Genomic DNA, 71,409 nt, shown 5'->3' on the forward strand with positions numbered 1-71,409 from the left:
CCACGAAAAAGTTCACCTTTATGTGAAATGTAGACGCACGTTCTCGGCTCTCTCGGCTCTCCCCGCTTTGATTTAGCAATGAAAACCGGCTTGCATATTAACCTGTTTTTGTCAAATATATCCATTGGAGAAATTATTTTTTCATCCAGGCATAACTGAACATGTTTTGTTTGCTAGTAGATGGTATTCATTCCGTTCGCGATAACGTTATTGCAGCCAGGCTAAATTCCTCCAGGGAGCTAGTGACCGGCGAGTTGAAGAGTTTCACTCCCCGCCAGCAGGAGCTTTGGCCGCGGCTACCGCATCTCGGATAACCCGCTGAGTTCGTGGCTGCTATTTCACATTCGCCCTTGATCAATCCCAATACCGATCCATGGTAATAATGAGCGGCAGTGCTGCATGAATGTTACAACATCATTGTTAGCTTTATTAACATAACCATAGCCTACATTTATCTCTCTAACGTTAGGCTATCCATCTTACACCAGTCGGCCATTCGATAGCTAGAAGCGGTCAACGCAAACGTTGACTGAAAACACCCAAACTCAGTGTATCGTTTCATCTTCATGCTACACATCAACTCCTTTCCATTGTATGTGAATAAATTCCTGTTATTCTAAAAATATCCCATTTCTGTCCATTCCTGGAAAATTTGCTGTCAAATGATCACTCCAGTTTATCACCGTATCCCACTACCATTTCAACTATGCACAGGAGGTTGTCTTGTGGTCATTTTCATTAAAAAATGATTAGCCTGATCAGTTTGTTGTATGTATTAAGCCCTTTTTGAGCAGTGTGCTTTGACTACTCTCCTTTTTTGTGGTCATTTTCATTAACACATTTGATTAAACATCCGCACTGGCCTATGAACGGCTAAAGATTCCCCAGGCAGAACTGGTTGATGCTGCTAGGGAAAGGGATGTCTGGGGCCCCCTGCTGGAACTGCTGCCTCCGCGACCCGACCCCGGATAAGCGGATGACGGTGGATGGTATTAAAAGACTTTAGCCGGGACCCCGTTGATGTTAGAATTAATAGGCTACCTTTATTTGTGGTACTTGAACTTGTGTCTGCGTTTCTGGCTTGCCATCATGGATGTATTGTTCATAGGCTATGTTTATCGGATGAGATGCAGTTGTCCGGGCAGGTCAGCTAATGTGATTTACGAATGGAAATACATGCTTGGGAATATTTAGACATTTCAAACTTCCTCTGTTAAGGTGGTGCTGGGGACAGCGCAGACGGCCTGCATGGCAGTAAATTATCAAAAATTAGGCAAAATCTATCTATGAAAATAACCTCAGATTGAAACATATTTTGTGGTGAATAAGGCGATATAGGCTTAATGTGTATTTATACGGAGATAAGATTCGATTGATCAAGGGCGAGTGTGAAATAGCAGCCACGAACTCAGCGGGTTATCCGAGATGCGGTAGCCGCGGCCAAAGCTCCTGCTGGCGGGGAGTGAAGCTCTTCAACTCGCCGGTCACTGGCTCCCTGGAGGAATTTAGCCTGGCTGCAATAACGTTATCGCGAACGGAATGAATACCATCTACTAGCAAACAAAACATGTTCAGTTATATTTAACCAGTTAAAACTAAAATGCCTGGATGAAAAAATAATTTCTCCAATGGATATATTTGACAAAAACAGGTTAATATGCAAGCCGGTTTTCATTGCTAAATCAAAGCGGGGAGAGCCGAGAGAGCCGAGAACGTGCGTCTACATTTCACATAAAGGTGAACTTTTTCGTGGACGCGCGTCGGACAGAAAAGCTCAACTGCGCAAGTACAAAAGTCACCGGAAAGCCAGAAAAGCACAACTGCGCAAGTACAAAAGTCACCGGAAATAGTCAAATGACTACAAATTTGCCAAGATGGCGCGGTTCAATAGGGCTTCATTGTTGATAGCGGTCAGTGAATGGAGTGGCTGTATCCAGTTCTATTAATACATCCATGGTAGAAAACCGTGTAAATCGGTACGGCTACTTGAGAGGTGTCCTACAAAAGCGCGTAGAAAGGCGACTAAATTTTCGCCCTTTCGGCTTGATAGATCGCGATGCGGGGGGGGGGGGGGAATGGCGTACGCCTGAAATCGCGGAAAAGACCGTGTAAAAGAAGGTGTACCTCAATGATAAATGAGGCCCCTGAGCTCTAAACATCTATGCCCCAACAGCAATAAGAGCTTACAGTATATGACACCTGCTGGTCATCTTGGTACATTACAACCCAGAGACTCCGACAAGTGGCAGCAATTTCATTGTCACTCTTTCAACACAAGGTGGCAGCAAACTACATAAAGTATTCTGTCAGCGCTCAGTCAGGCCTCTGTGGTCTGAGGCTTCATTGGCATATCATTTGTGTTTACACTTATGTGAAATTATATTGACACTCAGCACAATGGTTCATATCAATATATTTTACACGCTATACTTTCTCTTCAGAGTACACACAGATAACCCATACTGTACAGATTACAGATTGTACAGATAACCCAGACCATACAGATAATACTGTACAGATAACACTGTACAGATAACCTAGACTGTACAGATAAGACTGGCTGTGATGGACATGGCTGAATCAGTATGAACATTCAGATTATCCGAAACAACCCTTCATAAAAATGTGTTATTATGGGAAACTATTAGGCTGATTAATTGTTCATTTTATGGTGGAGGATGTAAACCTTACAGATTCAAACGTTACATGTAATTGTTACCTTTATTGTTTTATACAGGATTATGTAGTTAGTTAACTCGAGGGTGGGGGAGGGGGGTGGGGTTACAATGCTAATTTACCATGTTGTATCACTTTAGGCCCGGACGGTATCCTGGCACCAATCCAGCCTCCTGGTTTTTCTCAGTGGTGGTGGGACTGGAATGGATTTTTTTGTCGAGCGACCCTTTTCGGTAACCCTTTATAATACAGCCTGTCTTACCCGTGTTTTACGGGGTATTTACAGGTAAATACCCGACGGTAAGTACCCCATACTTACCTGTAAGTACCCCATCCCCTGCTCTACCTCCCGAGCTATGTGCCGCTGAGAAGTAGGTGTACTGTGTGTCCACGGATAAAGAACATTCTATACCCTCCACTGCAGGTGCATGATAAGTGTGTATACACTCAAAATACGTGTCTTTATGCCCAAATTGCATTTTTAGCCCAAATTGCACCTTTTTAATGCGTATACGGAAAACTCCCGATGAGAGAAGTAAAACACTGCACATCCCTTGACTATACCTGGTGTACTACACCACAACCTAAACTAGCCTCTAGCACAGGCTCTACACCCCAGCCTAGCCTACAAGCATGTGAGCACTCTTAAACTACAGACTACAGCTGCAGAAAAGCACACTAACCCCTCACACTTAAATCAATTTAAAACAATTTACACACGTCACAAGGACTTGTAAGACATATTTAGTAATTTAATTTTACCATGCAGAAATCATATAGAAAATATTTTACAGCGAGCCACCCCAACTCACCCCCATCCCAAAAGGGAGTTTGTTAAAAAATAATAATAATAAAATAAAAAAAATACATAACACAAACATAAAAACAATCAAGTTACGAAAAGAAAAATAAAATAGTATAGAAAAAACATAACAGCAACAACACAATGTTATTCAATGTGAGGTGCTGGTGGCCCAGAGGAATGAATGGTAGGAGAGTGGAGGAGATGCTCCTTCATGTGTCTCCAATACTGCTTGATGTGTCTCTCATACTGCTGGGATGCCCTGCAGCCCCTCAGACATGGCCAGCTACGCCCCCCTCCCCTCCCAGCCCGGGGCCCCAGAACACAGGTCCGGTCACATCAGTCCTCTCCTCTCCTCACGCAGACAGATCCACAGCAGAAGACTCTGTTTAGTCATGCCTGCCTACCCCCCTCTCTCTCTCTCAGAGAGAGGAGTGTATAAAGAGGGAAGCTTCGTAGACGTCAGGCGTGTGGCTCGTGAGGAGAGAGCCCGTCTCCACCAGAGTCTGGTTCCTGGGGCAGCCGTCAGTAGTAGTAGTGTGCGGAAGGAGAAACCCTGACGATATCTCCGACGCTTCCTTCTCTATAGGCTGTCTGTCTATAGGCAGTCTGTCTGTCTATAGGCAGTCTGTCTGTCTACAGGCAGTCTGTCTGTCTACAGGCTGTCTGTCTACAGGCTGTCTGTCTACAGGCTGTCTGTGTTCAGAACAGGACGTCCTCGTTTCTGATGAGCGTCTCCACCACCTGTCTCTGGTAGCGGATGTCGTTGAGGGCCGTCATGGCGTCCAGGCCTGGCGCCCGCATAAGGGTGGGTCCAAACACGATGCCCAGGTTCTCAGCACTCATCAGGTTCTGCTTCTCATGCTGGGTCACCCTGGAGAACATGGAGCTTTCATGTTTACTGTGTATAGCCCTGTGTGTGGTGTGTGTCAGCATGATCTGGTGTGCGTTTGTGTGGGGTGTGTGTATGCATGGTCGGTCTGGTGTGTGTGTGGGGATGGGGTAGTGTGTGCATGTGTGTGTATGCATGGTCGGTCTGGTGTGTGGGTGTGTGTGTAGGGGGTGGGGTGTGTGTGTGTTTGGGGGGGGGGGTGCGTGTGTGTGTGTGGGGGGGGGGTGCGTGTGTGTGGGGGGGAGGGGGGGGGGGTGGCGGCTGACCTCCTCAGGTGGGCCATCAGGTGTCTGAGGGTCTCACAGTGGGCTGGAGGCAGCAGCTTCAGAGCCTCATGGAGGGACTCAAGACGCTTGTCTGGATCCGTGATCTCTAAAAAAAAACACACACACACACACACACACACACACACACACACACACACACACACACACACACACACACACACACACACACACACACACACACACACACACACACACACACACACACACACACACACACACACACACACACACACACACACACACACACACACACACACACACACACACACACACACACGCGCGCTTAGAATCTATCCTACAAGCCCTGCGGGCAAACACATACACACACACTCATTTCCAGCCAGCACACATCCAGTGGTGGACTCACGTGCGGCCAGTATGAAGCGTGGGTAGGCGTCGTAGCTGATGAGAGGGATGGGCAGGTCTCGGAAGTACAGCTTCAACGCTCCAGTGATGATGTTGATGTCCTCATACACACTGGCGGAGATGTCCGCCTTCTCTCCATCTGACAAACACACACACAGTAGACATGTGTCTAGAAGGGGTCTTCTCTGGTGGAGAGAATAAAGAAAGGAAAGAAGAGGAGATGAAAGGGAATAGAGGACAGACAGAGAGAAGAGAGAGAGAGAGGGGGGCTGAGACAGAAAGAAGAGGATAAAGAGAGAGAGAGAGAGAGACTCACCACGGTCGAAGGCCAGCTTCACATCCTCTATCAGCTCACTGAACCCTGATATCCTGTACAGCCCCTCCGACTCCACGCCTGAGACAGAGACAGAGTCGATGCAGTAGAGACAGTAGAAACAGGGTAGGGACAAGGTAGAGGTAGAGTAGGGGCAGCACAGATAGGGTTGTGACAATAGAGACAGTAGAGACAGCAGAGGCAGAAGAGACAGTAGAGGCAGTAGAGACAGGGTCGAGGCAGTAGACACAGGGCAGAGAGAAAGAGGGGAGACTGTGGAAAAACACAACACTGCTACAAAAAAGAAACCTCTTGTTCTCCAGGGTAAAGACCGGCCCAGAACTATCCTCTCCTGATAAGACACTACCAACGGAGAGCAGCCAGTGACGGGTTGTGTTGCAGGTGATAGACGCTAGGGATGCCACGATGACGATTTCTCCCCACCGGTTAATAAACTCATGACATCACCGTTGCTCCCGGTGACAGCGTACATTTTACACGCCTCTGCTCTGTCCTTGCGCATCATGTTTATTTGAATGGTTACATTTGAACAGCTTTTTAAGAACATTCAAAAATTCAACAGACGACATTCAACAGACATGACGACGAGAGCATTTGGTGGGCAAGTAATGCAACGATGATTGACTGGTGTACGCCCAAACACTGAGTAACAGCGCTAATACGATAACGTGGGCAAGCCTCCTCACCACGGGCCTCAATCTCCTGGATGCACATGTCCACCACCATGGGCCTCTTGGTGTTGTGGGCCTTGACCAGTGTGGTGAGGTCACAGCTGTACACCTTCTTCACATGCTTCAGGTCCGGCTGGCAGTCATTGGGGACCACCCTTGAACACTGCTTATGGACGTTCAGACCACAGTCTTCAGGGAGGAGGGAGAGAGAGAGAAGGTTAGGGAGAGAAAGAGAGAGGGTTAGGGAGAGAGAGAGGGTTAGGAGAGAGAGAGAGTTCCTCAGCTACTCACCTGCACACTTCACCCCCTGGGCGATGAGCCCCCACATGAAGTTGGCACAGTACTCACACCAGTGGGGCCCACGGAAGGTATGCACCTGGGGGGGCAGGGATTTCATAGTAGGTCAGATAGGAGACACGGATGACCGGTGAGGAGAAAGAGAGAGAGAGAGAGAGGTCCTACCTTGAAGTTGTGGACTTTCTCATATTTGGCCATGAGCTCACTCTCCTTCAGTGTGGCACGCCTCACCAGGGAGGTCAGCTGTCAACAAGAAAACAGTCTAATTAATGTGTGTGATGAGTGACCGTCCATGTGTGTGTATGTGTGTGTGTGTGTGTGTGTGTGTGCATGTGTATGTGTACATTGGGTTGTACATTGCAAGGCATCATAGGATTGATGACCTGTTAGTTAAGGGCATAATCCCATATGTTCACTCTTCAGTCAAAAACTTTAAACACTCCTGTGTTTCATCTTCCATGTTCAACATGTGTAATAGTGAACACAATGCATTTTCAAATGTAACAGCTAATAAATACACTAGATGCTGTTGTTGTTGATGAGGACAGTACAGAAGTCACCATTTTGGAAGTAGGCTGTACGTTTGATCATAGCCTGGAAGAGGCTTTCCTTAAGGTGTTAAAATATCAACCGCTCAAAGATGCAATCACGCAGCTTGGGTATAAATGTAAACTGCTGGTGTTTATATTTAGTAGCCTAGGAAATGTCCACAGACTAGTCGTGAGGGGCCTACAGATGGCAGGAATGCCCAAGCCAAAAGGCACTGGCACAATTCTGTTCATATGAGGTCGTCATATATGGAGGATGCTTCCTGTATCCATGGGCGCTAAGTGTGTAATGTATGGCAGTCAGTGAGTGTCCAATGCTTCCACATCTATTATTGTATTATACATTTATACAAATTATTTATACATTTATTATACATTTACCATTTACCATTTTTATTTGTGTTCAAGATTTTGTTGAATTATGTGAACAGAAACAAAGTCATTCAAATGTGTGTGTGTGTGTGTGTTTGTGCTCCTCACCCTCTCATCTGAGGCGTCACCCCCTTCCCAGGGCTGTGGGGTGGGTCTGTGAGTTAATGAGTGAGTGAGTAATGAGTGAGTGAGTGAGTGAGTGAGTGAGTGAGTGAGTGAGTGAGTGAGTGAGTGAGTGAGTGTGAGTGAGTGTGTGTGTGTACGTGTGCGTGTTGTGACAATCTGTCCAGCCACACTGTCACAAAAATCCATTAATTCACTCCCTTTCCGTCATCACCCAACACACTTTTTTTTTTTTCCTCTTCCCCGTTTTCACCAATCAACTCGTTATATATACTCACGGGAGGAGAGAGACGGGAGTGCGAGTTTTGACGGGAACACGGAAGCGGCTGAGTGTGTGAATTGTTTGGGTCGTGAGTGAACTGTTTAAAAGAGGATTTGCATTTTTTGTTTGCTAATTGCTGATTCTGTGTTAGTTAACCATTGGTGACTGTGTTGAATTGCAAGCTATTCAATATAGGTATGAAACTGATTTAAAGCGTCAATCTGTATTTCTTTCTGTCTGCTGGTTCATGTTATAGTTATAGGGTTCATGAGAAGTACATGGTACATGATACATGCATCCTTTGTAGGGTTTGGCATTGACACACGTCCCTGACTGACAAAACCAAACTGCTATTTAAAATCGCCATGCAGTTCCGAAAGAAAAGTAAGCCTTGAAGAAGAAAAAAACATTGGAAAACTTCTCGGAAGAGAAAGCAAGGATCTTCTGCAAACAAAATGGACGCAGACCTATTGGGTCTTCTGGACCCTCTGAGGCAGCCAGGAGCCTGTACCACACCCCCATAGGAACAGCCCAGGAAATGCCCCTGTGGTTCACCCAGGCAGTGTGGCCGGGGATGCCTTGGAAAACACAACTGTCGCTCGTCCAACATAACCCAACTTCGTACACTCTCCTGGACATGGAGTTGACAGAGTATCTGGACTTCCAATCTGCATCACCTGGGGGTAGTAGGGCTACACAGCCACAAGCACCCCAGAGCCTGAAAGGAGCAGTGGATATCCTCACTCAAAGGTTCTTAAATATCCAGGAGGAGAATCAAAAGATACTGTTGGAGGCATTGGAGAGAAAACTGGAATTTACCAGGAATGAATTCAACGCCTCCCTGCAGTGGCGGCTGCAACAGCATCAGGTTACTGTTCTGGAGGGACTCACTTCTGCCGTAGGCCCTCTAAAGGACACGATGCAACAACTAGAGACAGAAGCCATCAATTGCTCAAATAAGTTGGGAACCATGACCCTGGAGCTGACCTCCATTAAACAGAGCTCAGTGCATCAGAGAGCTCAGGAACTCATATGGCACCCCTCGAGCCAGCACTAGTGGTGACGACTGGAGCACAACTGCAGTCCACAGAGATCCGGGATCGGGGCCTGGCCTTTCCCACTGACTTCACTATCCATGGAGATTTGAGGAACCGCTTTAAAGGGAAAAGCCCTATCAAGCTGCACTTTCCAACTTATGGCCAGGTTGAGGACAGCCGAGATCCCCTACAGGCCTTGAAGGCATGTCTTGTGACCTTGCCCGTCCTTGGTCATCCTGATTTTCAGCTACCCTTTGTGATCCACACCGATGCTAGTGATGTGGGCTTGGGTGCTGTACTGGTTCAACAGACTGGGCTCGGATCAGAGGCATTCTGGCATCCTCCAACCGGAGCCTGAATAAGGCGGAGATGAATTACTCCACCATGGAGCAGGAGTGTCTTGCGGTGGTCTGGGCCCTGTAAAAATGGAGGTATTACCTTGAAGGGTGGCTCTTCACGGTGGTAACGGATCACTCTTCCCTGGTATGGGTTTTTAACACCCAGAAGCCCAGTACGAGACTCATCAGATGGGCTCTGCGCCTGCAGGAGTTTACCTTCACTGTGGAGTACTGAAAGGGAAAGTACAATACCGTCCCCGATGCTCTGTCACGAGCCCCAATTGATTCTCCAAGCCTGGCCTCTCCTGTGTGTGCCACCGTCCTCTTCCACTACCCAGCCGAAGATGGAAAGAGATCTACAGGTCTCTGATGAGGAGGTCTGGAAGGCCCAACAGCAGGATCCAGCAATCATTGGCCTCTACCAATCCATCCTGGATGCCAGGGAAGTGGTAGCGAAGGATACCAACAAGTTCACTATCCTGGAGGATAAGGTGTATAGAGTCATCCAGCTACCGCATAAGACCCTGTATCAGGTTTATGTGCCACCCTCTCTCCGGCCCCAACTGCTACATCTCTTCCATGATGATCCTTTGGCAGGCCATCTTGGTCACTTCAAGACCTATAAGCGCCTTCAAGCTCTAGCTTACTTGCCTAACATGAGCCTGGATGTCAAGGAGTACGTGCAGGGATGCCAGACTTGCCAAAAACACAAACCAGAGTGTCGGAAACCCGCCGGGATACTCCAACAGACGATCATCCCCAGACCCTGGGAGATGTTGGGTATTTGATCTCATGGGCCCTTTCCCCAGGAGCTCCAACGGCAACTGTTATCTCCTCGTCTTTGTGGACTACTACTCCTGGTGGGTGGAGCTTTTTGCACTGGCTCTTCGAAGCCACCTGCAGGCAGTGGAATGTCGGCCAGAAGAGGACGTCTGCCTATCACCCTCAGACTAACCTCACTGAGAGAATTAACCGGAACCTCAAGCCCATGATTGCCTCTTTCGTTGGTGACCATCACAAGTCCTGGGACAAACATCTCCCTGAGTTCCGTTTCGCTTTGAACTCCGCTGTCCATGAGTCTACCGGTGTGACCCCTGCAAAGGTGAATTTGAACTGGCCGCTCAGAGGACCCCTGGAGGCAATGCTGACGCCACGAGACTGCACTCCTGATATCCCAGCCTTCGCTAAGGTTGAACAGCAGAGTGAGTTGAAGGACTGTTACCGGTAGTCTCCAGAAGGCCAAGCAGAAGCAGAAACAGAACTATGATCGACATAGGAGGGAAATGGATTATGACGACCAGGCTCGGGTTTGGCTGAGAACTCATCCTTACTCTAAGGCCGAGCGCTCCTTCACCGCTAAGCTTGCTCCTCGGTGGAAGGGACCCTATCGGGTTGTCTGGAGAGTGGGGCCCCTGAATTATGTGATCGTTCTGGAGGACAGTGGCGAAGATCTCAAGGTGGCTTATGTCACGAGGCTCAAACCGTGCTACCCCTCTGCTGCGGGAATGGAGATGCTGGAGCGTCGGCGAGTCATGGACATATTTGCGGAGGAGAGTGATGAGGAACACTTCAAGGGGTTTGACTGAGTTGGTGGAGGGATGTAAGAGATCAAGTGGCGCCTCCCCGTTTGGGCGGCTTTTTCCAAGGGGGGAGAAGTGTGACAATCTGTCCAGCAACACTGTCACAAACAGCCCAAGTATCCATTAATTCACTCCCCTTTCCGTCATCACCCAACACACTTTTTTTTTTTCCTCTTCCCCATTTTCACCAATCAACTCGTTATATATACTCACGGGAGGAGAGACACAGGAGCGCGAGTTCTAACGGGAACACAGAAGCGGCTGAGACTGTCCGGTGTTGTTTGTTTCGCGTTCAATTCAGTCATTCCTGCACGGTCGGTTCGCAAGTCTACATTGTGGAATATGTTCCTCGGGGAATACAATTGTCATCCGTATTGTTGTCGTTGCGCCTTACTTTCCTTGTTGCGGATCCACCAGCATTTAGCGATTGCAACGCTGGTAGGCTACGAGACTCCCAGAACTGCGACTGTGACTAAACGACTGACTCCACTCACGAGTACGATCCTTACGGGTTACGACCCCAAACCTCAGTATGAAACAGAACATAAATTATGATCTGACTGACTTTACTGGGTATATTGGGGTTCACAGTGACCCCGTTTACACCTTGCATTAAAATGCATTTTTGGTGATCAGATTGCAATCTGATCGTGCTAAACCACATGAAAGTACAGGTATAAATGCGGCAAAAACGTTTTGAGGACGGCTTGCGATCCGATCGGCCAAACCACCTCCGGAGGTGGTCAGGGACGCATGTCGACCACATTTAATAAAAGTGTAAATGGGAATGTGTTTTTAATCCACATATCAACAACGTGGGCGGAAATACGTAGCCGTTGGCATGCGCCGGTTCCAGACCAGCAAGAAGCAGCAACTAACCATTGTTTATGAATGAATACTATCTTAACTGAAGCTAAGCTTTTGGAGTGGGAAAGTGATGTGTCCTGTTCTCAGGCTATTATTAGCCCAAAACGGCGGGGTCATCTGAGAATTTCCCTAAGTAATTGTGCATCACCTGTTTAAGCAGCTGAGTTTGACACAGCTGTAGCCGATCGGCTATTGATAGTTTTGCGTCCGATGTCCCATTAATATCTCAACCAAACACAACTATGCTTGAATTTTTCCACTTGCCAGCTTGTGCTTCTCATTATTATATTTGGGGGAGTTGCTTGTGCACTGGATGGATTCTTTATTGGGAATTAGCCGTTGGATTATATTCAGATATAACGTAGGCTGGTAGCCTACTGTTAAAGATCACAGCCGACTGATGCACTTTCCCTTCCCGCGACGGAGGGTTATATGCCGTCTCATCGCTGACCATCATGATGCAGTTAGATGCTTTTTAGCCAAGTTAATATTATGTAAGCTGATGTTGTGATAGCAAGAAAGCATTAAAATGGATCCTGGTCAAGGTTGGAGTCCAGATGAGTCTACACTCAATTTGGTCGGACAAAAATATTCAAGCACAAGGATGTGACGTTCGATTGTCAGCTGGAGTCGATCAGATCTCGAACGGATCGGGTTGAAGATACTCGAAACGCATATTAATGCCAGGTGTAAATGTAATCAGGCTAAATCATTATCTAGATACAATCTCGATACAAGACGCATTTTAATGCAAGGTGTAAACAGGTTCAGTGTGTGAATTGTTTGGGCCGTGGTTTAAACGTGAGTGAACTTTTTAATGGAGGACTTTGCATTTTTTGTTTGCTAATTTCTGATTCTGTGGAAGTTAAACATTGGTGACTGTGTTGAATTGCAAGCTATTCAATATAGGTATGAAACTGATTTAAAGCGTCAATCTGTATTTCTTTCTGCCTGCTGGTTCATGTTATAGTCATAAGGGTTCATGAGAAGTACATGGTACATGATACATGCATCCTTTGTAGGGTTTGACATTGACACACATCCCTTACTGACAAAACCAAACTGCTATTTAAAATCGCCAGGCCTGATAGCACCTGGCTGGCGCCCCGAATCGTGAAACCGCTACAGTGTGAGTGTGCATCCTCACCCTGTCATCCGCAGAGTCTCCTTCGTCCCCAGGGCTGTGGGGGGTGTGTGTGGGCAGGAGTGTGGGATCAGCCGGCCGCCTCAGGCTGCCCTCCTTGTTCTGGGTCTGGTTCAGGGTGGTGTAGCCCACATGCTCATAGATGGGGTTGATGGTCATCTTGGCGATGTACTCCGCAGCCTAGAATTGATTGGTTTGATAATAGACTAACTCATTGATTTATTGGTTGACTTGACTAATACTCGTACCTTTGTCCGTATGATTGGCTGACTGACTGGTACCTTGGTCTCTGATTGGCTGATACCATGGTCTCTACTGTATGATTGGCTGACTGACAGTGGTACCATGGTCTCTGATTGGCTGGTACATTGGTCTCTATGATTGGCTGACTGACTAGTACCTTGGTCTCTGATTGGCTGGTACCTTGGTCTCTATGTAGAGGGTGATCAGGCCGTCCGTCACCAGGTCATGGATGGACTCAAACCTCTTCTCACCTTTAAGAAAACAGACTCTGATTAGGGTCTTTTCTTTTTTACTTTTTTACTCTTTTTTTAGGCTGTAATGCCATAACTGTTGAATGACAAACTGCACTTGTACATTTGTTTGTCAATAACCACAGCTTGTATATCACCTCTTGACGATGCCCCATGTTACTGTTTTTTCTTTTTGTTTGTTACCTTTTTGTAACCTATTGTTAAAAATACCAATAAAAATGAAAGTAAAAATAAATAAATAAAATAAAAACTCTTCTCACCAACAAAGTGTTTCCCATCGTGGTACAGACGGAAGTTCCTAGTCTGGGTCCCAAACCTGCCGGCCCACAGGAGAGAGGGGGATGAGAAGGAGGAGAGAGAGATGAGGGACAGAGAGAGGGGGATGAGAAGATGGAGAGAGATGAGGGACAGAGAGAGAGGGGGATGAGAAGATGGAGAGAGATGAGGGACAGAGAGAGAGGGGGACGAGAAGATGGAGATGGAGGGATTAGGCCAATGAGAAAAAAGAGGGAGAGGAGATGAGAGAGGGATGAGGAAAAGGTAAAGAGAGGAAGAAGAGATGTAGAGTGAGAGAAGCGGAAACAGACGTTTGTGTGTGTGTGTGTGTGTGTGTGTGTGTGTGTACCGCAGGGCCAGTGTGTAGGTCCCAGGTTGTCTTTGGCTCTCCCTGATGAGGTAGCTCCCCTCTGCCACACTGAGTAGCTGGTCTGTCTCCTCTCTGGAAATCATACCATGGTACCTAGGGGAGCGCACCCACACGCATGCATGCACGCACACACACACACACACACACACACACACACACACACACACACACACACACACACACACACACACACACACACACACACAGACACAGACACAGACAGACAGACAGACACACACACACACACAGAAGGCACGCGAACACACGCACCCACACAAACACAAAGGTTGGGTCCAACCAACGCGGGTTACAGAGCTCAACAGTCGAGTGCACTTTTACCTGGGCACTTCCGTTAAGACTAACTGGCAGCAAGACACTGGAGCACTCTGTTGACCCTAAGAAAGACGCTTGTCGAAACGTCAGTCATTTTCCTGTAATAAACGTGCAGCCTTTATGAGTGCACCAGTGTCTTGCTTGGTTTAGTCTATTTGAAGTGCCCGGGTTAACAGCTTCTCCAGTGTAGTCAAACAGCAGACTCACTCTCTGCCATAGTACTTGGGCCGGTTGTCCACCTGTGAGCACAGAGAGATGGACGCATCAGTGGACTGAAGATCAAACATCTAGAGACTGACATCTGTACAAGGTATGTAGTCTACACATACACATTTAGAGAGAGAGAAAGATATACCGTATAGGGACAGAAAGCGAGTGAGAGAGATAAGGACAGAGAGAGAGAGAGAGAGATGGAGAAGGATGGAGGGGGCATGAAATCACTCACCACACAGGTGCATGTGACTCTACGAGGATGGGGCGCCTCCTGCTGGAGCTGGTACACTAGTGCAGAGAAAGTGCACGCACACATACACACACGCATACACACACGCATGCACGCACACACACACCTCGCTCAGATCAGATAACAGAACCAACTTTCCACTTCATGGTCGAGTATCTATAAGAACAATGGGCCTCAGTCATCAATATCTTCCTGAGCTTCCTTCGTAAATTTGTTCCTAAGAAAGGTTCTAAGAAAAACCTCCACCTAATTCATCACGTTTGTACACCGCAGAATTCGTTTGCACCTGTGCTCTCATGATTTTCATTTTATTTCACACCTTTATTTATACTCGTGAAGCACTGAGGTTTCCATCATTTACAGTGATGACGAGTTTACACAGACCAAGTTTCCAAGTATAAGGAGCATCATGGAAAAAAGCAGCCCTTCCAAGTTCAGAATGCACTCGAGGAACCCTGAGAACAAACCGATCATTAGATCAGGTCTCGTAGGTGCCAAGGCTCCAGTCCAACAGAGACGAGGAATGGTGGAAGTTTACCAATGATGGCTTTGAAAATAAACAAATACCTGTGATAGTTACGCCTTAAAGAAAGAGATGGCCAGCCCACCTTATGATGATGAATCCCATCATGTCATAAATTGAAAGCGAGTGTCAGTTCTTCTGAATTAGCATAGGTAAACGCCCCGCCAGCCCCATGAAAGGACATGACACTGCACACACACAAGTCACAGAAAGAATTGAAAGAATAGTTGACAGAACTTGAATGGCCAAACAAACTGCCTAGAGACCCACAAGACAGCATTTGTGCATATTTTGTGTATTTGCAGGTGTGTTTTCATTGTAAGAATGTATTTAGTGTTTGGTCTACACATAGCCAGACTGTATGAGAACTAAAACATAGACACGAGATTGAAATACGAGATTGAAATACGTATTTTGCTCAGTGGGGTAGTGCTTATTCAGTGTTCAGATTCTGCTCTTCGCTACGAACAAATGCCAAGTGAGAAAACATTGATGAATGCCAGAATCTTCGTGGAAACTGCGTAAGTGAGGTTTAAGAAAAAAATGCCTCGTAAGAACGATTGGTGAATGAGGCCCAATGTCTGTGGTTGAGCAGGTATGTTAGGGTGTGTTCACACCTACACATTTGATCCATTTGGAATCAGACTATCGGACCAGAAAAGTTTGCTCCGCTTTGTTTGGAGAGGTGTGAACGCGATCAAACAACCGAACCATGGTCCGCCTAAAAAGCAAGGACTCGGTCCGCTTCAAAAGGGACCATGCTTCGGTTCGCTTTTGGTGTGAACGGGCATCGGATTATCCGTAGGACCAAAACAAAGAGCACATCTCCTGTGTGATAGGTACACGAAGAAAGTCTCGTCGGCATCCATCAGGGCCCGTATTCTGCATCGGTACAAACTCCTACGACTCCTTTGCATTGAAAAAAAGCAGAGTCTTCATTGTTTACACGTGTCCAGATTCGGTCATGCTCATATTGGGTTGCCGTTGTTATTTGGCCAGAGCATCAAATAATCACAAGTAGCGCCAGTATAGCAAATGCAATGCGCTGTTGCGGCTCCATTGTAACAGTGATTGCTCTAATTACATGCGGTTAATGATAGATTTTCCCTCGTAATGTTTCTAGCCAATAGATGAGCAACCTGTATGACTGCTTGACATTTGTTTACATGTGTTGGTTCGATTACACAAATGACCGTGTGAACGCGAACCAGACCCCAAAAAACTGCAACAATGTTGCAACTTCATTCACTTGGTCTGGTCCTTGGTTCGGACTTTCTGGTGTGATCGCAACCTTAGTGTCTGTAGTTGAGCAGGTCTGTGTCTGTTAGTGTATGTGTTAGCAGGCCTGTTAGTGTGTCTGTTAGCAGGCCTGTTAGTGTGTCTGTTAGCAGGTCTGTTAGTGTGTCTGTTAGCAGGCCTGTTAGTGTGTCTGTTAGCAGGCCTGTTAGTGTGTCTGTTAGCAGGCCTGTTAGTAGGCCTGTTAGTGTGTCTGTTAGCAGGTCTGTTGGTGTGTCTGTAGCTGAGCAGATCTGTTAGTGTGTCTGTCGTTGAGCAGTGAGGTACTCACGGTAAGACTTCCAGACAGGTGGGCTGTACTCATCGTGGTCTGGGGAGTAACACACAGGATATGACATCATCAGGAACACACAGAATATGACATCATCAGGTTATCATCTATCTATATCACAACACTCTGGTCAGGCAAAGGAGCTCCTCCAGCGGCAGACTAATTCTGCCACAGTGCTCTACGGAGCGCTTCCATAGGTCCTTCCTACCAGCCGCCATCACTGGCTGGCTGAACACTCTGGACCTGAGCCAGCTTGGAGGGAGACAGTTATTGTATTGTAAGGCTCTATTGTGATTGAATAGCTGGAAGCTATTATTAGGTATTATTGTGAATAGTCAGCAGCTTACTGTACATATTCATGCATTACTAATTATACTGATTATATAATTTTTTAATCTTTTTGTACATCTTGCACACTGTATGCTGTATATTGTGCCTTTTTGTGCCTTATTGAACTACCGTTTGGTACATTTCTGTGCCTACTGTGCCTCTTCGTTATGTGTTTTGTATTGTTGTGTGTATTTGCTGCAACAGAAAATCTATCTATCTACTGTTTATACCATCCTGGATCTGGACAAGGGTCATTCAGCCTCACAGCATTCTGGTTGGACACCCGCTTCCTGACTGATCTGAATGGTCTTAGACACGAGAGCTGACATCCCTGGTGAATCAACTGACATCATATCTGGCTGGCTGGCTGACTAGCTGGCTGGCTGAATGACTGGCTGGGTAGCTAACTGACTGACTGAATGGCTGGATGGTAGTCCGTTCCTGCTAGCTGTGGTTGCTGCTAGGGCAGTTCTAGCTGTGGATGACAGAGGGCGAGGAGTTCTGCCGACCTGCTAACGATACGCGGCATGTCCGTCAGAAAGAGAGAGCGTTTCCTGCTGCCTCATCCATCAGTCTGGACAGGCTTTATCTAGTCCAACACACCACTGGCCATACTCTGCTTCCTGCAGCTAACAAACCTAGCTGCCGTACCATTGCTAGCAAATCTATAGGGGACTACTACAAGTTATTTTAACTTACCGAATACATTAAGAGCCATCTTTTCGCTGCAGTATCAATTATTACAATCTCCACCGCTGCTGGGAAGCAGAAACTCTGGATGAAGAGGCACTGAAATGAATGCATCAGGTTAACAGGAAAACATCCTGCTCATAGTCTACGAAGATAAATTACGTTAATTTTACATCTAATCCCGGGTGCCATGTAAGAAATGCAATTGTACGTTCCGTTGCTGACGTTAACAGTGAGCTAGGTCGTTAGCTTCATCAAATCCAAGCTATCGTCGTTAACAGCTAGCTAGTTAGCATAGCTAACAGTAACGTTATATTAGCTACATAGCTAACGCGGGTATAGCTAATGCTAACACACACAAAAGCTAGAGTCGGCGCAAGCAAAACCATGCGTCGAGACACTGTAAAAAAAAAAAAGAGCAAATAAGTGCTCTGTTATTCTATCGTGAATGTAAACACATTCATACTCACCTCACCACAGTGATTGCATTAGCTAGACTGTCTCCTCTCCACTAGGATGTCCAACTCCAGATAGCCATCTTGCACCGTCACGTGACAGGGCTCTTCTCACTCTGCACAAGCACTGCAGGATGGTGTCACCATGGTTACTGGCTGGATTCTGATTGGTAGACGCCTCTCCCACAGCTGCGTCTCATGTGACACAGTGCTTGAGTGCATCCGAGTCATGATCCGAGTGCATCACACATAAATTATGACATTTGCCGATAACACAACATTTATCTTGAAATCCACATGCTGCAAACATATCCCACCCAACATCATTTTTTTATTATTATTAAATTAAAACAAGTCAATCGGTCAATTTGCGGAGCCGAGCGGAGAGCTGAGGGGAGCGTCAGAGCAGCCTCTGCGTCGGAGGGACGCGGCAGCCAATGAAAACGAAGTGGAAGAGGTATTGAGCTAAACTGGCTTGGGAATCGTTGGCACGGCCCTGCACCCTCTGGCCCTTCCATCTGACGTCAATTAAGTGCTCCTTGGGATTCAGCTAAACTCGTCGGAAGCTTCAAGTTGCGTTGTAGTTGCTATGCAACCGATCCACGGGAGGCATAGGCCTACACAGTCGATCTATGGACTCTGATACTGATTAACCAACGGGAGTAAGGGATCACCATGATGGACAGCCCCTGCATGCATTTATTCATTTATTTTTGTGCATATTTATTCATTCATTTATTTATTGGTCATTTGTCATTTATTTATTTTTTTAGTTTTGACAGGTTTGGTCCTCCATATCCATGAATGTTCATCAATGTGCTTGTCCCTCTTAAATATAATAAATGTAATGACAAAAATGAGAATTGATCTCATAGCACTCCGATTTTTAAATGAGGTGTTACAAATAAAATGTATTATTATTATTATTATCATGTATGTAGGTGAGATGTATCTAATTTAGATCAACAATAAACAGAGGCATCTCCCCAAGATAAACATGATTAGATTAACATTAACAGCCTGATATTTTCCATTGGTTGGTTGGTTGGTTACCACACCGCCAGCCCCTTGGGCGTTTCTGTCCGCTCTGTTAAGAGTGCTAGCAGTCTCTAGTGTTCAGCAAGGCACCACTAAACCATCTACAGTACTGCCGTCAGTAACTCACTCCAAACACACACACCTAGTCTCCCAACACACTCTCAAACAAATGCACACACGCAAACCTTTGTGAAATGCATGTATTTTAATTCTGTAACTGATTACATTTTTACAATACATGTCTTTTCTTTAGTCAGCCATCAACAAAAACTTGGGAAAATGTACAATGTTGTGACACCACTCAACACGGAACGAGTTTGTTTGTCGGAGTAAAATAAGCAGTCACTTCTGTAGTCTGAGTCATCATTTGCTGAGGACGAGAGGTTCACATAGCGAAGAGGATAAGGAAGGCCACCATGAGACAGAAGAGACCCATGGCCTCAGACAGAGCGAAGCCCAGGATGGCGTAGGAGAAGAGCTGCTGTTTCAGGGAGGGGTTCCTGGAGGGAGGAGGGAAAGATGGTGTTAGATGGCATTTAAGCTGCTTGCACACCGTCCCTACACTGCCCAACGAAAACACTCCGCATCCCAAAGCTGGTAGCTGTAATTAGAATGCTGGGAGGGAGAGGCAGTGAACTGCACACTTATATTCTATTCAGCCACTCAAATAGCAGGTGCCCACAAGGAGGCATGAACAGTGATGCAGGGGCAGGACTCAGGTGCAGGGAGGTAGAATCCCATGGCCCATGTAGGTCATTTCTTAGCCATCTCTGAATGAAGATAAGACATTGAGATGTACCGACTGTGGAATTCTAGCTTTCTCTGGAAGGAGAGGATTACGGAGTGTTGTGGCTAAAACAAACTTGATAATAAATGTCCATCACACAAAAGACTAAGTATTGACAGTTTGCTGAAGGATGCGAGTACAGCACAGAGGATGTAAGAGAGTGCAGTGATAGTGCTAGTGCTAAAGCAAGTGGCGCCAAGAAGTCAGCTAAACCCAATTTACACTGATTCTACCTGCCAACATTCACATCTCGTGATTGCACCATTCTTGAGCACTCAAAAGTCATTACATAATCATTCTCCAATAAATACTCCAACAGGAGCACAATCATGTGAGACTAGCGATGTGGACGAGAGGCAGCAGTGAAGTATTAAACCAGAGCTGCAGTCAGAGCGTCTGGTTAAAGTCATCTCTACTGAATGATATCCCCTATGGGAGTGGATCACATGTCCTAGGGTAGGGGTCACATGTCCTAAAGGGATTGGGGGCATAGTTACCTGGCATAGCCAATGATGAGAGATCCGAACACTGTTCCGATTCCGGCCCCAGACCCGGCCACTCCCACCGTCGCAGCACCAGCCCCAATGAACTTAGCGGCGGTGTCGATGTCTCGGCTCACCGCGCTGGTCTGGAACCCTCTCAGCGCCACCTGGGACACAGAGCTCTGTGGCAGGACAACTGCACTGGACTACAAAACAAACACATACAGACATCCTAGTGAGAACACACCTGGCCTTTAAAAAAAAGCCTAACGGACAGAATCTGCTGAGTAAATGATTTTAGGCTTGGGGTGGAGAGGTGGGAAGCATCCACACAGGAAATACAAAGTGTATCGGTACACTACATCAGAACCCTACAGATGGGACTTCAGCTCTGTGTAGATGTCATCTAGATGTGTTTCCCCATCATTGCCTTGGAAGGGCGGCCCACCCCCCCAGCGGCTAGCTGACATTTTCTGACTGGGAGTGAGAGATATTTTCTGTTACTATAGCTAGCTACATAAGTAATGTAACCACAGTTTAGTCAATGTCTTCTGATATTAGTAACTATGTAGGGCATACATTGTAGGCCAACATAAGCTATATGTTGTGGAATAAATGGGTTAGTTCCCATTTTTCCCCATTTAGGCTATGCATTTTCAGTAGTGCTTTTGCCATCTGCAATTTCTGCAATCTGAAATTTCTGAAGGAAATATTATAGTAATACGTTTTTATTTTTTGTAAATATTAAAAGGTATAATATGTTATGTGGATTAAAATAAACATTTTAAAAAAAAATCAATAGGGCTTTGAGAAGGCCGCAGAGTAAAAGTATTGCTTTTCCATAAATTATATTTTGTCTGAAATTATTACATTATGGAATTTTGACAGCCCGACAATGACACACTGTTGATATCATACCAGCCAATAGTATTACAGCGTTGGTACTGCGCGCTGGGTTGCCAGGTACTAGCTAGGTCTAGCTTTACCACTGTGAGATTAGCAGTAGCCAGCTAACGTTATACTTCCATGAATTAGCAGCATTATATGCGGTCCCTAGCGGCGGGGACCAGACCACAGTTTTGGATTCAACCCCTTCTCGGAGTTTATGGAGTTTCATGGGATAAAGTCGCATGGTGACATGGCTACTTTTCTACTAGACCGGTAAGCTAGCTAACTAGCTATCGTTATCTTTCTTGGAATCTGCATAGCCAGACCTAACGTTATCTCCACACTACAGCATCTAACGTAACGTATTACATGGCACTCTGAAATACTTGATTATGATTACTGATTAGTGTAACGTTATGTTCCTCTCGGAGTGAAGATCTTATCACAGTATGACAAACAGTGCATTCTCTGGCATTTTGGCAACCAATACATTGTGTTGTTGCAGTTCTTATCTTTAGACACTAGATGGAGGGAATAATCCACATATAACATATTATACCTTTAATATAAAAAATATTAACCCAAGTTATGTGCTCTCGTTTCATTTCAGCTCAGAGAAATGCACAGATAAACAGCTAGCTGTGCACGTCTATGACGACACTTGACACCATGTATCCGTGACACTCCCTACCCGCGACAACACTAGTAGTTTCGGGGGCCTACCACCCCCCCTGAAAACAATCCTAGGGGAAACACTGATGTGCTTGTGTAGATGTCATCTAGATGTGTTTGAGTAGGGAGGGACCATGGAGGGAGAGAGACCATGGAGGGAGAGAGATCATGGAGGGAGGCAAACATATTAAAGTATGCAGGCAGACAGACGGAGACAGAGAGGGACAGAGACCGTTCAGACAGACAGGGAGACAGACAAACCAGACGACAATAAGGAAGACAGGTGGAGGGATAGATAAACAAACAGTTCAGACAGGCAAGCGGAGGGAGAGACACACTCACCTCTCCTGTCCTGACATCTGGCCTGGACAGCAATGATGCAGACACAGGCCTATAGAGGGCCCTGGATCCAGCACGGACCTGTACACACACACACACACACACACACACACACACTTTACATCCATTCTCAATGGTCATGGTACATGATATTCAGTTATTGGTTAAGTACCTGTGATTAGACAGCGCCTCTACGTCATCAATAGAGAAGTGGTGAATTGGATAGTCAAGGTTACTATACCAGGAGTTCGCCAGAGAACTACAGATCAACACTTAACGCCAGTTGAAGCTTTTCTCATCCGCTCCAATATAACCTCCCTGCTTTCACTAGTCACTAGTCCGGATAGGCGGTACTTGTAATGTTGGCTACTGACTGATCTACTATGGCTAGCTAGCTAGGCTGCTACAACGGGGGCATTTAGAGGAGAACGGACCGCTAGCTAGCACTGTCAACATGGTTGAAATGCATATAAATTATTTACCGTTCTCTACTACATATTTTCTGCTGGTGTCCAGTAGCAAACGGATGCCCTTAACAATGCCTTAATAGCCGTCTAAACATAAGGGCAACGACAGCTGGCTAGCCATTCAAACAAAATGGTGCACCACCAGCCCAAAGTACTCAAACTTCCTCAAAACAGGCAAAGACTACAGTATTAACGACTGAACTGCAGCTAGTAAACGATAGGTACTGGTCTAATCAGGCACAGCACAGCGCTGTCTCGAGTGATTTATGTCTCTGACCTTGAATTGCAGAGAAAGCTCATTAGCCATTTGCTAGCCATCACCAGTAGCAACCTAGCTAGCTGGCACATAGCTAATATAGTTAGCTAGGTAGCAAAAGGTGAGTATCTCGTCTAGAGCAAGAGACCCAGACGGGTTGTCCAACTGCAGCATGCATTCTGCGCGCAGTGATTCATTCCAGTTGGGAAACATTGCAAACTGTTAGCCAGCTTGTTAGCCAGCACTTGCCATGTAAGCAGGGCCCTGGGCAGTGAACGGCTAGTTTGTTAGCTAGCCAGAGAAGCTAAATGACAACTGTGATGACTCTTCACTCACCAGTGCAGGTGTAGAGACGAACTTCGCACAGGCGTACATAGCTGTTTAGGTGTGTTGACTGATACAATCAACTATGAACTGTCACCTGGGTTGGTCTCTGTAAAAGACAGGGAAACAACGGTAAACTAAGGTCAATGGGAGATTTCAGCGCTAAATTACTTTAGCAGCGTCTCAATAACATTCACCGTGTGTGCAGAAAAGCCATGGTTATGTGTGCTAAATGTCAGTATCGTAGCAAATACTCGTTTGACAGAGGATGAAAGGCGATTATTAAATAGCGAGAAGGCAAATCTCCATTTGTCTCCCCTTCACTTACCGGCTGCAGAGGTCGAACCGCTGGGAAGCAACTGCGCATGCTCGCTCCAAGCCGTATTTAATCCCGGATGCTGCATTTACGACATCAGAGGTCATTTATTCACTGCACTGGGAAGTTTTATATACGTAGTCAATATAATTATAAGCATTTGAATATATCCTATTCAGTCACATACCTGAATAGGGTATATTCATTAGTGTAGTGATGACTACAGAAGTCGGTGTACTCTGACTAAAGAAGTGGGTACTAAATGTTAGTTTTTACATTAGTGGTGCTTAAAGTCGGTATAGGCGACTGTGGGTCCATGGATAAAGAAGTAGCTATAACCCGTAAACCCTCCACTACAACACTATAGGCCTACTGTTCTATTAATACATCCATGGTATCCTGTAATATTCTCTAGAGTGTACTGCGGCCTGTATTATGTGGAATTCTGTATGAGTGAACCATTCAGTACGTACCCCTGACATACACACAGGAGCAGCCGTGAACTACACCCGTAAACAAACCCTCTTCACTCCTTAGCCTGTTGCCATGGGTACAGGTGTTGTGCCGAATTCTCGCTCCCCCGCAGAATCCCACTCCCCTTCGCGTGAACGCGTGCTCGCTTTTTCCGCTTGTTGACAGTGCAGCTTGTCATTAGTTTGATCTGCGCTCTTCTTCCAACAAGACGAGTGTTTCTACCACTTAGCAAAGACCAGAACATCACAAGAGCTGCAATTATCACAAAAAAACAATCGTAGCCTATATTTTAGGTTTGAAGGTGGCAATACGAAGCTCACCGTAGGTGACCCGTAGCCTACTGTAACATATTCACGCCACATAATAGTTTTAATGAGGCAGATCAGTTCTGTTAGGCTAGGCTAGACTGGTTTCGCCAGTGAAAAGGCACACAACGACAGGATATGTCTGTGTTATAGATGTCGAAAATCATTCTGTTTGATGACTTGCAAAGCAATACCCGAGCTATTATGGGCGGATATGACTCTACAGCCTACATTTTCTGAGTGTTCCTGTGTGTTGGGAGGTGTGTGTGTGTGTGTATGTATGAGTAGCCAACTATTTAAAGATGTATGTTTACTAGTGTATTTTTGTATCATGTTTCTTACTCATTTACGATCTAACTGTAGCCTATTGCTTGTTTACCTCAGCGCAGATTGAACTAATGACTGTCAACAAGCGGAAAAAGCGAGCGCGCGTTCACGCGAAGGGGAGTGGGATTCTGTGGGGGAGAGAGAATTCGGCACAACACCCGACTAAAAAATACGCGGGGAGCGGAGTGGGCTGAGTGACGACGAGTTTGATCCAGTGTCTCCGGTCGTGTCCATCTCTCCACTCGAATGGTCCTTTCGCCGCTAATAAGGCTCTAATTGGCACGGGAGGCGGGCGGCGTCACTCCGGGCAGACAGAACGGAGCGTGTGTCTGAAGAACCACAGACAAGCAGCTTGTCTAACATTAAGCCTCGTCAGTTACAGAGACTGAGAGAAAGCGAGAGACTGTGCGTGTGTGACAGTGTGTGTGTGAGAGAGTGTGTGTGTGTGATAGAGAGAGAGCATGTCTCATATCAAACCCTTGTCAACTACAGGAGGGCAGCTGAGAAGGGTAAAGGACTTGACCTAATCCTAGTGCTAACAGTCCGACAGCAGCAACACCTCTCCTTCCTGCCAGCCTGTCTGGTCTCAGAGCTCAGGAATATTCATTCATCCTCACTCCCTGCCTGGAGGGAGGACATGATATTACTGGAGGGACTTAAACAAAGGAGCAGGCAGCATCTACAACCTCCACAATAAAACCAACATGATACCCAGTACCCCCTTCCCCTCACCCTAATACCCGGGTCCGTATCCTCTTCCTACCCCCACCCTACCCCTGACCCCTGCCTCTACCTGGACCCAGGCACACTCACACACACACTGACATACACCAGTCCTGGGCTCAGATCCCCTCACCCTAACCCGGGTCCGTATCCTTTTCCTACCCCGATCCTACCCCTGACCCTGCCTCTATCTGGGCCCAGGCACATTTATGCACACACAGACATACACCAATGTTTGCCATGTCTCTCCTATGATGTTATTAGCCTCTCTTACTCTGAAAATGTAATTTAATGTTATTTATTGCTCTATAAATGTTTTTAGCCGGTAGACAAACATACTCCAGGAGCTTGCTCGATCGCCTCGTTGAGAGGGGTCAGGGAAGAATTTTTACAGCTCACTTATCTGGCCCCCAGGTGATTACTGTTTTTTTGCTTCCCTCTGGAATATGTAGGGGTGGGATGTCTGCCCACCTCCCTTGTTCTCTGTAAAGCGCATTGTGTTGCCTCTGGGTATGAAATGCGCTATATAAATAAAGATTTGATTGATTGATTGATGATACATTGTGTGTTTGCTTGAAAGGAGAGCCATGTGTGTTACAGGAAAGATCAACTCTGGGGCTAGGGTGTAGTGGTGACTAAAGAAGTGGGTATACTCTGACTAAAGAAGTGGGTATACTCTGACTAAAGAAGTGGGTACACTCTGACTAAAGAAGTGGGTATACTCCGACTAAAGAAGTTGGTATACTTTAGCAGAAATGTTTGTTTTTACATTAGTGGTGTTTTCCATATACCTCCATATACCCTCCACTAGACCACTGGGCTCCACTCACATTATAGACAAATTAACTGTAATTTTAAGTCTCTTTGGATAAAAGCTTAATGACAAGAAAGTACAAAAGATGGGGCAGAGGCTCAGAGGTAAGCAGGAAATGCATGCAGCTCTAGCAGGATATATCACAGACGATGGCCCAATCCCAAACCACCCCCTACCCACTCCCACTCCACCACCGAGTGTCCCTCCAAATGAAGTGTCACTCGCAGCTGTGGAGAGCACTCTCAATCGAGGGGGAGGGTATATAAATGGAAAGCCAAATGTGGGATGGACTCCCCACTCCACCGGAACCGACCGGGACAGGGCCGTCACCATGGCATGTTTAGGTGATTTATGGGAAAAATGTTTAGGATTTATAATACAAATATAAATCGCTATAATTAAATCCATGTATGATGAGAAATGGTCAAAAGTCCAAACGGAAATGTTTTTTCAAATGAACTCTAACTAAATTAATACTATAACACTGTCCCGAGACAAATACATAAATCAATTAATAACTTACTCCTATGCCTCTTTGGCAGCATTCCTTCTTTTGTGAAGATCCATTTGCATATCGCAGCCTAATGGAAAGGAATATATGATGTAGGCTACATTTGACGTAGACCTAGGCCTATTTAGATTTATTTTATGTCGGCTATGAATACAGGCTTTTAAGAGTTTGCTACAAGTCAAGTGATATAGGGATAAAGTGATGTTCTCCTATTTTGAGGCAATTAAATCAGTGTGAGAAAAACAAATGTTTGAGTGCTGTAAAATAATCTGCAATAATTGACAGTGTAGGAAGACGGAACGTTATTTAAATGCGGTTTCCTGCGGCATCTCTTTGGCAGGTGCACTTCCTGCTTCGGCTATCGGGAGCTTGCACCGATGCAGGCTTGCTATTTAAGGGGTTGACAGCCCACTCGCACTCCAAGCGCACTCCGCGCTAATTGGTTTGGGACGGCCCTTAACATGGCGAAGCTCGGCGTGAACGCGCAAACTGAGGGGGAGTGGACAGGGCGAGGGCTTAGGGGGTGGTTTGAGATTGGGCCGATCAGTCCCACACACACCAACCAGACTGCTCCTCTCCACCCTGGTTAACACCATGGAGGTATAATATAACTGGAGACGGCATTGAAAATGGCTGCCTATTCATTTCAATGAAAGTTGCTCACCGGCGCATGAAGCCATTTGACGTAGTGGCCAAAGCCCGGTATTGCAAGTCAAATCAAGGCATGCGGCCCAAGAACCCTTATTTCCCATGTTAGTGGATGATGATAGATAGGGCTAGAAAAGGAAAACAAAATTTTTCTGGGTATCATTCAGCATCAGAGACCAATCTTATCAATATAAACTTTTAGTTTTAGGGGTTTTGGGGTTTTTGAAGCCACCAATACCTGTATTGAGCCATTTAAACATGTGCTGTGCACGAGCCTCGGGGACGCGCTGGTCGCGCGTTCGTGAGTCCTGCGAGCTCGGGAAAGCACGTGACCATAGGAAGACCCGCCCTACTCTGCCTCTGATTGGATAGGAAGTCATGTAATGACGTCGGTTAACATTTGCAATGCGTTAGCAATGAAGCTTATGATCATGCTAATCATAGATATGAACGTATGTCTATGATGCAAATGATCATGACATGTGGTTACTTTAGGACATCGTTGGAAAAGATCTAGAGGGTAAGTGGGTCAATGTTGAATAACTTAGCTAACATTACCTAATGTTACATTTCTTTATATTAACATCAACTATATTGATAGGCTAGGGAGCTATGCTAACGGTAGCTAATGCTAACGGCTTAGGGTTAACGTTAGTTAGTTAATGCTAACGTTACGTTCGGAGGTCTCAGATGTATTTCAATTTTAACAATGTTGAGCATGATCAATGTGACATTGTTCATACATTGATTACAGTCTGTAATCTTGTCTGGCATTATTTAGCTATAGTGGGCTGATGCTTGCTGCTGCTACTATAGCATTTGCCACATTATACATCAAATTAATCAAGCATAGTGTTATTACCTGAAGGCATTATTACCATTGCAAGTAAGCATGCCATGTATATGCCATGCCTGGAAATCAAATTAATAGTGTAATTATTCCCCATCATAGCTCATTGTACACTGATATAATCATTCTCCTTGCCTTTGCTAATACTCATCTCTTTTATCAAACTTTGTGCTAGGAAAGAAATCTGGCTGTGATTCGTCGCTAGTGCTCATCTAGGCTGTTGTCATCTCCCGCCTGGACTCCTGCAACTCCCTACTTGCTGCCATCCTGCAGCGTTGGCCATCAGACTCCTGGAGAAAGCTGCTGCTGACCTGGTGTTCAACAGCCCCATGCTCTTCCACAAAACTTCCCTACTCTGTTCTCTGCACTGGCTCCCTGCGCTGTCCCATCCAGTTTAGGACTGTGGTTCGAGCCTACAGGGCAAATGAACAGCTCCCTCCGACCTCCAGGCTGTGGTCAAGCTCTGCTGCCTTGAGGTGATTGGTTCCCCAGTTGCTCCAAGCCCCCCTACGGCAGATTGTAACGGCCATGGCTTTTTTCTGTCCTGGCCTCAGTGGTGGAATGAACTGTGCACTGATGTCAGAACAGAGCCAATAATACACACTGTTCATAGTGAGCCTAGTTATTATTGATTAACTTGGACTGTTTCCTCTCTCCTTGTCAGTCATTAAAATATGTTCAGTGTTTCACAATACTGATGTATAACATTTCATTATTTTGTCTCAGACCATTTCTGAAACAATCATCAGTGTCAGTATACATTTCCCTCCAATGTTATTGCTTGCCCATTTTTAACCATTTAACTACTAGACTGTACAAACGAATTGCACAACTATAGTATTTTCTAGGTATAGCCTACTTCTCCACTTTCTCTTAATGTTGGTATGAAATGGCAGTCAAACTATGCAATGATGTTCCACACTGTTTCCACCCAAATTCCCAACAAATGTGGCCACCACACTGTTCAGGACATTCACAGGTCTTGCTCTCAGGGATCGGTAAAAGAAAGGGACATGGTTCCTCCATAATGTGCTAAGGCTCTGCTTAGATCAAAGGCTTGGTCATCAGAAAATATCACAAAGACAGTGATCACAAAACAATTAAAAACATGTCACCAGTGTATGCCTTAACCCTAGTCAAATTTCTAGTATGTGTGAACCATATACATGGCAGTAAACAGATCTTGAGTCATACAAACTGGAGGATGCTTGACCCATACAAACTACTTTAACTCAATTTCAATAAACAACTCCAAAATATGGCAGACAGAAGAGCTGAGCAGACTTGGTAGATGACTGGATGATCTTACAGAGAACCAAGGGAAATTGACTGGTATTAATGATAAGAGTAATGAGGGATGAGGTGCAGCTGGGCAGAGTGGAGACAGGTGGCAGGTGATGCAGGAGATGGGAAGGTGAGTAGGCAACAACCAAGCATGAACAGGAACTGGACCACTGGCTGGCTCCCTTGACTGTCCAACCCATCCATCAGCGCCAGCAGAGTGGACACGATAGAGCCAGAGAGAGAGAGACAAATGCAACGCAAGGTTAGTTTAGTTCCAATCGCCCATGTGCAACATCAATCAAGTACGCAGCCAAGCTGAAGAACCGAGTTACATCAGAGGCGGAGCGAGGCGGTGGCTCCGTGACAGACAGGCCTCACCTGTGTATCTGGTCCTGTCTGCTGGAGCATACTGGGGCCAGCCGGTCTATCTTGTGGAAGAAGATGAAGGAGGGTCTCATTAGGTTGACCTTGGGAGAGACCAACAAACAGCCATCACAAGCTCTCAGTCAACACTGAGGATGATGGTCAGGTGTCCTGTCCAATAATTATACCCCCCTCCCCCCACCGCCACAGTTGCCCCATTGGCTAACCTGGTCAAAGAGAAGGCAGAGCTGATTATGTGTTCTGATTCACCAACCCACTTGCTAAGGCAGTCAGCTCCTTTCCTTATAGACACCTTTGTGTTTCCCTGCCTACACTCGTTAGTCTGCACCCGCGCCACTGGGGTCTTGCCTGTACTTGGGGGACTGTAGATCAGAGCACTACACATCTGTAGGTGGGGGGGGGGGTTGGGGGGAGTATGTGAAAAACAGGGACTTCACAAGACAGCTCAAATTAGACAAGACAGCTTAAATACGGCTGGGTCTTCATATGTTTACTGGAGCAACGTACTGTAGTGTGGTCTCACCTAGGAGGTTCTTCTATCAGGTGATCGAACACAGAGGGGTTGCTCTGCTTCCTGTTCACTGACTGAAAAAGCAATCACAGTGGGATTTAGTGACATCATTATGCACATCAGGAATTCATTATCTCATCTAGTCAGTCAAAAAATGATTTTGTCCTCACCAATAGGTGGCGCCTCATATCACTGCATTTATCTTTTAAAACAGCAAACACTATGTGTAAATAAGGTTTTAAACTTCATCAACATCATTATAAATAATCAGCCCCTATGGCTGGATACAGGCGCAGCAGAAGTCGAGGGTGACAGTACTAGGTTTTTAGCTGGCAGGTGCCCGTCAGGCTCAGTGAATATCTGGTTGAACTGGTTTAAACTCTGTCCTCAGTATTAGTACTGCCCATGTGCACAATTGATTCGCTAGCTTTTCATTGGGATAGCTGGTGGCAGTGTTCTAGAAAGGTGGTCATGTGCGTTCCTAAGTCAGAGGACCCGGGTTTGAACCCAGTGTGGGCAAGTGTGGTGGAATCAATACACCTGTTACAATCGCAGGAATTTTATGGGAAGGAAGGGGCTTCTTTTTTCTTTCTTTTTTTAAAGGTTTTGTACCTTCAATATTAGACACTTAAGCAAACAGAAAAACACAAAACACAACTATAAAAGGCCTGGCTTGGTTTAAAGCCCACTCACCACGTCAAGGTGCAGGCCAAGAGTGGGGACACGACAATCACTAACAGACAAACCCTGACAAATACACATGTAAAGACATGTAAAGAAACACGTAAAAACATATTGACTATACATATAGGAGTAGGGAAGTTGTGTGGAAGAGCATGGGGCCGTTGAACACGGGATTAGCAGCAGCTTTCTCCAGGAGTCTGATGGCCAACGCTGCAGGATGGCAGCAAGTAGGGAGTTGCAGGAGTCCAGGCGGGAGATGACAACAGCCTGGATGAGCACTAGTGACGAATCACAGCCAGATTTCTTTCCTAGCACAAAGTTTGATAAAAGAGATGAGTATTAGCAAAGGCAAGGAGAATGATTATATCAGTGTACAATGAGCTATGATGGGGAATAATTACACTATTAATTTGATTTCCAGGCATGGCATATACATGGCATGCTTACTTGTAATGGTAATAATGCCTTCAGGTAATAACACTATGCTTGATTAATTTGATGTATAATGTGGCAAATGCTATAGTAGCAGCAGCAAGCATCAGCCCACTATAGCTAAATAATGCCAGACAAGATTACAGACTGTAATCAATGTATGAACAATGTCACATTGATCATGCTCAACATTGTTAAAATTGAAATACATCTGAGACCTCCGAACGTAACGTTAGCATTAACTAACTAACGTTAACCCTAAGCCGTTAGCATTAGCTACCGTTAGCATAGCTCCCTAGCCTATCAATATAGTTGATGTTAATATAAAGAAATGTAACATTAGGTAATGTTAGCTAAGTTATTCAGCATTGACCCACTTACCCTCTAGATCTTTTCCAACGATGTCCTAAAGTAACCACATGTCATGATCATTTGCATCATAGACATACGTTCATATCTATGATTAGCATGATCATAAGCTTCATTGCTAACGCATTGCAAATGTTAACCGACGTCATTACATGACTTCCTATCCAATCAGAGGCAGAGTAGGGCGGGTCTTCCTATGGTCACGTGCTTTCCCGAGCTCGCAGGACTCACGAACGCGCGACCAGCTCGTCCCCGAGGCTCGTGCACAGCACATGTTTAAATGGCTCAATACAGGTATTGGTGGCTTCAAAAACCCCAAAACCCCTAAAACTAAAAGTTTATATTGATAAGATTGGTCTCTGATGCTGAATGATACCCAGAAAAATTTTGTTTTCCTTTTCTAGCCCTATCTATCATCATCCACTAACATGGGAAATAAGGGTTCTTGGGCCGCATGCCCTGCAATACCGGGCTTGGCCTGAAAGCCCATGGTGGCTTCAATGCGCCAAGCTGATCCTGGGGGCTTGGGTTAACACACCCCCCCAGGGCATTGTGGGTAACTGTCTGTATTCAGGGCAGCTTCCTGTGCATAGCGAGATGGAGCCTAGGAGGGGCGTGGCCATGAACCCATGGAGCTGCCATCTGTGGCAGCAGCTGTGTATCTGTATGTGTGTGTGCTCTGCTCTCTACCGTCTATGGCTGAGGAGCCAGAATCAGCCTGTGTGTCAGAGCGTGTCGCCGCAGCCTCGTTCACAAGGTTACACACCAATGGAAACATACCGAGATCACAAACAAGAGCAAGAGGTAGAGAGAGAGAGCGGGTAGAAAGGAGAGAATGGGTAGAGAAAGATGGGGTGTAGATAGATGATGGATTCCTGCAGGCTGAGAGGGAGGGGGGTGTAGATAGATACTGTATTCCAACAGGAAAGAGAGAATGGGTAGAGAGAGTGAGTAGAGAGGGAGGGGGGGGTGTAGATAGATACTGTACCCTAGCAGGGGGCCTGGCAGGCCTCCCATGAGCAGATTGGAAGAGAGACAAGACATGATTATCAATTTGAATTAAAAACTTTATTTGGCGTGCCATGCATGCACTGATGACAATGGTGTGTGGTAAAACCAGACAAAACAAACCAAGCTGCTTGAAGACAACCTCCGGCCTCTTTCCATGATATAAACTCAGACAGATGAACAAGGGTCTGAATTCTGTCTTTGACAGCATGAATAAATAAACTAACAAATAAACAATTGCAACAGACATTCCTTTCTCTCTGGTCTTCCCAGGTAAACACACGTCAGTGGCGTAACGTAGTTACGATTGGCCCCAGTGCACGCTATTATGACCGGCCCTATAGTGCACGCTAGTACTAGTTATGAATACACACACACCATTAGGCATATGTAAATATATATATTTTACTGACGATGTGTTGGATTTTACAGTTGAATTAGTTACGTAGGCTATTATATTGGCAAAGTAGAGATTCATAGAGAAAGCCATCAGAACCACGGATAGCGCTCTGACGCGTGGTAACAAACAGACAAAACCAAATCAACGACAAAATCAAAATCAACAAGTCGACTAATCAACCAACTGTAGCTGGAATGTTTCTGGGCCCTCTCCCTCCACAGGCCCCAGGGCTGCATTGTCTATATTCACGCCCCTGACACAAGTTACAGGTAGTTGGCCTACCTATGTAGGCTAATGAATACTACCACATAAAGGCACAACAGAACAGCTGCACGCACATGCACACAACTGTAAACTAAAGGGATGGCAATGAGCCAGAGATGAGGACGTGAGGAGGGACCAGAAAGAGAGGCAGGCATGAGGATGGGAGGAGGGATAGGAACAGAGCATTGGCGGACATCTCAGTAGTTTGGCAAATCTCTGTCTGTGTCACAGAACAGTGCAAGGAAAAGGCCCAGTGGTTATCAAGCCATATGTATATGGAGGTATATGTTTACATAGCAGGAACAATGTTAGTCATCTCAGTGCAACTAGAAAGGAAATACAGAGTAAAAGCACTACCAAAGATCAAAGTAAAATCACTATCCAACAAGAGAAATAAAACTACTCAATAAATACCGATGTAGTGCATCAGCAGCAGCTAGGGAACTCTCAGGAGAGCAACGGGTCTCATCATTCTAAACCAGCAGAGCCCAGACTGAAGAGGAAGCCCTCCTCCGGCTGAGCTCCTATGGGTCGTCTACTGCATCTCCTGCTGAGGGGGATGTAGTTCATCCTCCAGCCCTGGAGTGGCGCTGTGGTCCGTCTCTGAGGGCTCGAGCTCCTCCTGCTCCTCCAGCTGGGCGGGCTGGTCCTCTGCCAGCGGAGATAACCTGTCAGGCTGGGACTCTGCTGCCTCTTGCTGACCCTCCAACTCCCTCTCATCTAAACACACACACACACAAGGTCACACAATCGACAGCAAGCTCAATCCTTACAGTCTGGTAAACTGGAATGAGACGGCCAGTTATTCATACAAGTAGGAAATCAGTTCATTCACAACATTTCCCAGGGATCAAAAGTCATCTTGATTCATCGTCCACCGCAGGGTTAGTGAGATCAAAACAGCACAATTAAACATGCACTTAGTTAGAAAGAGGCTTGATCTGATTGGTCGAGGAGCCACCACCAGACAGATGATTGGATAACCCTATGCTGGGCCGGATTGGTTTATAGATCACCAGCTCGTCTCAGACTCATCGGCTCAGACCAGACACCTGGTGGGAAAGCACTTCCAGAATGATTTGGTTCAGTGAGCCGACACACCTGCAGTTAGCTGGCTACATTAGCTGTAGCTAGGTGTTGTGGCTATCTAGCTGGTTAGCTCTAGCTAGGTGTGGCTAGGTCATGGGCTAGGTACCTGGTTAGTGGTAATTTTTTCTAGATGTTGTGGCTAGCTGGTTAGCGGTATAGTTCAAATTAGGTGTTGTGGCTAGCTAGCCAGTTAGCTTGGCGGGCCATCATGGTGTCTTGTCTGGCCGTAAGCTGAGCAGCCAAGGGAACCATTGTTATTGAGGTTCTGCAGTGCACCAGGCTGGGCTGGGTCGGGGTAGGACCTTGGTTTTGCGGGTTCTCCTGGTTCTGCAGGAGGGAGAGACTGGAAAAACTGTGGACTGAGCTCCAGAGGGTGGGGGCTAGGGGAGCACTGCTGCTTCTTCTCTCACTCTCACCAGCTAAACAAAACGACGACAATGTCAATGAAACAACAACAAAACAACAGATGCCATCGTTATTGATAGTATGAACAGAAATGACAAATACAAGCTCACACAAGAATTCACTTCACACACAGATGCAAACACGTGACACACAGCAACCATGGTCACATGAACCACTCAGCTATGTTAAAGCAACACACACGGCTGGTTGTCTGTTAGGACCTGACTAGGCTGGTTACAGATGAGCTACTCTAACACACACACACACACACACACACACACACACACACACACACACACACACACACACACACACACACACACACACACACACCACACACTCTCTAAACCCCCACCTCAGTATGAATCAGTATCCTTTTATTGCAATGCAAGGAATTTTTTACGACATTGTGGAGCCAACAACAACACAACAATGTACCAGTGCAAAAACAGGACAGGACAGTGCAAAATACAAATATAGTGCAAAACTAGCAGTGTGTTTGGCCTACAAGAGAGAGAGTATAATGCAACAATTGCAGGAGAGTCAGAGGGGAGCCTTGTTGATGAGGCTGATGGCTGAGGGGAAAAAGCTGTTCCTGTGTTCAACAGTCTTTAACGACCGCAGCCTCCTGCCAGAGGGGAGCGGTGTGAAGAGGCCGTAGCCCAGGTGGGAGGGGTCAGAACCGTGCAGGGTCTGGAGGGAGGGCAGGGCGCAGCCGATCACCCTCTCCACCCAGCGTATCACCTGCTGCAAATTAGTCTTGTCCTTGACTGAAGCGGGTGGAACCAGGTGGTGATGGAGAAGGTGAGGATGGACTCGATAATGGAGGTGTAGAATTGTACCATCATGGTCGGTGGCAGGTTGAATTTCTTAAGCTGCTGCAGGAAGTACATCCTCTGCAGTGCCTTCTTAATCAGGGTGCTGGTGTTAAGTTCCCACTTGATGTCCTGGGAAATGACAGCACCCAGGAAGTGGGAGGAGTCCACGGTGGCAACCGGGGAGTCATGCAGGGTGATGGGGGGGGGGGGTGAGTTCTTCCTCAAGTCCACCACCATTTCCACTGTCTTTAGAGTGTTAAGCTCCAGGTTGTTCCGGCCGCACCAGGTCAGCAGCTGTTCAATCTCCCACCTGTAGGTGGTCTCGTCTCCCTTGGAGATGAGACCCATGAGGGTGTGTCGTCCGCAAACTTCAAGCAGTCGTAGCAGGGAGAGCCCATGCTCCAGTGTGGCCGGGAGGATGGTGTTGAAGGCCGAGCTGAAGTCCACAAACAGAATCCTGGCATAGGTGTCTGGGGTGTCCAGGTGCTGTAGGACAATGTGGTCCGTATGACCCAGCGCTGCGCGAGACAGCATGATGGGTGTTGTTGATTGCCGTGTAGCAGTGGTTGAGGGCGCGCTCCTCTCGAGTGGGACATTTGATGTGCTCCCGGTATTTCCGGAGAACTTGGCTCAGATTAGCTCTGTAGAAGTTCCTCAGCATGAAAACAAAACAGTCCGGATGTTTACATTCCACATGAGTTCTCTGTTGGGCGAGTGCGTCTCCTGCACAGGGGCGTCAGGTGGAATGAATGTATGTATGTATGTATGTACGTACACACGCACACAGAGAGGTAAAAGAGCTGAGCTCCCGAGGAGAGTAGAATGGACGACAGTTTATAAAGAGAGATTCTAATATTGGTGACGGTGCCGTTGGATCACTGTCGCTTCCCGGCACCATGCTTCATTCACATGAAAACAACCCCCCCCCTCCCAGCGTTTCACTGGACAGGCAAGACTCACGGTCCGCGCGGTATAGCTGGAACCTCTCGAGACGTACTGCAGCGTCGGGGATAGCGTCTCTGTGAAAGATGGGACCGCGGATGAGCGGAAGTCTCTGTTTTTAGCTGCTAGCAACTGGAGTTCGTCCATCTTGTTGGACAGCGAGCGCGCGTTGGCTAGGAAGATACCTGGTAGAGGTGTTCGTGAGCCGCGTCTGCGAAGCCTAACGAGGCCCCGGCTCTCCTCCCCTGCTTGCTCCGGCACCATCTCACAGCTTGGGCGAAGACAGCCGTACCTCTGACCAGGATATCCAATACATCCACAGAGTTGGTGAGTATATCTGGTATTAAGTCCATAGGGGTTGCTCCCCTAATGTTAACAAGTTCCTCTCTGGTGTAGGAGGTCTTGCAGAGCACAAACTGGGACAAAACAACACATAACACAGCACACCACAACGCCATGGCTGCCACGGTTAGTGCTAGTATGAGAAAGTCTGAGTGGTTCTGGATGAATTTAAATAATTTTATGGAGCGTCAGCATGACAAGTCTATAATCCACAGACCAACAGATACACACAAGTACATGAGCTGCACTGGGCACACACACGTAAGAGACAGGACAGAGACAGGACAGGACTCATGATAGGGTCTGAGGGGACATCAGGTCAGCGTAGGCTGTGGTACCTCCAGAGGGGGGGGCGCTGTCATCCGTGTTGGCCCCCGAGGCAGTGGACGGTCCTGGGGAGGGCGACTCGGAGCGCAGCCTCCTCTCGAAGCTGAACTCTGGCAGGCGCGGCGCCTGGGGGCGGGTCTTCCTGGCTGGGTTCAGGAAGAAGCAGTAGGCGCACCTGAATGCTGTGGGGGGGGGGGGGGTCAGAAGGGTTCATATAATGTCTGTGATGCTACACTGTGATATCCTCCCGGGTCGCACCCGGAGTGAGGCTGCCACAGGTCCGTGCTGCACAGCCGCACAAGTACCCAAAAGGGACCCCGCCGTGCGTAAAACTCCCTTTCGGCACCATGGACAGCGCTCAACAGGTAGAGCGGGCCAGGGACCGGCTGCGGCACAGGAATGCAACAGTCAGCACCACGGACAGAGTGGCCAGGTGATCGAGGGGATCTATAGGCCGTTTGTTGTTGCCCAGGCAACACTGCTACCCAGCTGCGCTCGATCAGCTAACGACTCGCTGGCGGAGAGAACACCGGCTGAAAGGAATCAGCCACGGTGCCTCAAAAAGGCCAGCTAGAGAGACAGTAGTCAGTCCTTGGACTCAGTGAGTATGACGCATATGCCTCTGGTTGACTCACGCTGATTTTTGTTGCACTACTAATTCCGGTTCTCTTTTCTGCTGGTTCCAGGAGTAGCTGCCGGGCCCCGACCCTGATCCCGAGTCCCTCCACGAACGGAAGACCGGTTTTTGGTTGTCTCCCTGGGAGATCCTTGCTTTGAACATTTTTGCCTTTTTTTTTGATTTGTTAAATAAATGCGCTAAGGTGCTAAAGAGCTACCTGCCTTGTCTGAATTACTGTGCTCCACCTGAAGTACCCTCTCGGGGTTTTACAACTTGTCAAGGGTTATTGATTGATTGGTTTGATTGATTAATTGCGTAACAGCAGAAAGGACATCTTACCCAGGTACTCAAACTCCTCCCTCAGAGCCATGCCATTATGGGAGAAACACTGCAGGCAGATCAGGGCATACCTGGAGGGAGGGAGGGAGGGAGGGAGGGAGGGAGAAGAGGGGAGGGGAAAGAACAAAGTCTATGAGAAGAGGGGAAAGAACAAAGACAAGACTATCATTGAGGGGGAAGAAGGGAGGGAAGGAGAGGGGAGAGAGGAGGAGAAGAGAGATAAGGAGTGCTCCCTCCTACCTCCAGGCCATGGTCAAGCCCTAAACAACCCCTCCGGACCGCTACGCTCTGCTACCTCGGGGCGACTGGTTACCCCGTCACTTCGAGGCCCTTGTGGTCGATCTACACAGTCACGGCTCTTCTCTGTCCTGGCCCCGCAGTCGTGAATTGAACTGCCCACCGACGTCAGGACAGCAGAGTAGCTGCCCATCTTTCACCGCAGGCTCAAAACTCAAGTAATACCACGATCCTCCCGCTTAAGCACCTTGTATTTTTAGACTACTATTCTTGCACTTTGCCTTCAGGACTAGATTATACTCTTAGTCACTTGTTTTAGAAAGGAGATGCACTTGTGAGTTCTGGCAAGTAGCAGTACATTGGCTTTTCCTACGTTAAAGGGTTCTTCATATGCTAAACTCAATCGAAAATGTATTTTTCACCCTCATTTCGTTTTTTGAGTCTTACTGATATGCCCAGTCCCAATTCCTAACACTCGCTGCTCTCTCTGTATTGCCCGTGAGCGCTTTCACCCCCTCCCCCCTCCTATCAATTGCTTCATTTTCCGGAAGTGGGGGCCCTGACGTCACGTTTTTTGAGAATTTGCATACTTCGCCCCTGATTAGCATATTTAGATTGTTGCGTAGGCCATCTTATCATTTACCTAGCCTCGCGTCTCCAGTCTCTCCTACGAGGATGGACATTAAATTTGGTAAACTGTGCCATGTCCTTGGCTGTTCTCTAACAAACAAGCCTCTCCACTCCCTCCCACGCGATGAAAGAAAGGTTAAGTGGTTGAATTGTATTTATAATTGTAATATTCCCGAAACCCTTCCTAAATCAGTCTTAGTGTGCGCTGCGCACTTTACTCGCGAATCGTTCATAAATCTCGGCCAGTTTGAACAAGGACTTGCATAGTTCCTGCTTCTAAGGAACGATGCTATACCAACTGTTCGTGAAGACGCTTAAACTGCAAGTACAAAAATACCAAACTCCATGAGTTGTGCTTTGTGTGTGTGGATGGTGGCTGTTGTAGCCGGCACGCTAACGTTAGTATTATTCTAACACACACTTAGATTGTTTACAGTTGGCTCGCCTATTTGCTATTTTGGTAATAACGTTAGGCCTATGTGACTGCTATTTTAGCCTCCTGGTTTAACTAAAAAGGCTCGGGTACATTAGCCAACAAGTTGCTGGTAAGCTATAGACCTTTTTCTGTGCAACGTCATCATCCTGTTTCGAAATTGCACACGCATCGCTGTAATGACACCTGTCAATAGAATCGATGCATTTGATTGATGCTAACCCTAACGGCTGGTGGTTGTCGTTTTCTGGATCGCTAGGCGGGTCAAAATCGTAAGGAACCAAATTACCTGCCATCTTTTCAAAACAGCAAAGTGGGCGGTAACATTACCTGGCGGGAACTAATTTAAATAATTAATTAGCATACTCTGAATCAAGTCAATTCAGCCTGGGTGGGGGGGGGGGGGATAGTAAAATAGCCCTGATAAATAAATACATGTTTATTCAGACCAAAGGACATTATAGAACACATTTTCGGGACCAAAGGTAGAGATAGAAGGTAGGTTAAATTAGCATATGTGGATCCCTTTAAATGGAATTAAGTTGCTTTGGATAAAAGCGTTAGGTAACTGACTAATATAATGAGAGAGGAGAGAAGGAGAGGAGAGAGACTGTTGATGCTCTTTATTGAGACATCCTTACAAAACACTAAGCCGCACTCAAATTAAAACCACAATTATGGAGAGGAGAGAGAGAAGGAGAGGGGAGAGTAGAAGAGAGAAGTGGTGTCCTGCTCGTGACCCGTCGTGGAGGTGTGATGTGCTCGCTGGCGCTCCATGCTCACCTGTTCTGAGGGCCGTCCCCCACCAGGTACTCGATGACGCGGTCCACCGTCCCCCGTTCCCGTGGCAACACTGGTCTGGTCAGGGGCGGGCCGGGGGGGTGCAGGCCTGGGGGGGTAATATGTCTTATTCTGTGGTGCCCTATATCTGTGGATTAGTACCACATACACCAAAATGTATTCGGGAGAATTCGGGATGTGGAGTGGAGTACAGGCAGCTTTGCCTATCGAGAACACCAAGCCAAGTGAGAGACCAAACAACTCCATCCTTATTTTACTGTTTACTTACCTGATACATACCATGAGTGGGATCAGCAGGTCACCTAAACACCCATGTTTGCATGTTCTAATCTGAATGAAGGACTACCCCAGCCTACTGAAACAGGACTGGAGCTCTGGCTGCATCTAAAAACAAACATGCTCATTCACTCTCCTCTCAGACAAATGAGCCAGCAGATGAGGAGCTAGGAGTTAGGGAGCTAGGAGGTAGAGAGCTAGGGAGTAGGATCTAGAGAGTGAGGGAAATAGGAAGTAATGGACTAGGAGGTAAGGAGGTAGGGAGTAAGGGTTAGGAAGAAGTAGCTGTCAGGGTTTAGGGGTCAGGACTGCTCACCCAGGCCGGGGATGGGGTTGCAGGGGGTCATGTTGAGGGTCCTTCTTGCCAGGTCCCTCTCTGGGGGGCCGCCTGGGGCCGTGTGGAGGGGTGCGCCGCCAGGAGTGGAGGGGTGTGGCCCTGGAGGGGTTGTCATGGGTGTCCCCATTACCGGTGGTCTCATGCCACCCCCTCTCTGACGAAGCTCTGGGGGGAGGAAGAGGAGAGGTTGCTGCCACACAATCATCATCATCATCATCAATCAATCAATCAATTTTGGATTTATATAGCCCTTCATGATACCCAGAGCGCTTTACAGAGTCCAGTATTCATTCAGACACAGTCATACCGGTGGTGGTAAGCTACATCTGTAGCCACAGCTGCCCTGGGGCAGACTGACAGAAGCGCAGCTGGCAATTAGCGCCTAGGGCCCCTCCGACCACCACCAACATTCATTCACATTCATACGTTGCATGTCTTTATGATGGTGGGGGAAACCGGAGTACCCGGAGGGAACCCACGCAGGCACGGGGAGAACATGCAAACTCCACACAGAAAGGACCTGGAACGACCGGGATTCGAACTCAGGACCTTCTTGCTGTGAGGCGACAGTACTAACCACTGAGCCACCGTGCTGCCCATCAATGCCACATCCTCGCCTCGCTAACTACGAGCCCAGCTCAGTGACACTGTCTATGTAAACGCCTGCTGATGTGTAGAGAATGGCCAGCCTCTGTGTGAGGCAGCGTTTTCTGGACTGAAGATTTAATTGAGCAGCGTCAGGAGCTCTGGCCGGGCAGTTGTGTGATTGATCAGAGGTACTGATAAAAGGCTCAATAACAATGATTGTTACTGTTATTACACACACACACACACACACACACACACACACACACACACACACACACACACACACACACACACACACACACACACACACACACACACACACACACACACACACACACACACACACACACACACACACACACACACACACACACACACACACACACACACACACACACACCTCACCTTGTCCTGGTCTTGGGGTCATCTGGGGTCTCACAGGCGTAGACTCCCTCTCCTGAAGGAACAACAACATTAAGAAAAAAAACACACAAAAAATAACAATCACCACCACCACCACTATGGTCATCATCGCTGACCAGCTCCTTGTGACATTAAAAGGGACAGTTCACCGAAAAAGGTGTTCACAACTGCTGTACAGTGAAGTGAGGTCATGGTTGTAATCTCTAGGAGGGCAGTAGTGATTCCTCGTTTGGGATTTTGTCTCCCCCAGTTTCTGAATCTAGAGGCAAAGAAACAGCTGTACTGAGTGAGGAGGGGCTATCAGACCCTGGGGGAGAGAGGGAGGGGTATCAGACTCACAGCTCTCTTCTTGGACTCGGGGTCAAACCTCTCCAGGATCAGCTTGGCGTTCTTGTACGTCTCCGTCTCCATCACTTCCTCCAGCTGGAAACAAGGAGCAGAAGAAGATTAGTTCCACCTGAGACACACGGCTGGCACACAACACAGAAAACACACACCTACTACTACTTCACACACACACACACACACACACACACACACACACACACACACACACACACACACACACACACACACACACACACACACACACACACACACACACACACTTACAGTCTTTCTCTTCTGAACTTTTAAATCTTCCAGTTTGTCATCTGCAACAGAAGAAGGAAGAGAGATTCACTCAAACAGAGCTTTGGATTGGCTCTCTTCACCATGACACAGAAAGATCCAACACTTCACAGTGCGTCAGTAGTGCTGTCGTGGTGGGGTCAGAGGGAGGAGCCAGCCTTACTGTTTCTCTCTGTGCGCTTGGAGAAAAGGAAGAGCAGCAGCTTCCTCATGAACCAAACCCTGAGGAGAGATGGCAAACCAGTCACAAAGCTAGAAGTGGTTTGAATGGTATCAGATCATGTTGACAGTCAAACTTATACTGAAAATTAAATCAACTCAGTTCTACATGACCCTATAGTACATCCACTCTTCCTACAAGACGGGGAAGGCGAGGAGGGGCAAGGCCATGAGGAGGCGTGCCCCCCACTGTTCTGGCAGGTTCCAGCAGTAGACCCAGAGGCAGGCCAACAGGTAGAGCAGCGAGGAGTAGAGCAGCAGCCGGCCCACCCACAGCTTCTGCAGACGCTGGTTCTTGGCTCGGAACTCCTCCAGGTCCTGGATCTCCTGTGGGGAGAGGTGAAACACGACAGGCACATCATCATGGGTACACAGGCCGGATCAGGGGATGCCATGGCTGAACAGGGAGGGATAACAAGAGGCTGGGGGAGGAGGAGAGATATAGATGGAGAGACAAAGAGAGAGGGGGAGCGAGGGGCGGGGACATCTGTCTGCATCTCCCTTACAGTATTAACCTGAGATCAAGCTCTCCGGCTGTTAAAGGAGGCCCTGATTCAGATACAATGACTGACTGTTTCACCAGCCAGTCACATGAGCCCTATTCTGACTCACAGGATGTAGGTTTTTGAGATAAGCCTCTCATTGGAATCAGGTTCAGTCCCCTGACACTATTTAGCAAAACAATCTTAGCGTTGCTCAAGATGATTGGTTTAAAGAAATACAGTGTTTGTTCCACCTATCTCAGAATGATAATGGGTTGCAGACTGACCTTCCAGCTGAAACAAGATAAGTCTGGCTCTGCAAGACTACATGAGACCTGACGTTGTGGTAACATGGGAACGTTGTGGCAATGTTTTGTGTAGTAGCCTTCACTACTCACCTTGTCCAGGCTCTCTAGAAGCTCCACTGTGGTCTGCTTGGTCTGGGAAGATGAGACACAAGCAGTTAAAAACAACACCACAATCAAAATCAGGGTTGACCAATAATTGCTGAGACTGCAGCCTTGTCAAATATACAGTATATCTGTCATACCCCGTAATGGGCTGAGAGCAGACAGGAGAGTGGCTAGCTCAGTCCTAGTCTTTTTGAAGACCGCTAAGCTTCAAAGAGACCGCCACCACCACAGAAGAAGACTACATCGGAAAAATAAATTCACTCGGACAAAACGCGTCTAAGTAAGTTATTTAATGGTAGCGCCGAGGCTTCAAAACACAGCATTTGTTTAAATAGACCCTATTGCTTAGGTAAGTTTAGTTTCATGTTTATCTGACACTAGTAAATATGTATATTACATATTAATATAAAATATCTCCTAAATAGGCCGACACCTATTTATTTTGACGGCGAAGTGAACGGAGGGTGAAAAGACTGTAGTCTGGCATGAGCGAGCATGCGACTACAGGACTGAAAAGGGCTAGCTCAGTCCCAACCAATCAGGTTATATAATGGGTCCAATCCCAGTGACCCCTGGCCCAGTACCAAACCGAAAGACGAAAAGCTAGTTTTTCAGTTAGCCAAGTAATGATAGCTCACGTTACACCATGACAAATAAGCGAACTGAGTTGGACGAGACTGAAGGGGGGACTATCACAAAAGCGTCTCATAGAGAGAGAAACTGACAATCGTTAACTTAGATACGCAGCACTATGGCTTACCTTCCAGCGGGAAACAAGCGCCCCCATCTCTGCTCAGGTCTCCACGGCGCTCTCGCTGGATGTACGGTTCACACAGTCAGGGACTCTGTTACAAACTAGCAATTTTGTAAGCTTGTTAGCATGACATCGGGCCAATTTGGGGTTATCATTTAGTCCCTACGACGACTTGGCCTTTGGGTTGGTTACGGTTTACAATCTAACGTTAGCCAGCTGGAGAAGTACGAGTCCAAAATCCGTAGGACGTTAGTCACCGCTAGGTAGATGTATCATCAAAATAACTATAGATATGTACTGTTAGCTAGCTAGTATAACGAGCCGAGAGCTAATATATGCTAGCCTCCTTCGACGAGTCTGCTGTCTGGCTGGCTTGCTAGCTAACGTTAGTACAGTATCGTTATGTTAGCGCTTTGGCATGCTAACTAGCTAACGTTACGCTCAAACCAGGGTAAGGCCAACGTGATTTCATTCTTGCGATGCAGTCTTAAATATGTTGCCAGATATGTTGACGTACCTAGATGGCCATGTTTACCAGACGTCTACTCGCAGCCCAGCTTTCGCCAGTGCCTCAGCTGCGACGATCGATGATGTCAGTCCCTCCCCCTCCCTCCTTCTTGGGGTTATTTATTGGCGGTTGGCAAACAACTTTTAGGTGCATTACCGCCACCCACTGGTCTGGAGGGTGGACTAAAACGATAGGCTAACCCTTCAACCCAGTCATGACATCATTGAAGAACAATCTCGCACTCTCCTCCTCACATTATATACAGCAGCCTAGTTGATTTTAAATATAAAGGGGTTTTATTTAAATAAGCAGGCCAGGTCCAGCCTGGCTTATGTGTGTTGGCTGGATTGTTTCTGTGCGGGACTGGTAGGACGGTAATGTTTGATAAATAAAGATGGGTCTTGTCACCTGGACACATCAGTTCCAATGCTTCCAATGCTAATCCAGCACAATAAGAGCGGGATAGCCAGTTAGCTCATGGGCTCACAACAACTAGCAGCAGCTTCCATAACATTAATTGTAGCGGTCAGTGGCTAAAGCAGTTACACTGATGATAACATAAAGTCATCCCCACCAGGAACCCCGGTCTCCTGGGTGGGAGTCCAATGCTCTCACCACTACTCTACTTGTGCAGTGGAGATCGGCGGGTGGGTTTTGGTGTCCTTCTTCCAGTCCCTAGTGTGGGTTGGGGTTAGAATATGGGTTGGGGTTGGGACAGGATCTGATCTATAAGGCAAGGGGTAAAGGTTGGAGTGAAAGGATGAACATGTGGAGGTTTGGGGTATAGTCCCATAAAGTCATCCCCACCGGGTCTTCAACCCCAGTCTCCAGGGTGGGAGTCGAATGCTCTCACCACTACTCTACCCTACTAACACACGCAGGTTGCGCAAACGTTCGACATACGGCCGCTATAGGTGACGATTCGTCTGCGCCGCGTGCGGAAATTACGCGGCCATTTACGGAAACGCGAGATCTGCCGTTTAGTAGACGCTACGTAAGAACGACACGTCATTCCGAAGTTGCGGCCGCGTGCAAAGAACGCACGTGATCACGTGGGCAGGAACCTCCGTTATAAACTCACTTGGCTGACACTAGATTAACAGGTATTTATATGACTTGGTCTGCACCATACGCGCAGTTTGACTTTTTGATCAGGGGGGGCAGTCAGTCCCAGCCCCCCCCCCCCCCCCCCCCATGAAATAGGGATTATAGTGGTAAAAAATACATGCCCTGCACGGACATTGGAATGCGCATATTCTGTTACAGCTGCATAACACACGCAGGTTGCGCAAACGTTCTACATACGGCCGCTATAGGTGACGATTCGTCTGCGCCGCGTGCGGAAATTACGCGGCCATTTACGGAAACGCGAGATCTGCCGTTTAGTAGACGCTACGTAAGAACGACACGTCATTCAGAAGTTGCGGCCGCGTGCAAAGAACGCACGTGATCACGTGGGCAGGAACCTCCGTTATAAACTCACTTGGCTGACACTGGGGCCGTGTCCGAATTGCATACTACTTGCTATATAGTAGGCGAGATGCAGCATTCTGCATCAAAACTGTGCATACTGTATTTCGCCGAAAAAATGGCCGAAAATGTAGCATAGTCCAGAGCATACTGTTCCGGAAGTCGAGACGTGATACGTCACTGGGCTGTGAGAAAAATAAAAAAAGATGGCGAACGAAGAGGTCTCCGGGACCGCAGCGGGAGTTTTCAAATGTAAGTATTGACTTAATTTGTAGATGAAAAAATTATTTTTTTCCGACAGATATCTTAGTTATAACGACACAGAGCTACAAATGCAGTTTTGTGTATATAGGTGGGGTAGAAATGACATTTCGAAAAAGAACGTCATGATAGCTAGCTGCTCTCATTGATCTCTGTGGTGGACGTTACGTTAGCTAGCTAGCCCAGCCAACGTTAATAGGCTGCTAGTTACAGGTGTTCAGACGGCTCTTGCTCAAAACGTATTTATGTCATAGCTTAAATGTTATTATAGCTAGAATCAAGACAAACAGAGTAACATTTCCATGTAATATGACCATGATTGCTTAAGAAATGTATAAGAAATGTCGAAATTGTGATGAGTTGTTAAATGGCTGACCTAAGCCACCGAGCCTAACGTTACTTGAAGTTGTTTAAACAATTGTCTGTTCATTCCATGATTTAAACGAGTTCAACTGTTCATATATCATATATGAATATATTAGTATTCATTGTCCCATAATACTTCTGGATGTATTACAGGGACCAACGACCACACCAGGGACGATGATCCTCTGGAGGACGGCTGCATGGGTGGCCCCCATCGCCTCTTCCAAGACCCCGTACCACTTCCACGAAGCGGCTGTGGCCTCCCCTCCCTCTGTGCTGACCCCAGTTCTGGGGCTCTTTAGGTCCTATGAGGTTAGATAACAGTTTTCTAGTGTCATACAAACTGTGAGTCCCTATCAATATATTTGCTATCATGTAGCCTGTAGATCAAAATCACCTTGTACATGGCTACAAGGTTCTCTGTGTGCTTTATCCAGGCTGTCTCCGTCGTCCCCTGCAGCCCAGCTTCTAAGATGTAGGTCCTACATAAATCAATATTCAAAGTAAAAAGACCGCTGGATTGCTTCTGAACAACAATGCATACGTTAGTTAACTTACTCCAAGCCTTTCAGCGTGGTGTTTCTCTTCCCCGTAAACAGGGAAGAGTTGGCCGTCCTCCAGAGGGAGGACCGGCTGATGTTGAATGGGGGAGAGAGAAGGCAGAGATGAAGGCTGAGTGGAGGGAGGAAAGGGGGTTGTTTAAGGAGAGAGAGGACCGGCTGATGTTGCTTCTAGAAGCCTCAGTCAAAAAAAACTGTTTTATCTTGTTCCATTATTGTTTTTGTTATTTTTTATTAAATGTATTTTCTTGAATTAAATTGGTGTTTGTGTGTCATTCCTTGTAATGTATTCCCAGTCAAAGAACAAATGTCACTATACCTAAAACCAGTCATTAGAGTAAAAGAACATTCCTAATGGACATTGTAGTTTGCAATTAGGCATAAAAGACGGAACACACATGTTGGTTCACAATGCTTCATTGGAATTCTTCAGAGACGGTTATGAAAGCTTCACTGTTTAATGTGTCTGACTAACGACTACTTGATAAGGGAGTTACATGTCCAAAGCGCTCTGCGTGTTGTGTTAAGACCTTCCAAGTTACTGTACATGACCTGTAGACATATCAAGACAATGTGTCTGATGTGTAGATATTACACTTTGTTGAAATGTTAATACATCAAGAAGTAACCTTTACATGTATAATGGAAGAAACACAACCATAAACATTTCTTGGATATTTTTATTACACAATGGTCTTCAAATATACTTTTGACTTGTTTATATTTGGTCAGATCATTAGCTTTCCTTGCAAAAGGTACTGACAGGATAACGCTGATCTGTTGTCTCCCCCTAAAATACTTAAACTGATTACTATGTACAGTGTTACACATACATTTAAATACAAATACATTTAAACAAATGCCTCAAGGCTGCCTATAACCAACTGATCGGTGTTTAAAGCCTCAAGGCTGTCTATAAGGAACAAGGCAAAGCACACTCATGAACTGATAGACTGACTACTTATGGCAGGATGGGGGTAGTCGTGCTCACCAAGAGCTGGGATCCAGGCAGCTTGTGCTGGTGCTGATGCTGCCGCTGCGAGACACTTTCTGAGGCCATCTCCAGGGTTGGGATGATCTGCAGCAGCAGGACCATGGCCACCATCAAGGTCTTCAACCTTTAAATGGTTAAATGCAATTAGGCCTACTGTAAGTCGCTTAGCAGACACACAAAAGTGTGCTAAATAAATGACTAAGGTAATGCTGGACAAAAGTGTCTGCTAAATGACTGATGTAATGTTACCTCCAAAGACTAGCACCTGTGTGTGAATGACAAGACCATTGTAAAGGGTGAGTACTGAGAAAAGCTCTAAATGCAATGAATTATTATTATTATTGTTATTGCTATTATTAGCACCTCCATGGTCTTGTCCCATCCTCCTGACCATCACCAAGGTTCCTCTGTGTCGATTTTGACAATCTGAAGTCCCTCCTTGTGTCCGCGCTGTCAAAATAGGTCCTCAGCAGGGACGTGGAGGTTGACTTGGTGAGGACCTCTGTCTTCCATGTGAGCCTACAGGGGGAATATTATTAGGGCAAACTTAAACTCATTTGTGCGTATGGCATATACTTGTCTTTACAATATGATAATAGATAGATGTCATTATCTGTATAGCTAAAATGTAACATTACAAAGCAGGCGTGTAGTGATGAGTAAACCCAGGTAAACTCAGTTTACCCACCTCTTTAAAATGAGTTGAGTTTTATTGTTTTGCTTACCTGCCTCTCAGAATCTATTTAATATAACATCCCTGGAACAAATGTAACAGTATAGCTAGCCCCAAGCCAGCACATGCGGGGCTATCAACTAACCTAGCTAACTAGCGGAGCTAGCAAGCTAACGTTCAATATTTACCTCAACTTCAAGCATGTCGAGAAGATCTCATGACGGCTCTTCTGCTTGCAGCGCGAACACGTCTTCTCCTGGCGGCAGCAGCAGCCGCACATCCCATGCCAGGCTACATTTTTGTGGATAATACACAAAATGATCACAGAAAACACGGATAATTGTACCACAGCTTCGCGGGAGTAAACAGTATCGTATCCCGTCACTTCCGCTGGATGACTCGAGTAGCATGCTGTATTTTCTCGCATACTACACGCGTTTTGTGGAACAGTAGGTACTATATAGTATGCAGTATGCCTACTATATAGTGCCTACTATATAGCAAGTAGCAGGTAGTATGCATTTCGGACACGGCCTAGATTTACAGGTATTTATATGACTTGGTCTGCACGTCTTTTTCGCACGGTGCAAATACGGTGCGGCCGCGTGCAAAAAACGTGGGCAGGAACTTCCGTAATAAACTCACTTGGCTGACACTAGATTTACAGGTATTTATATGACTTGGTCTGCACGTCTTTTTCGCACGGTGCAAATATGGTCACTTACTTACTAAACCCTGACCACTGGCTATATTTAGCATTTGCAGTACCACTGGCTATATTTAGCATTTGCAGTACCACTGGCTATATTTAGCATTTGCAGTACCACTGGCTATATTTAGCATTTACCAGTACAAAAACGAATTAATGCTATATGGGGATATAGCAGCAAGCATTATGATACAAACCAATATAAGACTGAACAGTTTAGAACATTTTATTACACAAAGTACATTACAAATTAAAAGTATACATATTTACAAGGATGAGGTTTACGGTCTGTCACATTACGCATAGCCAGAAAAGCAAAAAAAAGCATGTACAAGCTCTGGCTAGCAACCCATTATCTGACAATTGCAAAAGTTCTAAAAACAAAAATGAAACAGTGCGCATTCTGTGGCAGGCAGACCGGGAACAGACCGTTGTATCCCACAAAAAAAAGGTTAAAATTTACAAAAACTATTTACAAAAAAGGCATCCATCCTGGCAGGCTGGAAAGGCAGGTTTAGGGAGACGGGCTGGGGGTCACCCACATCTGAATCGAGGGTCTGGGCAGAAGAGGTCATCCTCATCTGAATACTCCACTGTGGTCAGGGCTGGAGCTGCGGTCAGGGGCTGGGCTGGGGAGGTCAGCTGGGCTGGAGCAGATGCCTAAGGACATAATGAAATGGCTGTAAAAGCAAGTCACATACGTTCATTGGAAGCGTGCCATGTCACTGGATACGAGAAAATTAACTGCCTGACATCACATACCTTTTTGCATCGAGCAGGGGCATGTTTCAGCATCTCCTGCAGCTGGGCAGACACCTCCGTCACAGTGGTGCTTGGCTTACAGGCCATAACTGCACCTTTTAACCAAAAAGGGAATGGTTTCAATGCACATGGCATGAAGCAAAGACAATGTATTATTTTGCGAAAATATGAACAATCCCTTACGTAATATGACATTGTAGAGGGTCATATTCTTCAGAGGCTTCTTCCCCCTCTTCCCATGGACGCTGTAGACACACCACACTCTGTGTATGGCAATGGCTGACAGCACCCGCCGGACCACATCTGGCAGATCTTTGCCGCCAATGGAACTCAGATATCGTGTCTGCAAAACATAAAGACAATCATTTACTTTTACATTTCCTTAACACTTCTCTGCAAAAATAAGGAACAAAGTTCTGCCTTGAAGTTACTCACCATCTTCCTTTGATGATCCTTGTCCTTCAGCTGCTCCTCCAAGACCAGCAGCTCCTCCTCCGTTTTAGCAGGGTGCAGGTCATCCAGTACTGCTCCCCGATAGCTGTCTGCAGACTCGCCGGACAGTCTCTGCTCCAGTCTCTGCTCCAGCCTCATCGTCTGTGCCATCTCCCTCAGACTCTGCATGACGCTGGAGAACTGCTGACACATCATCCTCTGGAAGTCTGGATATTAAACACAGATGTGGCTATAAGTAATTGTACGGTCCCATAATGGATATTCAGCTCAAAGTATATCCCTACATGCAGCATGAAGTAGTTCACAAAATTCAGCATACCAGCATCTGCAGAGCTTGATGGCAACCCTGCTGGAGCTGTTGGTCTCACAGGCGATGGCATCAGAGAACTACCTGAAAACCAGAGGATAAAGGGATGAGCAGGAAACTATGGTGCTGGCGGCGTAGTGATTCTGGCATAAGGGGAAGAATCAACTCGACATGAGACATGTCAGACCCTGACCTGGTCTGGCCGGGGTGCTAATCGCTGATGCATGCTGCTCGTGCCTGGACGTCTGAAGGGCTGAAGGGCCTGGGCTCACAGCGCCTTGGCTCAAAGGACCCGGGCGATGAACATCTACTGCCGAGTAGTGAGATGTGAGATGAGCGAATTAGTGAACTGAGTACATGAGTCTTCAGACAGTCCTGAGTTAACTGTAAGTGTGCAAATATGCATAGACATTTCACCAACACAAACATGCATGGATACCTGCATTGATAACTGGCAGAGCAGGCCTTCCGGCTCTGGCACCTGGCATAGCTGGTCTGGTCTGAGTTCTGCCGACCGGCTGCCTGGGCACTGGAACATATAGTAGAGGTAAATTAGCTCAGATTAGACAACTCAAGTAGTACTCTTTTGGGACTGTTGAATGCACTTTATTATATTACCTTCATCACTGGAGTCATAGCGTGTGTTGCGCTGTCTCTTCCTTGTGTCTTGGGAGTTAATCCATTGATGACTGCTGCTCAAACACCTTCGCCAAGGCACTGGCTACTTCATAATGCTCTGTGTGTTCCTCAGCAGAGACAGAGGTTGTCATGGCTCCTCTTGATGTGCTTGTGGAGGTAGATCTGGGAGGTATAGGAGAATGGGCACTCAGAGCAGGAGAACACCCAAGTCTTGCACAGCAATGAGAGAGACCATTAAAAAGGATTCTCTCACCTGTAGTACAAGTTCAAATATAGAGTGATTATACGTCATTGTAAATGAGAGCTTACTCTCAATTGATTCACGAGGTTAAATAAAGATTGAATGAATATGTAGCTAGTGGGGGGTTACAACCACACAACTGTGGAGAGAGAATGAGACACTTGGTTCCCTCCTCTACTGGTGTTCATGGCCATGGCCACACACCTGGAATACTCCAACCCTGATTTAAAGGCATAAAAGTGGGGAACACATTCTTGAGACGGTTCCTAAAACTGGAGGGAAAAAAAACGGGAAAATGATCTTACCTCTCCTCATCACTCACTTCTGCATGGGGCTGAGCTCTACCCTGTCAGCAGTGGCAATACATGGGATAGCGGCTCAGCACACAGGAGAACTGCACAGAGAGGAAGGAGGAGAGAGAAAACCAACAACAAAAAAGGCAAGAAGGGTTAATAACTGAGCGAATCTTGCAAGTTTGCACTACAGGGAAGCAATTGCTCAATTTCCCTGATATTGTGGCGTCACTGGCGTCAGTGATGCGTCTTATGAATCTCACATGTCTACCGCTAACTCAATATCAATATTCCCATTTGTTTATCCCGTCTATGGAAACGTATGTGCATTTGTACTTACGTGTGCCTGCCTATATTGATGATCAGGTGTTTCTCCACCTAAGGGCTGGCCAGACAGAACCATCAGAGACCATTGGGCTGAGCTGAGGAGAGAGCGACATGTTAGAGTGTATGTGTGCATATGTATATGGTGCTCTTCTGTTAATACTCATGAGGGCATTCAACTGAACAAGACTCACAGAGCCTGTGGTGCTGTCCCAGGACTGCCCCTGGCCACGCCTGTCCCCGTCTTAGCGCCTCTTCCTGCCCCGCTCACCTGCTTCTTGCTCAGTTAAAACAAGAACTGGGAGGTTGGCAACTGAGAGCATGGGAGGGGAGAGAGGGAGAGAGAGAGAGAAAGTGGGTGGGTGACCCTCTCGTTGGCTGACATGCACACTCCACAGGACCACGTGCCAAAAGCCAAGATGGCTGCTATAACAAATCCTGCTAGCTAGCCTAGCTCCGTTGTTGGGGCTTCTTGTATTCTGTTAACGTTAAAATCGGAAAAATGAATGCCTAAAAACAAACACATACTAACGGTGTCGTGGGTTAATGCGAAATCAATGAGTAAGCTAATTATCGCATTTTATTCCAAGCGATGAAACAGTACGAACGTGCAGGAGCTCGCGCGAGCCTGCTAGACTTGAGAAGACCACCATTGCCCGTAATTAGGAAACAATGGCCCACAACAACACTTCATAAAAGTTATAGTGTACACAACTGAAATATTCTCACGTTGCCAAGCCAACATTATAATTTAAGCTACAATTACACAAAAGCGAACGTTTTAACAATAATCGCGAGAGTAATTTTACGTAGGCTACTTAGCTAGCCATGTACAGAAAAAGGCTAATCACGTTAGCTGGCTAGCTAGTTAGCTAACATTGGAAAGAGAGCATCTGCATATAGATAATCATTACAAAAGGGTAGCTTGCACATAACGTTGGTGTTTTATCTGGGACGATACCAAAATACATAGTATGTATGTATACATTGAAATTGAGATACTTACATGATCTGTGTTGTCGACACAAAGACAGCATGTTGGTCTTTCTCAATCATTTCTGTTTCAAACGGAGCGGAAGTTTCCAAGTGTGTCTTCTTCGCTGGGTTTAGTGGCGGATCGCAAACAACTTTAATGTGCATACCGCCACCTACTGGCACAGAGTGTGTAACTTGTTTGTCTAGTTCTTCAATTGTGTCACCTAAGAAAGTAGCCCAATGCCTTGCATTCTACGTTCACTGCTCAGCGTTCATTGCTCACATTTAGGTTGCAAAATTAGGAGTTTATTCATAGGCATATTTTTTATCATTATTTTTATTAGGCCTAGACTGCAAATCTTTAGTGTTAATATTTACTGTAAATGAGAAATTACACACAAAACAGACATGCAGGATTTCTCCTCATTATTACAATTCTGTAACTGTATGACTTCAAAATTTATTTTAAAACCTAAGTAATTTACAAATGTTCTGACCCACTGTGACACATTTCCAATAAAGTCAGATTGGGACTGTGATGTAACCACATTGTCACGTTATTTAATTACATCGTAGTTACGGATTTAAGCAGCAGTGGCGGCTACGTTCCCTTACAGTGTACTGGAGGACGGCTATTTTGGTTATTTTGCGACTGAAAAGGCAAGTGTCAGCTAGGTGTCAGCTAGGTCCGCTGCTGGTGACGTCGCAAAGTTACCACAATTACACCAATGTGTCCCGTCAGTTTTACGTACTGTGTTAGTAGGGTACTTGCAGTGGAGATCGGCGGGTTGATTTTGGTGTCCTTCTTGATTTTGGTGTGCTGGGACTACTGCCTCTTCTGGTGCCAACAGAGAAATGCAGGCCAACATTGTCCATAGTAACGGAGGGAGGGAGGGAGGGAGTGATAACCGGACGAACGCTATACTAGGTGCGCTGGCTTACAGCCACGCACAAAAAAGCATCAATACATTAAGCTCATTTCTCCATCACCACCTAAAGCTGTGCCAGTAGACAGTCAGGCTAATCACCGAAAATAAACCACATGTAGGCGTAGAGCGACTGGTGCATCACATCCTATACAAAAATGACAAAGGCCAATAATTTGCGAGCGAGCAAATAAGATGGCAATATTTAGGCCGAAACAACCAAGCTTTTAGGGACACACTAAATAAGCTACAGAGCCTTTATGACAACAATGGCCAAGCACCACGAAGAGAATGACAGGACATTAAAATACACGGGATAGCCCTAGCCTAATAGGACTGTAATACAATGTCATTGTCACGTTATTTAATGACGTTGCAGGCACCCCTGTTGCCAATGTTTCTGCAACGTTGCAGTAAAGTCTAATTAGAGTTAGGAGGGTAAAGTTATTTTCGACCATAGATGGACGCTGTCACAACATCGCCTGATGGTAACGTTGCAACTTACCAAAGTACAACGTATGTGCAACGTTGCTGCAACCCACTGTGTTAGTAGGGATTTAGGCCGAAACAACCAAGCTTTTAGGGACACACTAAATAAACTACAGAGCCATTATATGGCAACAATGATCAAGCACCACAAAGAGAATGACAGGACGATAAAATACACCCCCTTAGGGCACAGCACTCAATAGCCTACTCCCCTACTTCACTAATCAGTGTTTAGGCTACTAGCCTACTAGGCGTATTAGCCCACCGCTCCAGGTCTTGATTTGATTTGGTCTTGACTTCCGTAAGCTAGAATCATTTTATCTGGCCTACAATGTTAAGTGAATAACGAGCTAGTACCCTACTAACACAGTACGTAAAGCTGACGGGACACATAGGTCGCAGTTTGGTAAAGTTGCGACGGTACCAACGGTACCAATCAACGGACCTAGCTGACACCTAGCTGACACGTGCCTATACAGTCGCAAAATAACCAAAACAACCGACCTCAAGGAGACTGTAAGGCAACGTAGCCGTCACTGCTGCTTAAATCCGTAACTACGATGTAATTAAATAACGTGACAATGCTGTTACATTACAGTCCCACCCTGACTTTATTGGAAATGTACATTTGTCACAGTGGGTCAGAACATTTGTAAATTACTTAGGTTTTAAAATAAAATTTGAAGTCATACAGTTACAGAATTGTAATAATAAGGAGAAATCCTGCATGTCTGTTTTGTGTGTAATTTCCAATTTACAGTTAATATTAACCCTAAAGATTTGCAGTCTAGGCCTAATAAAAATGATTAAAAATATGCCTATGACTAAAGTCCTAATTTTGCAACCTAAATGTGAGCAATGAACGCTGAACAGTGAACGTAAAACAAAGAATGCAAGGCATTGGTCTACTTTCTTAGGTGACACAATTGAAGAACTAGACAAACAAGTTACAGACTCTGGTACAGTAGGGGGCAGTATGCACATTAAAGTTAAACCCAGCGAAGAAGAAGAAGACAACGATGACGACGGGATATCCTTCCGTTTTGTTTGAAACAGAAACGATTGAGAAAGACCAACACGCCAGTCTTTATCCCCGCGACAACACAGATCCTGTAAGTATCTCAATTTCAATGTATACATAGCTAGCTATGTATTTTTGTATCGTCCCAGATAAATGACACCAACGTTATGTGCAAGCTACCCTTTTGTAATGATTATCTATATGCAGATGCTCTCTTTCCAATGTTAGCTAACTAGCTAGCCAGCTAACGTGATTAGCCTTTTTCTGTACATCATGGCTAGCTAAGTAGCCTACGTAAAATTACTCTGTCGCAATGATTGTTATAACTTTCGCTTTTGTGTAATTGTAGCTTAAATTGTAATGTTGGCTTGGCAACTTGCTGTGCGTCTCTATCCCACTCAGGGGCTGAGTTGTGGGGTCTGTGGCGTGTACAGTGGCATGGTGGTGAGACTCCGCCCCCTCAGGTCAGAGCTGGTCGAGGACAGTGTACCCCTCTCCGGGCCACCGACCCCCCCGCACCGGTGAAGACCATGTGTCTCTAGCCCAATCAGGGGCTGAGTTGTGGGGCCTGTGGCGTGGTGGTGAGACTCCGCCCCCTAAGGTCAGAGCTGGTCGAGGACAGTGTACCCCTCTCCGGGCCACCTACCCGCCCGCACCGGTGAAGACCATGTGTCTCTAGCCCACTCAGGGGCTGAGTTGTGGGGCAGTGGCGTGGATAGTGGTGTGGGGGTGAGACTCCGCACCCTCAGGTCAGAGCTGGTCGGGGACAGTGTACCCCTCTCCGGGCCACTTACCTGACTCCACCGGTGAAGACTGTGTGTCTCTAGCCCACTCAGGGGCCGAGTTGTGGGTCCCGTGGCGTGGATAGTGGCGTGCTGGTTAGGCTCCACCCCCTTGGGTCAGAGCCAGTCGAGGGCAGTGCACTGAAATCCGGCCAATCTCCCTGCACCCACCAGTGAAGACTGTGTGTCTGTAGCTCACTCAGGGTCTTAGTTGTGGTGTCTGTGGCGTGGATAGTGGTGTGGTGGCGAGACTCCGCCCCCTTGGGTCATAGCCGGTCTTGGACAGTGTAGGCCGTGCCGGGCTACCCACCTGCCTTCACCAGTGAAGACCGTGTGTCTCTAGCCACCTCAGAGGCTGTGTTGTGAGGTCAGTGGCGTGTTAGTGGCGTGATGGCGAGACTCCGCCCCCTCCAGTCAGAGCAGGTCGAGGGCAGTGCATTGACATCCGGGCAATCTTCATGCACCCAACAGTGAAGACCGTGTGTCTGTAGCTCACTCAGGGGCTGAGATGTTGGGTCAGTGGCGTGGATAGTGGCAAGACTCCGCCCCCTTGGGTCATAGCCGGTCTTGGACAGTGTAGGCCGTGCCGGACTACCCACCTGCCTTCACCAGTGAAGACCGTGTGTCTCTAGCCACCTCAGAGGCTGTGTCGTCAGGTCGGTGGCGTGGATAGTGGCGTGATGGCGAGACTCCGCCCCCTCCAGTCAGAGCAGGTCGGGGGCAGTGCACTGACATCTGGGCAATCTTCATGCACCCAACAGTGAGACTCCGCCCCCTCCAGTCAGAGCAGGTCGGGGGCAGTGCACTGACATCTGGGCAATCTTCATGCACCCAACAGTGAAGACCGTGTGTCTGTAGCTCACTCAGGGGCTGAGATGTGGGGACAGTGGCGTGGATAGTGGCGTGGTTACGAGACTCCGCCCCCTCGGGTCAGAGCCGGTCGAGGACAGTGTACTGCTCCCCGGGCCACCCAGATGCAACCAACCGTGAAAACTGCATCTTTAGCCAACTCAGGGTCTGAGATGTGGGGACGGTGGCGTGGATAGTGGCGTGGTGGCGAGACTCCGCCCCCTCAGGTGAGAGGTTGTGGGGGGCAGGTCAGTGATTGCCAGGCCATCCCCATGCACCCCTCATTAGAGACCATGTGTCTATAGCCCACTCCGGGGCCGAGCAGTAGCTGTGGAGGTGTTGTATGGAAGTTGAGGTTAGAAGCAGTAGCAGTGAAAAGCAGTACGTGTTTGTTATAAGTACTGCTAGTACTACACTCAAAAATAGATTAGACCACTCATCATAACTCATAGTTTTATTGAGTTCAATAGCTGAAAGAGGAGAAAAGGTATAAATATGAGTTTGCAGCCTGAAAAAGAGTGTCATTCTGAATATTTATTTTGTGATGGTTGCTGGCCTGCCTCTGGGGGGGATGTTTGTACTTTGTCTCCCCCTGCAGGTAGGTGGGACCAGCAGACCATCAGGTCTAATCATGGCCTGATGTAATACACCTGACGCCGGTGGCAGTAGGCTACTTAGCCCCACGCTCCCCATTTCCCCGGGCCTCTCTCCTCGCACTCCTTTGATTTCATTTGTGGCATTTCATGTTTGTGGCAATTTTGGTTTTGCATCTAACAACATCCTGCCTTCATCTTACTATTCACCCATCCACACACATACACCACACACACGACTGATTTACTGACGGACACACTCCACTTAATTTCTGTAACTACATTTTTTGGCTTTAGTTTGTTAGAATTAAAGCATTTGTTATATTTTTCCCTTCATCTCCGGCTTGGCCTCCCCTTATTTGTCATTTGTCCCAGAGCCGGGGCGTGACATCGGGGGGCTCGTCGTTTTGGGCTCGGGCTGCTGTTTTTGTGGGGCTTGCTTCCCCTGTTTTGGTCCCTTTTGGGTTTTGGTTGGTGGCGTTTTGTGTGTCGCTGCTTTTGTGGGGGGGGGGTGGCCTTGACGGGGTTTGTATCCTGGACGGGGTTTGTATCCTGGCCCGTGGTTTACGAGTTGCGTTGGTGAGATGGTCTACTCTGTCTTCGGTCTCCGCTCCATCTGAAGACGTCTCGCTCTGCCAGCTACTGGGACATCGGCCGAGGGGGTGAGCGTGTTTCCCTGGGTGTGGCAGTGGGGGAGGTTTGTAGCCTACAGGTGGTCATTTTGGCTGCCTGGAGCTTTTGTTCGCCCCTGGTAGGATTAGCGACGTGTCCCTTTGGGCTCGTTGAGCGTTCGTAATGTTTGTTATTTTCGTTGGCAACCGTGGTTAGAGCTTTGTCTCGGGAGCACGTCCGTGGTGCGGCAGGTCGCCAGATACTGGTTGCCTTCACCATGCCAGCGGATATCAGTGCATAATATGCCCGCCGCCGCCAACAGAAGACTAGGGTTGAGAGTAGTAGTAGGTTGGGGCAGCTCCTTTCTATTCGGCCTCTCTTCTGTTGCGCTTTTGGGTTCGCGGTGCCTCTGTTGGTTCGGGTTTGGTTCTGTAGTTTTGTGGCTTAGCTGAGTTATTGCTAGCCTATTTATTGTGGTTTGAAATTTAGCTGATATGGCAGCAAGTATTACTGGCTTTATTCGGGCTCCCTCCAAAGAGTTTTTGGATGGGTGTGATAGAGAACAGCTGCTTGGGTTAGCTGATCATTACAATATAGAGATCCCTGACAAGCGGGTGAGGGAATCTGTTATACGGGGTATTTTGTTGGGCGGGTTGATTGAGAATAGAGTACTGTCTGTCACTTCAGCGCCCACCCCAGTCCAGCCTGTGCCCGCGTCACCTGGGCTCACCTTTGAGCAACAGAAAGAATTGTTGTTGTTGCAGCTAGCGCATCAAGAAAAAATGGAGCACGACCGATTTAAAGTGAAACAGATTGAGCGCCAACAGGAGCTAGAACATCAAAAAGAGTTGGAGTTGGCTAGAATCAACTTGCAGCATGAGCAATTGCAGTTGGTTCGTGAGGGTAAACTTCTAGGGGAGAGCGTAATGGATGTAGAATCCCCTCTGAATCGTTCTTCATTTGGGCGTGCCCCTGCTGTGTTTGATGTGGTGCGAAACCTACGGTTGTTGCCAAAATTCAATGAAAAGGAGCCAGAGACGTTCTTTACGTTGTTTGAGCGCATAGCTGACGCTCGAACCTGGCCTGATGCCGATCGAGTGGTAATGCTGCAGTGTGTGCTTACTGGGAAAGCCCAGGAAGCGTATTCCTCTCTCTGCAGTACTGATAGCGAGAGCTATGATAAAGTGAAAGCCGCCGTCCTACAGGCTTATGAACTGGTACCAGAAGCCTATCGGCAGCGCTTCCGAATGTCGCGTAAGGCTGAGAAGCAGATGTGGAATTTGCCCGTGATTTGTCGACGTGTTTTAACCGTTGGTGTTCTTCTTTAGTGGTAGAGACGTTTGCCGGGCTGTGTGATCTGGTCCAGTTGGAACAATTTAAAAATACCGTTCCTAATTATATTGCCACTTATATCAATGAGCAAAAAGTTACTACCGTGTCTCAGGCCGCTACTATGGCGGATGAGTACGTGTTAACCCACACCCGTCGGTTTGGTGACTCCCCGGTATGTGGGGGAGTGGGGCGCGAAGAGCGGGCTGTGTTTCGGCCGCGTAAGAGCTTGGTGGATCGCGCGGAGTGCAACTCTCCAAAACGGGAGACTGCCTTTCTGGGGAAAACTGATCCTGGTCAGAACTGCCATTATTGTCAGCGCTCGGGGCATTGGAAAAATGAGTGTCCGGTCCTTAAGGCTAGGGGCAAAGCTAGTAGTACATCAAAGCCCAAACCCGCTGCGTTAGCCGGACCAGTTCCATCCTCGCCCATTGCCCTGTCCCTGGTTTCCCAACGCGATAAAGCGCTGGCACGGGCTGACTCTGATTATTCTCCATTTATTACTGACGGGTATGTTTCATTAGTAGGGAGTGATCGGAGGGTTCCGGTAAAAATTCTGAGAGACACTGGGGCGTCCGAGTCGTTTGTGTTGGGGTCTGTGTTACCGTTCTCCTCAGTCACAGACACGGGTGACTGCGTGTTAGTGCGGGGAATTGGGTTGAATGTGTTGTCAATTCCTTTGCATAAACTGGAGTTGACCTCTTATCTGGTTACAGGGGAGGTTACCATAGGGGTACGTCCGTCTCTACCGGTTGAAGGTGTAGAAGTTATTTTAGGGAATAACCTGGCTGGTAGCCGCGTTTGGCGTGACGTGTCTCCGCCTTTAGTGGTGTCCCCTGTTCCATTAACGGAGCAATTTCCGAGAGGAATGAGCAAGGCATTCCCGAGGTGTACCCTGCTTGCGCTGTAACTCGCTCTGTGACCAGAGCTGTTTCTGAGGGGACCCAGCCGGTTAAGGAGGCGAGTTCTCCCGCATTCTTTATGCCTGAGTTACAGCTGCCTGTACCTCGAGAGGAGTTAGTTAAGGAGCAAGTATCTGACCCTACGTTAGTGGAGCTTTTTGCTCAAGCTGTGCCCAGAGAGAACTTAAAAAATGTGTCTCAAGGTTATTTCATCCAGGATGGTCTGTTGATGAGATGCTGGGTTCCTCATAGTGAGTGTTTTTTGGGAGAACCTGTCTACCAGGTGGTAGTCCCGGTAAAATACCGTGGTATGATTTTAGAAACATCACATGATAATATTGCGGGGCATTTGGGAGTGACGAAAACGTACGACCGCATACTGAGATGTTTTTATTGGCCGCGGTTAAAGCGCGATGTATACTGCTTTTATTAAAACATGTCATACGTGTCAGCTCACGAGTAAGCCTAACCAGACACTGAAACCGGTGCCCCTGTTGCCTATTCCAGCTGTTAGTCAGCCATTCGAATATTTAATTATCGATTGTGTAGGACCCCTTCCTCGCTCTAAGTCTGGCTGACTGTATTTATTTACTGTAATGTGTCAGACCACTAGGTTTCCAGCCGCCTACCCTCTGAGATCTATCACCACTAAGTCAGTGCTTAAAGCCCTGACCCAGTTCATTTCCCTGTTTGGAATCCCTAAGGTCATTCAAAGTGACCAGGGATCCAACTTCACCTCGCACTTGTTTGGTAATGTTCTCCAGCAGCTCCGTATCCAGCACAACTTAGCCAGTGCTTACCATGCGCAGAGCCAGGGGGCGCTGGAGAGGTTTCACCAGACCCTCAAGTCCTTGCTGAGGTCTTACTGTACGGAGATGGGGAGGGACTGGGAAGAGGGGCTTCCCTGGATGCTGATGGCCGCGCGGGAAGTGTCCCAGGAAAGCACAGGGTTTAGCCCTAATGAATTGGTGTTTGGGCACTCTGTGCGTGGCCCATTGGCAGTACTCCAGGATGATTGGGTCAGCTCGCCACCTCCTGAGAACCTGCAAGCTTATGTTAGTGATTTCCGGTGGAGGTTATACGCCGCGGGTGAGATGGCTAAAAAGCATTTGATCTCTTCACAGAGAGAGATGAAACGACTGTTTGACCGTGGCTCTGAGCCGCGTGGTTTTAGCCCTGGTGACCAGGTTTTGGCTTTATTGCCTCTGGTTGGCACTCCATTTCAAGCCAAGTTTCAGGGCCCGTTTGTGGTGGTTCGACAGTGTAGTGACGTTAACTACCTAATCGCCACTCCTAAGAGAAGAAAGGCTAGTCAGCTCTGTCATGTTAATTTACTAAAGCCTTATTACGTGCGTCTGGGAGGTGCTGAGTCGCCTGTGTCTGAGACGCCTGTCAAGCCCGTTCTTTCTGTGGGCTCTGGTGTCTCGGTGTTCTCTCCTGTGGTGGCAGCACAGGATGAGGAGGAAGCTCCTGGTCCTGACGACTCGGTATTATTGGGGCGACTGCGTAACTCCGAGTCATTGGCTGCCCTTGAGAGTTTATTGGCCTACTTGCCCGTGAATAAGCGCATTGAATTGATAGAGCTGATTAGTGCTTACCCATCTCTATTTTTAGACACTCCTACTCAGACGGACCTGATGGAACATGACATCGATGTGGGGGATGCTAAACCCATTCGCCAACGATTCTACCGGGTTCCTTTTGATAAGAGGGCTGCCTTGGAGGCGGAAGTCCAATATATGCTAGATAACGGAATAGCGGAACCCTCCGCGTCTAGCTGGGCCTCTCCCTGTATTTTGGTTAATAAACCTGACGGGACTTTTAGGTTCTGTACGGATTACAGAAAGGTGAACCATGTCACCAAGCCCGATTCGTTTCCCTTGCCTCGAATGGAGGACTGTGTTGACCAGGTCGGTGCTGCCCGGTTCGTTAGTAAATTTGATTTACTTAAGGGATATTGGCAGGTGCCGTTGACTCCTAGGGCGAAGGAGATTTCCGCTTTTATTACGCCCACTGGTTTGTTTTCATATTCAGTTATGAGTTTTGGACTTCGCAACGCACCTGCCACTTTCCAACGTCTCATGAACCGGGTGGTTTCTGGCCTGGTAGGCTGTGCCGTCTATTTGGACGATGTAGTGGTGTATAGCAACACCTGGAATGAACATGTGGAGCGCATTCGTGCCTTGTTTGACCGCCTGGCCTGGGCTAAGTTGACGGTCAATATAGCTAAGTGTGAGTTTGCTAAGGCGACCGTCACTTACCTGGGCAAGGTGGTTGGACAGGGCGAGGTGCGTCCTGTGCGTATCAAAGTGGCTGTTATAGACAGTTTTCCTGCTCCTACGACCAAAAAGGAACTGATGCATTTTCTTGGTATGGTGGGGTACTACCGTGGGTTTTGTAAGAACTTTTCCACGGTAGTCGCTCCTCTTACTAATCTGCTTAAGGGCAAAGCACAGTTTATTTGGTCTCCTCTTTGTCAGTCCGCATTTGAGAATGCCAAGTTTCTCCTCAGCTCCGCTCCCGTTCTGGCTGCTCCTCGGCTAGAGGCTCCTTTTAAATTGCAGGTGGATGCCAGTAATGTTGGGGCGGGTGCTGCCCTGCTTCAGGAGGATGAGCATGGGGTGGACAGACCCGTGAGCTATTTCTCCCGCAAGTTTAACCGTTACCAACTAAACTACTCGGTTATAGAGAAAGAGGCTCTCGCGCTGGTATGGGCACTTCGGCACTTTGAAGTGTACATTAGTTCTGGGGCTCCCCTCGTTGTTTATTCAGACCATAATCCGTTAACCTTTTTTAGGTCCATGATTTGCCCTAATCAACGGATTATGCGTTGGTGTTTGTTTCTCCAGGCTTTTCATCTGGATGTGCGTCATATTAAGGGGCGCGATAACGTGCTTGCGGACGCGCTGTCACGCGCGCATGTCTGAATGCGCCTCGTAACCGTGCGTGTTTTCCTAGGGTTGCTGTCTGTCTCCTTGGCTGTCCATGGGGTGCTCTGTTTGTCCCTGTGCTCTCTCCTCTTTCGCTCTCCTGCCCTCTTAAATGTTGCTTCCTAGGGCCTACGGTTGCTGAGGGTGGGTTGAGTTGGCGGTTGGGTGTAGTTCCAGGGGCCCGTTGGAGATCTCTGGGGCGGTCAGGTGGAGTATGGGTTTCTTTGTTCTATCCTTGTCTACATATTGTAGCTGGTATGGTTTTTTCCCCAGGCGGGTTCTGAGCTAAGTCACCCTGGTGCGTGTCAGAATGAAGGGATATAGCCATTGTACGTTATGTAGTCATGACATGTTATAGTCATTATGTTGTGGCTGGTGGTGTTTTGGATTAGGTGGTGTGGTGGTGGTCTGGGATCTTATGGGGGGGGTGTGATGGTTGCTTGCCTGCCTCTGGGGGGGATGTTTGTACTTTGTCTCCCCCTGCAGGTAGGTGGGACCAGCAGACCATCAGGTCTAATCATGGCCTGATGTAATACACCTGACGCCGGTGGCAGTAGGCTACTTAGCCCCACGCTCCCCATTTCCCCGGGCCTCTCTCCTCGCACTCCTTTGATTCATTTGTGGCATTTCATGTTTGTGGCAATTTTGGTTTTGCATCTAACAACATCCTGCCTTCATCTTACTATTCACCCATCCACTCACATACACCACACACACGACTGATTTACTGAAGGACACACTCCACTTAATTTCTGTAACTACATTTTTTGGCTTTAGTTTGTTAGAATTAAAGCATTTGTTATATTTTTCCCTTCATCTCCGGCTTGGCCTCCCCTTATTTGTCATTTGTCCCAGAGCCGGGGCGTGACAATTTGAATAAGGAAGGTAGGAAGGAAGGAAGGAAGGAAGGAAGGAAGGGAGGAAGGAAGGAAGGAAGAAGGGAAGGAAGGAAGGAAGGAAGGAAGGAAGGAAGGAAGGAAGGAAGGAAGGAAGGAAGGAAGGAAGGAAGGAAGGAAGGAAGGAAGGAAGGAAGGATGGATGGATGGATGGATGGATGGAAGAAAGGAAGGAAGGATGGAAGGTAGAAAGGAAAATGGAAGGAAAGCGTGGTGGAAAGACTCCGCCCCCTCGAGTGAGAGCCGGTCGGGGGCAGTGCATTGACCTCTGGGCAATCTCCTTGCACCCACTGGTGAAGCCTGTTTGTCTCTAGCTCACTCAGGGGCTGAGTTGTGGGGTCTGTGGCATAGATAGTGGCGAGGTGGCAAGACTCCGCCTCCTTGGGTCACAACCCGTCGGGGACATTGACCTCTTGGCAATCTCCATGCACCCTCCAGTGAAGACCGTGTGTCTCTAGCCACCTCAGATGCTGTGTTGTGAGGTCCGTGGCGTGGTAATGGCGTGGTGGCGAGACTCCACCCCCTCCGGTCAGAGCAGGTTGGGGGCAGTGCACTGACATCCGGGCAATCTCCATGCACCCAACAGTGAAGACCGTGTGTCTGTAGCTCACTCAGGGGCTGAGATGTGGGGACAGTGGCGTGGTGGCGAAACTCCGCCCCCTTGGGTCATAGCCGGTCTTGGACAGTGTAGGCCGTGCCGGGCTACCCACCTGCCTTCACCAGTGAAGACCGTGTGTCTCTAGCCACCTGAGAGGCTGTGTCGTGCGGTCCGTGGCGTGTTAGTGGCGTGATGGCGAGACTCCGCCCCCTCGGGTCAGAGCCGGACGAGGACAGTGTACTGCTCTCCGGGCCACCCACATGCTCCAGGCCACCCACATGCACGCAACTGTGAAAACTGTGTCTTTAGCCAACTCAGGGGCTGAGATGTGGGGACCGTGGCGTGGATAATGGCGTGATGGCGAGACTCCATCCCCTCGGGTCAGAGCCAGTCAGGAGCAGGTCAGTGACCGCCAGGCCATCCCCATGCACCTCTCATTGGAGACCGTGTGTCTATAGCCCACTCCGTGGCCGAGCAGTAGCTGTGGAGGTTTTGTATGGAAGTTAAAGTGAGAAGCAGTTGCAGTGAGAAGCAGGGTGTTTGTTATAAGTACAGCTACTGTAGTACTACACTGAAAATTGATTTAACCACTCATCATAACTCATAGTCTTATTGAGTTCAATAGCTGAAAGAGTAGAAAAGGTATTAATATGAGTTTGCAGCCTGAAAAAGAGTGTCATTCTAAATATTTCTTTGAATATAAGGAAGGAGGGAAGGAAGGAAGGAAAGAAGGAAGGGTGGATGTAAGAAAGGAAGGATGCAAGGAAGGAAGGAAGGATGGAAGGAAGAAATATGAATGCTACCACATAGTCATAAAAGGGTGCCTGTAGAGAGAGCCTGCGCGTGTCCCCAAATTCAAATCCCAACTGACACTGTGAGCCTCCTCTCATTCACTTCAATGGAAAGGCATGCTGGCTTCAGACAGCTCTCTCTCAAAAAGTATAAATGTCACAGCCTAGATATTGACACCGTAGGAATCCTGAGAAAATGCTGAACATTTTAGGATATGATATGTCCGTGTAGCTTAAAAACTGTAGGCATGGCGACAAGTTAGAAAAAGGGTAAAAATGCAAAATTAGCAGCTCAAAAGGTAGAGTGTGGGCCCATACGTTTCAATGGAGAGCGCAGTTGCCGAACAAATCGTCATACAGCGCAAACTATAAGTCACACGGCTTAGATACTTACATTGTACGAATCAGCACAGTTATGGGAACGTTTCGATATATAATATGTGTATCAGCTGTTAAAACTGTAGGCATAGCGACAAGTTAGAAAAAGAGTAAAAATGCAAAATTAGCAGCTCAAAAGCTAGAGTGCGTTGCCATACGTTTCAATGAGGAGCGCAGTTGCCGAACAAATCGTCATACAGCGAAAACTATAAGTCACACTGCTTAGATACTTACATTGTACGAATCAGCACAGTTGTGTGAATGTTTTGATGTATAATATGTGTGTGAGCTTTCAAAACTGTAGGAGTGCCAGCAGTTTACAAAATGTGTGAATATTTTCAAAGCAACTGCTGCCACCACTCTAAAAACATAAAGTTTCTGAACATTCCAAAAGCAGTTTCAAGCAGTTTCAATGGGCCAAAAAATAGTTTTAAAAGTTAAATTTCTAAAAAACTATAAAAAATATCAAAAATCTGAATGGATCCGTTCAAGAGCTGAACGTCATGAACATTTTAAAGTTTGAATGAGGTTTCTAGCACAAAGTATGAAGAACTAGTTAAGGTTCAAAAAAGCGGGGAGAATAATAATAACTAGAAAGTACATTTCCTGGAGAAAATGTGAGGTGGGCTAGCTGCTGCAGCTGTATGTAACAGCTACTGCTAGAACTACTATGGACCAGGCAATCTCCATGCACCCACCTGCGAAGACCGTGCGTCTCTAGCCCACTCAGGGGCTGAGTTGTGGGGTCTTTTGCGTGGACAGTGGCATGGTGGTGAGACTCCGCCCCCTCAGGTCAGAGCTGGTTGAAGACAGTGTACCCCTCTCCGGGCCACCTACCCGCCCGCACCGGTGAAGACCATGTGTCTCTAGCCCACTCAGGGGCTGAGTTGTGGGGCTGTGGCGTGGATAGTGCCGTGGGGGTGAGACTCAGCCCCCACAGGTCAGAGCCAGTCAGGGACAGTGTAGCCCTCTCCGGGCCACCTACCTGACTCAACCGGTGAATACCGTGTGTCTCTAGCCCACTCAGGGGCTGAGTTGTGGGGCCCGTGGCGTGGATAGTGGCGTGCTGGTTAGGCTCCGCCCCCTTGGGTCACAGCTAGTCGGGGACAGTACAGTGACCTCCGGGCAATCTCCATGCACCCACCGGCGAAGACCGTGCATCTCTAGCCCACTCAGGGGCTGAATTGTGGGGTCCGTGGTGTGGACAATGGCGTGGTGGCGAGACTCCGCCCCCTCAGGTCAGAGCTGGTCGGGGACAGTGTACCCCTCTCGAGGCCACCTACCTGACTCCACCGGTGAAGACCGTGTGTCTCTAGCCCACTCAGGGGCTGAAAAGTGTGTTCTGTGGCGTGAATAGTGGCGTGGTGGCGAGGCTCCGCCCCTTTTGGTCATAGACAGTCAGGGACGGTGTACTCCTCTCCGGGCAACCCACCGGCCCCCACCAGTGAAGATCATGTGTCTCTATTCCACTTTGGCTGAGTTCTGTGCTACCACATTAGTTATAATAGGGTGCCTGTATCTTTAAGAGAGGCTGCACATGCACACAAATTCAAAAAAAAAGCAACAGCTGCCACTACTGTAATTCCAACTGACATGGTCCGCTTCAGACAGCTCTATCGCGAAGTTATTATTATTTACGCTGAGTTATTAACTATGACAAATTTTAAACTTTAAAACATGTAAATAAAACATGCAAATAATGTAATGTAATGTAATGCATTCATCGCCCTGGACCAGGTCTACTGCTGCTACCACTCTAAAAACATAAAGTTACTGAACATTCCAAAAGCAGTTTCAAGCAATTTCAATGGGACAAAAAATAGTTTTAGCTCATGTCATAGCGTGTAGCCCTCTCTGGGCCACCCACCTGCCTTCATCAGTGAAGACCGTGTGTCTCTACCACACTCAGTGTGTGGTCTGTGGTGTGATGCTACCACTGTAGTCATAAAAGTGTGCCTGTACCTTTAAAGGGATAACACAGTGGTTGAACGTGACACATGCCAGTTATCTTTAGGTAAAATCAAAGTGAATATGTCCATCAATGTTGTTATTCCGTCATATGGCTAATTTCCCCCCTCTCCAAGCTCACCTCGTTTTTCAGAAATGATTGACAGGCCGCGGCCCCAACTTCCACACATTTGTTGTTTGTAACCATAGTAACCTCAACACCAGGAAGTGTACAGGCATTTACAAAGTACTTAATATAAGAAACGTAAGATGTCACACTACCTTTTAACCCCCAAACATTATAAAGAAACGCGCTACCTAACAGGCCATATCCTCGAATTTGCATTATTTGGAAAAAGTAGGATAAAGTTATAACGACGGTGCGTCTCCCCCGCGACACCGAGGAAAAGCACCCCGCAGCCGGCCACGTAAGCTTGGAGGATCATGAGCAGATCATGTATGCGCTGTGAAACCGACATAAATGGCATTGTTCACCAGTCTAACGTTATTTATCTTAGGTGTCCAATAAAGCCAGTTGAACTCTGTAACGTTACTGTTCTGGGTTCAACATGTCAGTTGTGGTGATATAAAGGAATCGAGCGGAATACCACTGCAATAACTGATTAGTCAGATCACTTAAATCATTATATCTCATTTCATATACAAAGGCAACACAATACGCTTTACAGAAAGGGGGAGAGGATGTAGCCTACTTGTCCTACCCTATGTGGGAGACAGTATAATCGATGAGTTTGGAGAGATAGAGGGCCGTTCACCACGACTCCGTGAGCGCACAGCGGAAAAGGGATAGCCTACTCCGGAGCGCGGTGGAGTCTGGAGACGTAACAGGTTGTAGTATATTTTTATACTGTATTATACTGTATTACATCAATACATTTGTATTACTCTCATGTAGTCATCAATTTACTAAGAATAATGAATAAACTTCATTGAACTCTGTCAGTTTAACATCTAGATGACAACATATGTCCTGTCCTGAGTCAACATTCCTTTGTCCCTGAGGCCAATAAAGATAACACCTCGGGAGTCTACAGTTGTAACGTGATCTTAGGAGGACACAGGAAGAATCCTTTATTGCCCCCATGTCCGGAGGGGGGCAGAGCTCAGTGACCTGTTGACCAATTACAAGACTAGTTGATCAGATCTGTGTTAATGTACATCCCTTGTATGCAAATTTGTTTGTCATGTGATACTTGGCCTGAAGCCAAGATATAAGCTCGCCACCTCGTAAAATAACTTAGTATTGCCGAAGATTTGACCTGTGAGGCGTGCTCAATAAATTGTTGATTTGACCGCATTTTTCTCCTGAAGTACTTTTGACCCAAAAGTTAAGAACTGAAAGATACCACAAGGTCATGCAGTCAATAGATCTCGTTTTGAATGTTATGCCCTCTGGTTATAATAGAATATATCTACTGGAGCTGTTTAATCCCAAAATGCGCAATGCTTCCTGAAGTTGGGTCGGATCGAGGTACTGGGATGATCAACATTCCGTGGAGCAGATGCCACAGTGATGATTAGGTTTACACAACTTTCCGAATGTTTTGCAGAATGACAATTATTTGGTGTGTTAAATTACGAAAGGAAAATAATAACTTGCCTTAATATTTTCACCTCCACCCACCCCGAAATGTCATCATTTTATCACAATAGACTATATGCGCAGAGCAATACAAGACCTTAGGACAAACGATCAAGTGAAGATCTCATTGTGAGAATAAGCTGTTTTCTATAATAAATACATGACAAAAATCCGCACGGGTACTGTAGGCCTACGTCTTTATTTTCTGAGGTAATTGTTGCGCATACAACATGACAAAATGGAGACATAGGCTACTTTCTCATAAAACAGGGCGGTGTTGTAACATATTTATAATATCATTAGGTGACATTGGCTGCAACCTGCCCTCCAGGACCTGCACACCTCCAGAGCCCTGAAGCGCGGGACCTGGACCTCCCGAGTCCCAGTATTGCAAATGTAGTTGGTGATCTGGTTACAAGAAAATGGGACAAATTATAAAAGCGATTAGTAATAGCATCATTATTTTGCAT

The 71,409-nt window shown here is 47.1% G+C and overlaps 3 protein-coding genes across 5 annotated transcripts; all 3 read right to left on the minus strand.

Annotated features, from left to right (window-relative positions):
* Positions 1-3,483: 3,483 nt before the first annotated feature.
* On the minus strand, positions 3,484-18,179 carry LOC311315898 (N-chimaerin-like). 2 transcript variants are annotated; one of them, XM_084446613.1, is made up of 16 exons: positions 18,118-18,179; positions 17,652-17,741; positions 16,623-16,661; positions 14,515-14,570; positions 14,277-14,308; positions 13,716-13,829; positions 13,351-13,406; positions 13,020-13,090; positions 12,600-12,776; positions 6,491-6,568; positions 6,320-6,404; positions 6,044-6,217; positions 5,340-5,417; positions 5,025-5,162; positions 4,637-4,742; positions 3,484-4,352 (listed from the first exon to the last, which is right to left on the minus strand). In XM_084446613.1, the coding sequence occupies exons 2-16, from the start codon at positions 17,668-17,670 to the stop codon at positions 4,181-4,183; spliced, it is 1,395 nt and encodes a 464-aa protein (XP_084302739.1). In that variant the 5' UTR covers positions 17,671-17,741; positions 18,118-18,179; the 3' UTR covers positions 3,484-4,180. The 2 variants fall into 2 exon arrangements, with proteins under 2 accessions (XP_084302739.1, XP_084302740.1); XM_084446614.1 differs by lacking the exons at positions 5,340-5,417; positions 18,118-18,179 and having other exon boundaries at positions 17,652-17,901.
* A 1,149-nt stretch (positions 18,180-19,328) lies between these two features.
* On the minus strand, positions 19,329-23,720 carry atp5mc3b (ATP synthase membrane subunit c locus 3b). Its single transcript, XM_084446716.1, has 5 exons — positions 23,679-23,720; positions 23,363-23,459; positions 22,307-22,384; positions 20,420-20,610; positions 19,329-19,635 (listed from the first exon to the last, which is right to left on the minus strand). Exons 2-5 carry the CDS (start codon positions 23,399-23,401, stop codon positions 19,521-19,523), a joined length of 423 nt encoding a protein of 140 aa, XP_084302842.1. The 5' UTR covers positions 23,402-23,459; positions 23,679-23,720; the 3' UTR covers positions 19,329-19,520.
* Positions 23,721-33,034: 9,314 nt separating this feature from the next.
* On the minus strand, positions 33,035-45,348 carry lnpk (lunapark, ER junction formation factor). Of its 2 annotated transcripts, XM_084446985.1 has the most exons (14): positions 45,276-45,348; positions 44,765-44,859; positions 43,990-44,031; positions 43,249-43,436; positions 43,054-43,112; positions 42,873-42,913; positions 42,600-42,683; positions 42,243-42,294; positions 41,229-41,414; positions 40,619-40,724; positions 38,536-38,606; positions 37,589-37,759; positions 35,046-35,162; positions 33,035-34,374 (listed from the first exon to the last, which is right to left on the minus strand). In XM_084446985.1, exons 2-14 carry the CDS (start codon positions 44,789-44,791, stop codon positions 34,190-34,192), a joined length of 1,329 nt encoding a protein of 442 aa, XP_084303111.1. In that variant the 5' UTR covers positions 44,792-44,859; positions 45,276-45,348; the 3' UTR covers positions 33,035-34,189. The 2 variants fall into 2 exon arrangements, with proteins under 2 accessions (XP_084303111.1, XP_084303110.1); XM_084446984.1 differs by lacking the exon at positions 45,276-45,348 and having other exon boundaries at positions 44,765-45,266.
* Between the last annotated feature and the right edge of the window lie 26,061 nt (positions 45,349-71,409).

The sequence above is a fragment of the Borostomias antarcticus genome (genome assembly GCF_949987555.1).
Source record: "Borostomias antarcticus genome assembly, chromosome: 12".
In the NCBI taxonomy this organism is placed as follows: Eukaryota; Metazoa; Chordata; class Actinopteri; order Stomiiformes; family Stomiidae; genus Borostomias; species Borostomias antarcticus.

Bases quoted from the DNA above. Each gene is read 5' to 3' on its own strand.
- LOC311315898 (XM_084446613.1), bottom strand. The intron at 13,091-13,350 runs GTGAGAAGAGTT...GTTTTCTTAAAG, and splicing joins CGATGGGAAACACTTTGTTG to GTGAGAAGAGGTTTGAGTCC. The intron at 12,777-13,019 runs GTACCAGCCAAT...AATCAATTCTAG, and splicing joins CCCTCTACATAGAGACCAAG to GCTGCGGAGTACATCGCCAA.
- atp5mc3b (XM_084446716.1), bottom strand. From the start codon at position 23,401: ATGTACGCCTGTGCGAAGTTCGTCTCTACACCTGCACTG. The intron at 22,385-23,362 runs GTGAGTGAAGAG...GTGTGTGTACAG, and splicing joins TCGTCTCTACACCTGCACTG to GTCCGTGCTGGATCCAGGGC. The intron at 19,636-20,419 runs GTAACTATGCCC...TCCTCCCTCCAG, and splicing joins CTCATCATTGGCTATGCCAG to GAACCCCTCCCTGAAACAGC.
- lnpk (XM_084446985.1), bottom strand. From the start codon at position 44,791: ATGGGGGCGCTTGTTTCCCGCTGGAAG. The intron at 41,415-42,242 runs GTGAGGTGTGTG...TCCTCCCCCCAG, and splicing joins GACCCCAAGACCAGGACAAG to AGCTTCGTCAGAGAGGGGGT. The intron at 40,725-41,228 runs GTGAGCAGTCCT...TTACCCCCCCAG, and splicing joins CAACCCCATCCCCGGCCTGG to GCCTGCACCCCCCCGGCCCG.